The sequence below is a fragment of the Erythranthe guttata genome, chromosome 11 (genome assembly GCF_056151865.1).
Source record: "Erythranthe guttata isolate IM_541 chromosome 11, IM_541, whole genome shotgun sequence".
NCBI lineage: Eukaryota > Viridiplantae > Streptophyta > Magnoliopsida > Lamiales > Phrymaceae > Erythranthe > Erythranthe guttata.
The window spans coordinates 9,217,114-9,289,202 of record NC_142543.1 but is presented as its reverse complement, the minus strand read 5'-3'; the positions used below and the strand labels follow the sequence as shown (position 1 = coordinate 9,289,202).

The following is a 72,089-nucleotide window of genomic DNA, read 5'->3' as shown; positions in this document are numbered from 1 at the left end:
CAAGTATCCCATATTTGTACATTAAAATTGGAAAAAATTTATACTTACATAATAATATTCAACTCCAAAGACTCACCAAATTTCTTTACTCGGCTAGTATCAAATAATTGAGCTATTGGGATCATTGGGACTTTTTGGCTTTCAAATGTTGGGCTTTTTGGTTCGAGGTAGGAGATATGGGTATAGGTGGCTATGCTTCTTGAATTGAGGTGATTACGCCAAATTTTGAAAGATAGGCGTTTGAAACAATGAATTCACCTCTAAGGACTTTAATTAACTCGATTCTTAAGAGTTCAAAAGTCTCCACTTTTGCTCTTAAGACAATGGATCGAGCTTTCAAAACAACTCAACAACTAGTCCTTACTTCCCCTTCTAGTCTCTTCTTTTTCTTTCTCTTTTTTTATTATTATTTTTTTATTATTATTATTATTTTTTTTTCTTTCTTTTTTCTTTTTTTTTTCTTTTCGAAGAAGAAGAAGGACCTTATAAAAAATTTTCGACCGAACTCCAAGGGTTAATTTTTCAAAAATCTCCACTTATTCTACCTTATACACATTGGTTAAAAGAAAGAACACCGTTTCTCCAAGGCTCAATCAAGGTTCGAATGATAAAAATTTAAAGGTAGGCTTGAAAGGCTCAAACGGTTCAAAGATGGCCCAAATCACTTCCCAATTTACTCAACAATTTAGTATTTAACTTTGTAAATTCATAAGACAAGTTCTAAAACCGAATATATGATATAACATAAATTAACTCAAATTTTAAAACACAAAACTTTCAACCAAAGCAACGCATAATTCGAGATTCCTAACAATGACTCCTTCTTACGACACTTTGAATCAAAAGCTCACCAAAATTCGATCAAAATCAAGATAAAACAAGCAATTTCATCATTAAACATCGACCATCTTTCATCATCATGATTCATCGAAGCATTTATCTCAAACACATTTTTTTTTTAAAAGCAATAAATAAACTAAAACAACTAAAATAATAAAAAAAAAAATCCTAAGGCATGCAAACTAAAAAAATAAAGCACATAAACAAGTAATTATCCACCCCCAAACTTAAAATTTACATTGCCCTCAATGTAATTAACACGAAGTTTAAGGATAGAATACACCTGAATAAGTCGTTTTGGCCATGTCCGGGCTGCTCTTCCACCCTCGCCTTTATTATGCTTCAGTTGAGGTTCGCACGACCGTATGAGATTTTGAACTGTTTTCCGCACGGCCGTGCGAAACTTGAATTCTGGGCAGTAGCATATTGTTTCTCGGACGGCCGTGCGAGAATTCAGTGTAAATTCCGCACGGCCGCGCCCCTTCTCAATTTTTGGGCAGTAGCCTCTCCGATTTTCCACACGGCCGTGCTGGATTCAAGCCTTTTTTGGTGCGGCCGTGTGAAGTGAAAAATTGCACTTTGACCCCTGAAAAAAAAATTGCTTATTTAATTAGCTTGCATGCTTATAAAATAAATAAATAAAATAAAACAAGAAACATAAATAATAAAAATAATAAAAAAAAAGAAACGAAAATCTCGGGTTGCCTCCCGAGAAGCGCTAAGTTTATAGTCTTCAGCCAGACTTTGTTCCTTCTCTTCAATTCCTTAGCTTTTGAACCCATCTCCTAACTTCCTTTTGGAGAAAGTCTTGAATAAATGGGTTTATCCGATTCTTCTTTCGACTGGTTCGCTTAGGAATGCCTTTGAATTTATTCTTCTTGATGTCATGAGGTTTGCCAACATCGTCTTTTATCACGGTGTTTTGAGTAGGTGTTGTAACCAACTCAACTTTTTTCTTTTGTTCTCCTACATGCACATTAGTATCCACAAAAAAATTTAAATCATGTAATTTAACAGGAAAAAATTTAGAATCACTTACCTCCTCAAGAAGATAACATCCACTAGCCGTAATAGGCTTTTCATCCACCCGGTACACCTTGAAGATCACTGTTTCTTCCCCACACTCATTCTTAGCTCTCTCTTTCCTACATCAATAATTGATCTACCGGTTGCTAAGAAGGGGCGTCCTAAGATAAGGGGAATATTTTCATCTTCCTCTATGTCTAGTACTAGAAAATCGGCCGGGAGTATGAACTTATCTACCTTGACCAATACATCCTCCACTATACCTAAAGGGTGAGTAAAAGATCTATCGGCTAGCTGCAAGGTCACAGAAGTGGGCTAAATTTCTCCTAAGTTCAATTTCTCATAAATTGATAAAGGCATTAAATTTACGCTCGCCCCTTGATCACACAACGCCCGCCCAAAATACCTAGTACCTATTGTGCATGGAATGGTACAACTCCCCGGATCTCTAAGCTTCGGTGGGATTTTATTTGAAAGGATAGCACTACTTTGCTCATTTAAGTCTATTATTGCTGCACACTCCGGAAGCCTCATCTTCTTCGATACAAGTTCTTTTATAAACTTAACCCAATTCGGCATATGCTTAAGTGCCTCAACAAAAGGAATATTAACATGCAACTTTTTAAGATAATCCAAAAATAACTGAAATTGCATATCAAGCTTGGAGTTTTGAAAACGTTGAGGGAAGGGTACCTTGGGAATAGATTCACTTACTGCGCTCTTTGTGTTGCTTGGCCCGACCTCGGTCTTTTCTTTGGGCTCCTCTACAATAGGCGGTGGTGCAACGGACTTTTTAGGACCTTCCTCTAATTGCCTCCAATTTCGCAAAGTTACTGCATTGCACTGCTCGATGTTGCTCTTTCGAGGATCTTCCGTATTCGACGGCAGTGCTCCCGACGGCCTCGCGTTTAGTTGGGTTGCAAGTTGACCCATTTGTGTCTCGAGGTTCCGAATGGATGCTTGAGTCGACGTCATGAATTTTGCTAAGATGTCAGCGAGGTCAACTCCTTGGGGTGGAGCTTGAAGCGGATTTTGGAATCCGGGAGCTGGCCTTTGTCCTTGCTGATTTCCTCCCCATCCAAAGTTGGGGTGATATTTCCATCCCGGATTATAAGTGTTGGAGTACGGGTTCCTCTGTTGTCGATTAGTGTCATGTACATAATTTAGAGACTCCATTTCTTCTACGCACTGGTTGGGAATTTGGACTGCATGGACTTGCTGAGTTTGCAATGCTGCTACTTGCTTTGATAGCTTCTCTAATTGGGCAGTGATTGCGGTGACCCCGTCTAACTCTAAAATTCCTCCCATCTTATTGGCTCCGCTATTTGACCGGTCCGATGCCCGCATGTATTTGTTCCTTGCGATCCACTCCAAAAGTTCGTAAGCTTCGTCATATGTCAAGCTCATGTACATACCGCCAGCTGCTGAATCGAGCACCGTTCTCGAATTATCTTGCAATCCATCATAAAATATTTGAAGTTGCCGCCACTCTTGAAGACCATGATTGGGGCATCTCCGAATTAATTGTTTGAACCGCTCCCACATCTCGAATAACGCTTCACCGGCATCTTGTATGAAATTTTGTATTTCTCTCCGGATTCTCTCCGTTTTTGTTGGGGAGTTGTATGTGTTCTTGAAGAGTTGCGCTAGTTGGGGCCAAGATGAGATGGAGTGCGGTGCACGAGTTTGTAACCATTCTCGGGCTGCACCTTGTAAAGAGTGCTTGAACAGGCGGAGTTGCATTGCTTCGGGTGATACTCCGTTCATCTTGTGCGAATCACACGTTTCGAGAAAGTTGACCAAGTGGAGATGCGGATCTTCATGAGCTAATCCGCTGAACAACCCATTGTTTTGGAGCATAGTAAGGAGTCCCGCTCTAATTTCGAAATTATTGGCTTCAACGGGGGGCTGCTGGATGCTTGATTGAAACCCATTGAGTGTTGGAACGGTGTACTCATGCAATGCTCGTTGACGAGGTGGTGGATTAATTAGCTGACGTTGCTCTTGCTCGTTGACGATCTCTCCTGCCGCATTCGGTAAGCGCCCTTGGTCATCTCCCCTACGATTATTCTCTTCTTCCATTCGCATAAAAAATACCTAAACAAAAATAATAAAAATAAAATAAGCAAATAAAATTATAAAATAAAATAAATAAAACGGCTGAAGTAAGAAAAATTGCTTAAATTTGATATTAGAATAAATAGATAATATAGTCGTATTCCCCGGCAACGGCGCCAAAAACTTGTTGGGTGCTAAATACCAACACGCAAGTGCACGTATCGCAAACAAGTAATAAAGTGGACTCGTGAGAGTCGGATGTCGATCCCACAGGGAATACGCAAATTACCTAATCCTAAGTACCAAATTCTAACAATTATGATTTTTATCCAGCCTACGCAAGTTTGTCAAATTAAATCAATTAAACAACTAAACTAATTAAGAAAGCAAATAAACACAAGAAAATATCAATAAAACTGACCTAGGATTTTATCTTCCCCCTATGCAAGAATTGCTCACCCAAAACCCCTCAATTATGAAATATATGATTCATGATTATTAACCCGAGACACTAATTTACTCACAACCCGCCGTCGCGTGTATTATGAGTCTATTATCCATACACAGTTCACTATATGTCTATGCAAACCAATTATGAATAAACCATTAACTAACAAGTCTCGTAAATGGCTACCTAAGGTGATATGTGTATGTCTACGACACCACATGCAATTGACACACTCATTCGGTGAAAACTACTCGAAGGCTCTTCTACCTATCGTCTAATTATCAAAACAGCTCTGTCGAGTCAATCCCAATAATCACAGATAAAGCACATAAATTGATCAAGTTCATGCACTAACAATCATATCAAGTAGAAGAAATAATCATAAAATCATAATTGCATAATCTCAAGAAAACGGGTTCACCATCCCCACATAGGGTTCCAACAAAATCCTAGATTAAAAACTTAGCTACTCATAACGAAAAACATAATAAAAGTAATAAAAGTCATAGATTAAGAAAAGATAGGTGAAAGAAGAATTATGATGAAGAGTTGTCAATTCTCCGTCTTCGATTCTTCGTTCTCTCGCTCCTCTCGCTCCAAGGTTGTGTCCAAAGTTCCTTTTGATTCGTGCTTGGTTTGTGCTTAAATAGATGTCCCAACTTGGTAGATGATTCTAGGTTTCCTTGTGTGTTTAAAAGTCCAAAATTGTCTCCAGCGTGATTTGGCACGGCCGCGCGAAAATCTGTGCAATTCTCGCACGGCCGCGCGAGAATCGCTGAAACCTTCTGCCCAATTTCTGCATTTGGCACGGCCGTGCCATTTTTAGGTGTAAATTTGGGACGGCCGTGCCGTGCCAATTCCTTCAGATTTTTGATTATTTCACTTTTGGCCCATATTTTCTTCAAAATTGCAGTTTTTAGATTGTTAGGGATTTTCATAAAAAAATGGATTTTGAACTTTTAGTGTGGTTGCATGTGAAAATCTTGAAACTTTTGAGTCAAAATTGCAATTTCCGGAAATTCTCTCTTTTTTTTAGTTTGAATCTGCTTTTCCAGTAGGACCGGCAATTGAGCCGGGCCTGCCCGAAGCCCGATAGCTCGGCCCGATTTTATTTGAGCCGAGCTCGATAAATTGTGAGCCGGGCCGAGTTTGAGCTCTTTTATTAAACCCGATTAAACTATGAGCCGAGTTTGAGCTTAACATGGCTCAACCCGAATAAAGCCCGACTAAGTATATATATATATATATATATATATATATATATATATATATATATATATATATATATATATATATATATATATATATATATATATATATATATATATATATATATATATATATATATATATATATAGACACACACACACGAATGGATGTGAACAAGTTAACAACTAGTAGTAATTAATTCATATATTTAATCACATCTAGGACCGGCAATTGAGCCGGGCCTGCCCGAAGCCCGATAGCTCGGCCCGATTTTATTTGAGCCGAGCTCGATAAATTGTGAGCCGGGCCGAGTTTGAGCTCTTTTATTAAACCCGATTAAACTATGAGCCGAGTTTGAGCTTAACATGGCTCAACCCGAATAAAGCCCGACTAAGTATATATATATATATATATATATATATATATATATATATATATATAGACACACACACACGAATGGATGTGAACAAGTTAACAACTAGTAGTAATTAATTCATATATTTAATCACATCTAATATCGAGAATTTGAAAAGTTTTTTAATGTAAAAAATATTAATTTTTTCTTCATTCATATAAATATAAAACCTAGTATATGCAAAACCTAACGTTAACGTACAGTATGTTGCAAAATTTAAGTTGATGGTTTCTCTTGTCATCAATGGAGGTAATCTTAATGTATCACTGTTTTTTACTTTCAATGATTATTCTAGATATAAGTTTTATCTTAATTTATCATTGTTTTCGACTTGTAATGAGTATTTTAAATTTATCATAGTATAAGTTTTTCTTTTAACATGTTCAGTTACAAAGTTGTAAAATATGTAATTTATATATTGCTCGATAAAAGCCCGATATAAACCCGAAGCCCGAAAAATTAAGTGAGCCGAGTTTGAGCCTATAGGCATGAGGCCCGATGGTATTTGAGCTTGAGCCTATAAAAACGAGGCCCGATGGTATATGAGCTTGAGCCGACCCAAGCTCGGCTCACATGGCCCGATTGCCAGCCCTATTTTCCAGTAAGTATTTAATGGGAAAAAGTTTTCCTTACAAAGGTTTTCAAAGTAATTAAGGTTATATTAGAGGTTTTGATTTTTTAAAAGAAAAATGAAATTTTCTAGTTTTTGATTTCAAGAAAATTCGAAACCTTGCGAAAAGTTTAAAATAATTTCAAAATCTGAAATTGGATCAGTTAGGAGTTCTAGGATTTAATTTGGGAAGTTTTGGAATTAGTTTTCTATTAATTCGAAATTAGGATAATTTGCATGTCATTTATATATGTTTTGATTTAAGGGTTGTGAATGATGAGTTTTGGGTATTTTTGTACTTCTAATTGCTGTTGGATGTGGTTTAATGGCTGTGAGAGTTTATTGAAATGGATCATTATCTATAAGTGGTAATAAATTCATTAAATGAAATGTGAAAAAGGGGTACTTGCTTTTCAAGCATCGTGTGATGTTAAATGGTGATGTTAAGTGTGTTGGCTGCATGTGTGTGTGCTGAATATGTGTGTGTGTGTGTGTGTGGGTGTGTGTGTGTGTGTTGAATGTGCATGTGGTGTGCCGTGTGTGGTTGTGTGTTTATATGTGTGAATTTGGGGATTCTTGCCCAAATTATAATTATGTGGTAAATTGTGATATTTGTGTGACTTTGCGGCACTTGATTGTATTTGTGATGTTATGTGTGGGTCATAAGCATGATTTCGAAAAGTTGCATTAAAAGGGTTTTAAATTGAAAGATTAATGGAATATCGGGTAATAAACAACTCGGATATAGTGGGCCGGTATCCAACTAGGATGATGTGTATAGTGGTTTGATCCCCACTTAGTGAAAACGGGCTCGTAACAGGTTTACTACTCAGGTACAGAAACTAATCTTTCATGGATCCGATAAAACAAAAAATGTGTTTTTCATGATTTTCGTAAAAAGGGCATTTTAGTCATTTTGCATAAGTACGTGATTATGTGCGAATGATGTGTTTTCGTGAGTTATGTGATTTTAGCGATTGGTTTGTGTTGTGGTACGGAACGTGGGTAAGAATGGGTATATAATATTATATACTATATATAACGTATTTTCAAAGTTCGATATTTACTCGGATTTCTTACTGAGCTTTATAGCTCATATAGATGTCTTTTAATTGCAGGTAGTAGCGTTTGTAATCCTCAACCGGGATGGGTCGAGTAGCGGATCGAGGTCTTGCCCGGGATTTTGGAAGACGTACGAGGACCTATGAACGATGCTAGAGACTTTTGGTTATTTTCTTTTGGTGGTGTAATATTAAATCCATATACTCCCTTTTCGTATCTTTTAAACTCGATATCTATATGGATCGTACTTAAACCCTATTATTATATAGTAAGTTTCGTAATTTGCTATTTTCATGCCTCCGTTAGTGATTTCCGAATTATTCACCAAAATAACCTTTCCAAAACTCTGATTTCTTTTCGAACCAAAAATCGATAGTTGATAGTGTAGCACTCGAACAAAAAACCTCTTCTCGAAACTCGCTTCCGAAACCTTTTGAGTAACCTAAAGAAAGTTTTCGAAAAATGCAAAGTTTTTAATACCCAAAAGAAGATACTTTTTGGATAATTGCATTTTCGCCCCATTCCAAAGTTTTCAAAGTGATCCTTTATTGCTTCCGCTAGTTTAATGAACATTCCGATAAACCGGTTCGATTTATCGCCCATATAGAAGGGGGTGCTACACCAATCCCTCCAGTTGTTCAATATAATCAGTGTACCAATCCACCACCTTCCCTTCTAAATGCATTGAGGCAAAATGAACCTTCTCTTGTTCACTCATGGGATTTAGTGTGAAATACATATGGCACCTCCTAAGCCAAGTTCTGGGAAATTCCCCATCAAACTTGGGAAATTTCACTTTAACCGTTCTATTTTCACCCCCTCTACCCGTGATATTAGGATTTCCCACTTCCACACGCATCTGAGGGTGTATGGTGTGTGTGATTTCTGGAAATCTCATAGGGTTCTCAGATGAATTACCTTGTGCAAGAGGAGCTTTTCCATTACTTTCATTGACTGCTTTCACGAGTTCTCCAACTAATTTGCTCAGATCTTCAATTTTTTGATTAGTCTCTGCCCTGTTTATAGTCATTTATGTGTGCAAATTCGCCTGCATCTCTCCTATTTCACTCTGTATCTTTTTGTTGAAAGTTAATTATGTTGGGAATCGGGCACGCATACGCAGCGGAAAACAAAAATTTAATGTGATTTAAACGACTTTAAAGCACACAAGCACATGCCCGACAAATTAAAATCAATTAATTGCGTACCTTTGCGCTTCCAGCGAAATTAAAAACAACATACATGCTAAATAATTTAATCGAATTTAAATCAATTAACATGCTCGCGTTTAAACCAAATAACATGCTTGCAACGATTAAAACGATTACACATAATCACATAAAATCATACGAAAGCAAACATGAAAAACATAGTTTAAACGTAAACGAATCGAAACAAGGGATTCGTGTGTTTACCTCTTGAAGCGTGAGGTAGGAGCGCTTAGCAAGTCGAGATTGCTACGGAAACTAATCCGTACAATCGGGGCAGCAGCGGTGCAGCGGCAGCAGCGGTGAAACGGCCACGGCGGCGCGTGAATCTCACGCGCGGTCTTCCGGGGCGGCGCGTGGGGTAGCGTGCGGCTTCGGCTCGTGCGCTGCTCTTCGATTCCTCGATCTTCGATCTTCCTCCTCTCGGATTTCACCTCGTATACTTCGATCTACTAAACACGTGGCACTAGACACGTAATAGTTAGAAAAACGGAAGAAAAAGAGAAGGAAATAAGCTAGCGAAACGATCGGCCGATGAGTGGCCGATTCCGGTGAGATTCCGGCGACGGCGCCGGTCACGGCCGCGGATGAGAGGGCCGAGAGAGAGAGATGGACGGCTGCTAGGGTTAGGGTTGTGTTGTTTTTTTTGTGCAAGACCTATAAATCAAGTATTTATATGTCTTGCATAAAACCCTAGCGGGCTTAAGTTGGACCGGGCCCAACAGCTTAAGTCCGTTAGTACTTTTACTTGCTCGTCTCTCTTAATTCAATGACCGAAAAATTGCAACGATTACATTTTCGGAATCATTATAATTTCTTCGTCATTACGAGTGCCATCTCTCATTTTCCAACTTTCCAAAAGTGGAAACCCTAGTTCAGTGCACTTTCTAAATTTGGAAACTTTCCGATTTAGAAAGTTCACTAATACGTTCGCCTATTCTTTTCCTTTTCTTATTCTCATTCATAATTCCAAATTACGAATGTTAGACCCAATCTTATTGACTTCCAATCATGCAAAGATAAACTATTTTATCTCTGACCGTTTATTCAAAGATCTCATGTGCACGAGCAGTGTGACCCTCGATGGTTCAGGTGTAAGCTAGCCGTGGGCCCACAACCCTTTGTGGTCAAAACTCGTCCCTTGGAGTTACGATTAAGATGAAGCTCGTTCCACCTTAATCACCCAACGAATCAAGATTGGCGTCTAGAAACTACGCGTCATGATTTCCTAGATACAAATGAAGTGCCTGCAAGAACCTTCAGATATAGTTAACGTACAGTACGGTCCCTTCGATTCATATGTCCCGATCGAACTAGAGGCATTGGTTCATCGAGACCTCTTTATATGTTCGATGACGGTGCGATCGTTCTAAGTGTTGTAATCGTCACGTGCATGACTTAGAGAATCGAATTCTCTAATCATCACTTAGTCAGCTCTGGCCAGAGACTTAGAATGATTACAAACTTTCAGAACACACAGGACATCCAAGACTATTCTAGCGATCGAATCCCCAACTACAATGCACAGACCTCCCACTAGATTTCGGACTGCACGAACACTGGCCCTTGGGATGGTCCTCGGTGGAACTCAGGGACAGGTCACGATACAGCTGGTCCTCTAGTGAAGTCACGGTGATGTCTAGGTCATAAGGACTAATGGTGTACAACTATACCATAGATATCTCTACTCGATTATTGGGAACCACTTAGAGATTTCTAGGGTGAGGGAGTTCAGTGAACTCATCAACTTATGAGCACCCACTTATGCATGCCGATATCACAATATCGTTTACTGATGAGATGCAGTACACATACACTAAGTGCTAGTCTTCATGGGAAAGGCCGATATCCTCATTAGTGGCGTAACCCTTCGACTAGGAACACGTTTAACAGTTATAATACTTAAGTAAATATCTCACGATCCTAACGATCAATTACTAGTACTTGTAATAACTGTAAGGACTATATCTATGCTTGTGACAAAGGGACAAAGATATAGAATGCCAAGGTGTTTTATCATTGATACGAATAAAGGTTCGTTTATTACAATAACAAATACGAAAGACCACAGCCACAAGTTGGCTTGTTGTTCACCTACTCTAACAATCTCCCACTTGACCTAAAGCCAACTACCCATAAATCGCAATCCCATTGACTCTCGATGTTTCTCATGGACCGATCTCGGTAAAGGCTTCGTGAAGGGGTCTGCAACGTTCTCTTCCGAGGTGACTCGTTCAACCTTAACTTCACCTCTATCAATGATCTCTCGGATCACGTGATACTTCCTCAGAATATGCTTCGACTTCTGATGAGATCGTGGCTCCTTAGCTTGCGCCACGGCTCCGGTGTTATCAAAGTACAACGGTGGTACTGGATCACTAGCATCAGGAATGACACCCAACTCTTGGATGAATTTCCTTATCCAAGTCCCCTCTTTTGCAGCTTCGGACGCTGCAATGTATTCCGCTTCGGTAGTGGAATCGGCCGTCGTGCTTTGCTTGGAACTCTTCCAACACACGGCACCACCATTAAGCGTGAATATAAATCCAGAATTCGACTTTGAGTCGTCCACATCCAATTGAAAACTAGAGTCAGTAAAACCCTCTAATTTCAACTCAGCACCCCCATAGACCAAAAATATATCCTTAGTTCTTCGCAAGTACTTGAGGATATCTTTTACGGCTTTTTAGTGAGCCGGGCCGGGGTTAGACTGATATCTGCTTGTGACACTCACAGCATATGCAATATCGGGTCTCGTACATAGCATGCCATACATTATGCTTCCTATGGCAGAAGCATAGGGCGTCCTTTTCATCTCCTCGATTTCACTAGGTGTTTGCGGACACATAGATTTCGAGAGACGAACCCCATGGGACATTGGCAAGAATCCCTTCTTGGATTCTTCCATGCTAAACCGTTTCTCGTAGTCGTACCACGCAGCTATGGCAAGCAAAATCCTAATGGACTTCAGCATCGCGACTGGCGAAAAGGTTTCCTCATAGTCAACACCTTGCCTTTGAGTGTATCCTTTTGCTACCAATCTAGCTTTATAGGTCGATACCTTTCCATCAACTCCAATTGTCTTCTTATAGATCCACTTGCAGCCTATAGGAACAATTCCTTTGGGTGGATCTACCAAGGTCCATACCTTGTTGGAGTACATGGAGTCCATATCGGATTTCATGGCAGTTAGCCAATGTCCCATGTCCGCATCCGATACGGCCTCATTGTATGTTCTTGGATCTCGTCCAAGATCAACATGATCTTCATCATTTTCGAGGAGGAATAACCTATCCGGCATTTTCCGAACTCTTTCAGATCTACGTACCGTAGGTTCAGGAGGTATATTAGTGGTTTGTTGTATTGGTTCGATTACTTGTTCTTGCGTTTGAACTTCACTTTGTGGTTCTTGAACTACTTCAAGTTCTATCATGCTGCCTTGTCTATCGGATAGAAACTCCCTTTCCAAAAAGGTGGCATTTCTCGAAACAAACGTCTTTGCTTCCTTGACATAGTAGAACTCGTATCCCATCGAGTCTTCGGGATACCCCACAAAATAGCACAAGTCGGATTTACTATCCAACTTATCTCCCACTAATTGCTTCACATAAGCGGGACAACCCCATATCCTAATATGTTTGTAGTTGGGTTTCCGGGAATGCCAAAGTTCATAAGGTGTGGATTTAACTGCTTTGGTGTTAACTCTATTCAGCAAATACGCGGCAGTACGAAGTTCATGACCCCACAAGTATGCCGGTAAGTTTGTGAACCCCATCATTGATCGAACCATATCTTATAAAGTTCGATTCCGACGTTCGGAGACTCCATTAAGTTGAGGAGTTCCCGATGGGGTCCATTGGGATTGTATCCCATTCTCTTTTAGATAGTCAATGAACTCGATGCTCAAGTATTCTCCACCACGATCGGATCGCAGCTTCTTAATACTTTGTCCGAGTTGCTTTTCCACTTCGTGTCTAAAATCTTTGAACTTTTCAAATGTTTCAGACTTGTACTTCATCAAGTACACAAACCCATACCTAGAATAATCGTCGGTAAAGGTAGCGAAGTAGTCATATCCACCCTTCGCACTAACACTTAGTGGACCACATACGTCTGTATGGATCAAATCCAAAGGACCCTCGGCTCGTTCCATTTTCCCTTTGTAGGGTGACTTGGTCATTTTCCCTTTAAGGCAAGATTCACAAGTTTGAAGTGATTTCACGTCCTCCAAAGAGAACAATCCTTCACTGACAAAATCGTTCATCCTTCTTAAAGAGACATGACCTAATCTAGCGTGCCAAAGTTGTGCGGGGTTTTGATCTATCTCCTTACGTTTTGCTGATATAACATTAATAGGTATTTCATTTGGATTCAGTTCATATAAGTTGTTTAATAGTCGTCCTTTGCAAATTAAATTCTCATTCTTTTGTATAATGCAAATCGAATTTCCAAAAACAAAAGTAAAACCTTCAATATCTAATACAGGAATAGAAATAAGGTTTCTAATGAGCGACGGAACAAATAAACCATCGTTCAAAACAATAGGAAAACTAGAATCCAAAACATTTAAGTAAATTGTGCCAATGGCTTCAGCAGCAACTCTTGCTCCATTCCCCATCCTTAGGTAGGTCTCACCCGCTCTAAGTCTTCGACTTCTTGTCATTAGCTGCAAATCATTGCACAAATGTGAGCCACAGCCCGTATCCAATACCCAAGAAGAAGAGTTGACAGACAATTTACGTCAATGAAATACGTACCCTTTTCAGAACCTTTCTGCTTTAGGTAAGCCTTGCAGTTGCGGCGCCAATGTCCTTTCTTTCCACAGTGATGGCAAGCATCATCAACTTGCTTACCAACCTTTGCTTTGGGGCCTCCACTACCTTCACCCACTTCGAACTTGCTGTTTGGGAAGGGAAGTCTTTCCTTTCTCTTCTTTTGGAAAGAACTCTTCTTTCCAGAAGTAGCAGCAATGAGAACAGACTTCTCTTTCTTAATGGTGGACTCGAAGCTGACCAACATGTTCATTAACTCATCCAAGGGAGGATCTAGTTTGTTCATGTTGAAGTTCACTATGAACGATTCATAGGAACTAGGAAGGGACAACAGGATCAAATCCAACGAGAGCTCGGCCGGGAGGGTGACATCAAGATTCACTAGCTTTTCAAGGAGAGTGATCATTTTGAGACAGTGTTCGTGGACCGAAGTCCCTTCGCGCAGTCTCGCTGTGATCAACTCCTTTGTAGCAGCGTACCTCGATGCCCTAATATTCTCACTATACATGCTATCGAGATGAGCCTTTATATCGAAAGCATGCATGTGAGACTCATATTTCCTCGCAAGCGCGGGCTCCATGGCGGCTATCATATAGCACCTAGCATGAGTGTCATCTTTCTTCCAAACTTCATAAGTTTCCTTTACAGCATCAGTCGCTGTGGCAGGTATAGTGGCGGGAAGTCTCTCGTTCAAAACATAGAGACGCCCCTCAACAGTTAGCACAAGCTTAAGACTACGCAACCAATCTAGGTAATTAGGGCCATTGAGTTTATTGTCGAGGATTGACATTATGGGATTCTTAGACATGATTATCTGAGACATATAGAGAAGAGGATTATTAGAGATTCGCGTTAAATGATTGTTACAATTAAATGTTTGGACTTATGTTATTTAATTGTTCTCCCACTAATTTTATCGAGTTCCACTTCCCTCTAGTAGACAAACGAGAAAACTGATTTTTCTTAATGGGCTTTAGGTCCAATAGACAAATATAACCCGTAGTTAATCTAGCCCGATTATATTTGCCCAAAGGTAGATCACAATCAATCATATCCACAATATGACCCTAAATAAAATTTTCCTCACACTTGATAATGACCTAAGTTAATCTCGCGAATATCAAAATCGTCGTGTGTCAAGTCTAACCTACCAATCAAAGATGCTCATAGAACTTGATTATGCCAAACTAATGCAGTCCCTAGTTAATCTAGCCGACCACGTTAATCCAACATAACCCTTTTCTATGGCTACCTTCATCACTATGTCAATTGAATTACAACTTACTCTACCATAGCACTCCCCGCTAACACGGCTTACTGCACTACAGTAAAGGGCTACACATAATCCAACCGTTGGCAGAAGGAAAGAAATAACTCAACATATTGGGTCATTCTTTATAGCTTGAAATGATTCTCAATTAGATTAAGAATGAGGGGTTTTATTAAAAGTTTTATCTCATCAGAAGGTTCGAATTGGTCTATGTGATTCCTACATCTATGTTCTCTAAAGGTATATGGAAACGCATATTGTCCTAAGAGGAACATATGACCTAACCATATAATTAATTACATTAATTAATTATCGGGTTTTTCAAAATAATTATAGAACCTCAACTAGCATAAATCATTCATATAATGTTGAGGTACTACTAATTAAGTTGAACTTATAATCAATATTATATTTGTGTTCTATTAATTGAAATCAATTTAACAATTTAAATCAATTTGATTAATCTAACACCTATTTACTAAAATAGATGATTGTTGATCCAATTATCTAATTGGGATTAATTGAAAATAATTTTCCAAAAATTAAAATCAATTTGTTTTAAGTTTAATTTTAGAAATCTGAAATAAAATTTTTTATTTTTTTTTTATTTTCAGTGAACCGGTTCGGCCCAACCGGTCTGACCGGTTCGGACCGAAGCGGTCCGGTTCTGTCCGGTCCAGCTGACCCAAATCAGTGGGCCGGGTCAGTCGGACCGGGAACCGGTTTGACCGACCCGAATCCACGTGGATTCGGTCAACTAAATCGTACACAAGCATCGAACCGGCCGGTTCGACCGGTTCGATCCGATTAAACAAAAAACCGATGTTTTAAAAACAATTTCAGATCCGATTTTCCAATTTTAAACAATTTTAAAGCTGGAAAAATTCTAAACAATATTTCAAAAATATTTTAAACTTACGAAAACTCCCTATTACATAATACAACAATCACTACTTTAATAAATCGAACATGCATAAAATCATAGCATATTATACGACGCAATTAATTACGCAACGAGCTCTGATACCACTGTTGGGAATCGGGCACGCATACGCAGCGGAAAACAAAAATTTAATGTGATTTAAACGACTTTAAAGCACACAAGCACATGCCCGACAAATTAAAATCAATTAATTGCGTACCTTTGCGCTTCCAGCGAAATTAAAAACAACATACATGCTAAATAATTTAATCGAATTTAAATCAATTAACATGCTCGCGTTTAAACCAAATAACATGCTTGCAACGATTAAAAAGATTACACATAATCACATAAAATCATACAAAAGCAAACATGAAAAACATAGTTTAAACGTAAACGAATCGAAACAAGGGATTCGTGTGTTTACCTCTTGAAGCGTGAGGTAGGAGCGCTTAGCAAGTCGAGATTGCTACGGAAACCAATCCGTACAATCGGGGCAGCAGCGGTGCAGCGGCAGCAGCGGTGAAACGGCCACGGCGGCGCGTGAATCTCACGCGCGGTCTTCCGGGGCGGTGCGTGGGGTAGCGTGCGGCTTCGGCTCGTGCGCTGCTCTTCGATTCCTCGATCTTCGATCTTCCTCCTCTCGGATTTCACCTCGTATACTTCGATCAACTAAACACGTGGCACTAGACACGTAATAGTTAGAAAAACGGAAGAAAAAGAGAAGGAAAGAAGCTACCGAAACGATCGGCCGATGAGTAGCCGATTCCGGTGAGATTCCGGCGACGGCGCCGGTCACGGCCGCGGATGAGAGGGCCGAGAGAGAGAGATGGACGGCTGCTAGGGTTAGGGTTGTGTTGTTTTTTTTGTGCAAGACCTATAAATCAAGTATTTATATGTCTTGCATAAAACCCTAGCGGGCTTAAGTTGGACCGGGCCCAACAACTTAAGTCCGTTAGTACTTTTACTTGCTCGTCTCTCTTAATTCAATGACCGAAAAATTGCAACGATTACATTTTCAGAATCATTATAATTTCCTCGTCATTACGAGTGCCATCTCTCATTTTCCAACTTTCCAAAAGTGGAAACCCTAGTTCAGTGCACTTTCTAAATTTGGAAACTTCCCGATTTAGAAAGTTCACTAATACGTTCGCCTATTCTTTTCCTTTTCTTATTCTCATTCATAATTCCAAATTACGAATGTTGGACCCAATCTTATTGACTTCCAATCATGCAAAGATAAACTATTTTATCTCTGAGCGTTTATTCAAAGATCTCATGTGCACGAGCAGTGTGACCCTCGATGGTTCAGGTGTAAGCTAGCCGTGGGCCCACAACCCTTTGTGGTCAAAACTCGTCCCTTAGAGTTACGATTAAGATGAAGCTCGTTTCACCTTAATCACCCAACGAATCAAGATTGGCGTCTAGTAACTACGCGTCATGATTCCCTAGATACAAATGAAGTGCCTGCAAGAACCTTCAGATATAGTTAACGTACAGTACGGTCCCTTCGATTCATATGTCCCGATCGAACTAGAGGCATTGGTTCATCGAGACCTCTTTATATGTTCGATGACGGTGCGATCGTTTTAAGTGTTGTAATCGTCACGTGCATGACTTAGAGAATCGAATTCTCTAATCATCACTTAGTCAGCTCTGTCCAGAGACTTAGAATGATTACAAACTTTCAGAACACACAGGACATCCAAGACTATTCTAGCGATCGAATCCCCGACTACAATGCACAGACCTCCCACTAGATTTCGGACTGCACGAACACTGGCCCTTGGGATGGTCCTCGGTGGAACTCAGGGACAGGTCACGATATAGCTGGTCCTCTAATGAAGTCACGGTGATGTCTAGGTCATAAGGACTAATGGTGTACAACTATACCATAGATATCTCTACTCGATTATTGGGAACCACTTAGAGATTTCTAGGGTGAGGGAGTTCAGTGAACTCGTCAACTTACGAGCACCCCCTTATGCATGCCGATATCACAATACCGTTTACTGATGAGATGCAGTACACATACACTAAGTGCTAGTCTTCATGGGAAAAGCCGATATCCTCATTAGTGGCGTAACCCTTCGACTAGGAACACGTTTAACAGTTATAATACATAAGTAAATATCTCACGATCCTAACGATCAATTACTAGTACTTGTAATAACTGTAAGGACTATATCTATGCTTGTGACAAAAGGACAAAGATATAGAATGCCAAGGTGTTTTATCATTGATACGAATAAAGGTTCGTTTATTACAATAACAAATACGAAAGACCACAGCCACAAGTTGGCTTGTTGGTCACCTACTCTAACAAATTGCTCATCCAGATAGACTTCAGCATCAGATCTGGTGTTGTCTCCAGATCCCGTTGTGACATGACTCCTTGTTGTCATTCCTAGTTCCCCGCCAGAAACGATGGCTCTAGATACCAATTGTTATGATTCCTTCCTCTTGGTGGGCTGCCTCGGTGTATGAAACGGTGTCGTTTCATCCTTATTAATGCTGAAGTAATAAAACGTGAAATAATATAAAACGCGTCCACGCATCTATGAGTTGAACGACGTCGTTTATTCTTACGGTAATTCAATATACCGTTTATTCTGTTACACACTGCCACCGCTGTTAGAGTAGGTGACCAACAAGCCAACATGTGGTTGTGGTCTTTCGTATTTATTATTGTAATAAATGAACATTTATTCGTATTAATGATAAAAGACCTTGGTATTCTATATCTTTGTCCTTTTGTCACAAGCATAGATATAGTCCTTACAGTTATTACAAGTACTAGTAATTGATTGTTAGGATCGTGAGATATTTACTTAAGTATTATAACTGTTAAACGTGTTCCTAGTCGAAGGGTTACGCCACCAATGAGGATATCGGCCTTTCCCATTAAGATACTAGCACTTAGTGTATGTGTATTGCATCTCATCAGTAAACGGTATTGTGATATCGGCATGCATAGTGGGTGCTCGTAAGTTGACGAGTTCACTGAACTCCCTCACCCTTGAAATCTCTAAGTGGTTCCCAATAATCTTGTACACCATTAGTCCTTATGACCTAGACATCACCGTGACTTCACTAGAGGACCAGCTGTATCGTGACCTGTCCCTGAGTTCCACCAAGGACCATCCCAAGGGCCAGTGTTCGTGCAGTCCGAAATCTAGTGGTTGGTCTGTGCATTGTAGTCGGGGATTCGATCGCTAGAATAGTCTTGGATGTCCTGTGTGTTCTGAAAGTTTGTAATCATTCTAAGTCTCTCGCCAGAGCTGACTAAGTGATGATTAGAGAATTTGATTCTCTAAGTCATGCACATAACGATTACAACACTTAGAACGACCGCACGGTCATTGAACATATAGAGAGGTCTCAATGAACCAATGCCTCTAGTTCAATCGGGACATATGAATCGACGGGACCGTATTGTACGTTAACTATATCTGAAGGTTCTTGCAGGCACTTCATTTGTATCTAGGGAATCATGACGCGTAGTTGCTAGATGCCAATCTAGATTCGTTTGGTAATTAAGGTGAAACGAGCTTCACCTTAATCGTAACTCTAACGGACGAGTTTTGACCACAAAGGGTTGTGGGCCCACGGCTAGCTTACACCTGAACCATCGAGGGTCACACTGCTCGTGCACATGAGATCTTTGAATAAACGGTCAAAGGTAAAATATGTTTATCTTTGCATGATTGGAAGTCAATATGATTGGGTCCAACATTCGTAATTTGGAATTATGAATGAGAATAAGAAAAGGAAAAGAATAGGTGCACTGAACTAGGGTTTCCACTTTTGGAAAGTTGGAAATTGAGAGTTGGCACTCGTAATGACGAAGACTTTATAATGATTCTGAAAATGTAATCGTTGTTTTCGGTCATTGAATTGAGAGAGACGAGCAAGTAAAAGTATTGGCGAACTTAAGTTGTTGGGCCCGGTCCAACTTAAGCCCGCTAGGGTTTTATGCAAGACACTATAAATACAAGATTTATAGGTCTTACACACACACACAACACAAAACCCTAACCCTAGCCGCTCAAACCCTCTCTCGCTCGGCCCTCTCTCCTCGGCCACCGCGCCGCCGTCGCCGGAATCGGCCATCCGTTGGCCGATCCCTTTCGGTACTCTTTTCCCTCTTTCTTTTCTTCCGTTATTTCTAACTATTACGTGTCTAGTGCCACGTGTTTAGTAGATCGAAGTATACGAGGTGAAATCCGAGAGGAGGAAGATCGAAGATCGAAAAATCGAAGAGCAGCACACGAGCCGAAGCCGCACGCAACCCCACGCGCCGCCCGAAGACCGCGCGTGAGATACACGCGCCGCCGTGGCCCGTCTCGCCGCTGCTGCCGCTTCACCGCTGCTGCCCCGAATTGTACGGATTGGTTTCCGTAGCAATCTTGTCTTGCTTAGCGCTCCTACCTCACGCTTCAAGAGGTAAACACACGAATTCATTGTTCTTGATTCGTTTACGTTTAAACAATATATTCATGTTCGTTCTTGTATGATTTTATGTGATTACATGAAATCGTTTTGATTGTTCCGAGCATGTTATTTGGTTTAAACGCGAGCATGCTAATTGATTTAAATTCGGTTAAATAATTTAGCATGTATGTTGCTTTTAATTTCGCAGGAAGCGCAAACGTACGCAATTAATTGTTTTAATCATCGGGCATGTGCTTATGTGTTTTAAAGTTGTTTAAATCGCATAAAATTTTTGTTTTCCGCTGCGTACACGTGCCTGAAACCCAACAACCGTCGCCGACGCTTCGTTCGACGCCACCGCCCTTGCCGCCAGCGTCGCTTTCTACCGCATTTTTCCTCCAATTGTAACCTTCTACCCTTTTCGATCAAATCTGCTCTTGGATAACTCACGAATTGTCGGCTCATAGTTTTCGATGCACCGCCTTCTCTCCAATTCTCTCAATTCCTCTGCTATTGATTTTATTTTCTTTTCCCTCATGTTCTTCTCTCGCCTGCCCCGTCTCTCTTTCTCGTCTTCTTTTTGTATAATTTATTTTCTGTTTTTTTCATTACTTCCATACACTTGGTATTGGTGACTTTAATTTATGTTCAAATTTCTTGTTTTAAATTTTCCTTCATCACATTCTATTTGGCCCACCAATTACTGGAGGTGAGATATCTTTTCAATATTCTTTTTTCGATTTAATAGATGTTGCACATAACTTAGATTTTCAGTGTTTTGTTTGTGCAGGAACAAAGTTTGTATAACACATGTTCTTCCGTTGTACAACTATAGTGGTTCTTCTTCTTTGTAGGTGAAGTAAAAATAGGTGTTTCAGTTTTGCACAAAAATAAACACAACTTATTTCTCACTCATATTTCTTTTTTCTCCCCCGGCCACCGCCGATATGACTACCTGCAATGAAGCTGCAGCGCACCTCGACCTCGAGACCGGCGACTCCTCCGCCGGCGTTCATGGGGTTGGATGGGGCAGCGATCCTGATTTCTCCGATCCTTTCGACATTGCCAACACCAAAAACGCCTCCCATGAATCGCTCAAGCGCTGGAGGGTAAGATTTCGCCGGCGTGTTTTTTTTATTGTATTGCATTTAATTATCACATGCAATAAATCGTTTGTTTTCATCGTAAAATGTGATGTCGTTGTTGGTGATTCTTTTATGGCCTCTGTTTTGGTTTCATGCAAGTGACGTTTCGATTACCCGATGCATCTTATTTTTCTGTTTTGAGGTTAAATTAAACGGTTGAACGATTAGTCGTCGAATTTATCGTTTTTGCTTTTATGGTTATGGAATTTAAAATCACTTGAAATTCGATGAATTACATGCATGTGCATCTCTTTCTGATTGTCTAAGTCTTGGTCCTTTTGCAGCAAGTCGCCCTCGTGCTTAATGCTTCGCGACGTTTCCGCTACACGTTAGACCTGAAAAAAGACGAAGAACAAGAAAAGAGAAGACGGATGATCAGAGCACATGCTCAAGTCATAAGGGTAATATTAAAACACATTAGTCTTGATTCCGTACTTTTATTCATTCGATTCTTCATCTTCTGGTGTCGGTGGTTGTAGGCTGCATTGCTCTTTAAGTTGGCTAGACAACGAGCAATAGGTATTTTTTGAGTGTTGCTTATTTTTAAGCTGGTTTTTCTAATTCCATCTCTGCTACAAACCTGATTTGATTTTCGTCAATTCAATATTAGGCACGACAGTAACTCCACCATCTCCTAACGGTGATTATGAAATTGGACTCGAGCAACTTGCTTCGATGAACATGGATCATAATATTACATCACTGCAACAATATGGAGGGGTAACACTTTCTTTTTCCCTTCACCATCTCTCTAGGAAGTCTGCTAACATATGCTATATGCATAAATATTAATCTCGACCGTCATTTTATTCGGGTTAAAGGGTTGGCAGAATAAGTTATCACGAAGCAAGAATGTTTTCGGCTCAAACACGTATCCCGTGAAAAAATGAAGGAGTTTGTTGGCACCAGATTTCTATTTGTGAAGATTGAAGAAATCCGTCATACGTGGAAACTAAAGATTGGCAAAGATTTGTTTTCCATGTTTATTATGGAATTAATTAGAGTCCTATTCTTGTAATATTTTTATTAAAACTTCGATTTATTTCCATGTATTATATTCTAGTTAGGTATCTTTTGTACTTATCTAGAATAGAAGTAGAAATCGACTAGGATTCTATTACCTAGTTAAATCGATTTATTAGGGCCCAAGTTAGGTTTAGGGTGGAGATTTCGTGCCTATATAAGGCCCTCAACCTCATATGAGTCCTATGGAGCTTTAATAAGAAAAATCCCAGCATAAAGGCTTTGAAGTGTGCAGCCCGTGCTGCAGCCCTGTCTGCACGTCAGGTGTGGCAACATAACAGGTTTCTTCTACCAGGCCATAAAGAAGATCGGCGTTTCGAGAGAAGTACTTAAAAGATCTCGGGAGAGTTCGATCCGCCGTTTGAAGGAAGTTCAACATTGGAGGAAGTCCAAGAGTGCGGAAGAGGATTTGCTTTGATTATCAACAAGTTCGAGTCGTGTGCAAGAATGGCATATTACATAAAGAGTGAGTCTTTAGTGTTTTTATTAAGTCCTATTAATGTACACTTAAATTTGAACTAGTTTTGCAAGTCCTCGTGGATGTAGGGTACGTTTGTATCCGGACCACATTAAATTGTTGTGGTCTTTATTATGCTTTTAGTAGACTAGCAAGGTGCACGTGCGTTGCACGTGTCGTGATATTATTATATGGTGAAAATAACTTTTTATGTATCCATATTCGGTTGTAAGATGCCTTTTACTACATCAAATCAAACTTAAAATGCCTCTCTTATCTTCTTTGTATTGCATATACATTGAAATTCAGGTGAATCTTAGGAAAACATATTTTAAAGATTGATAATCAAATTTGCAGTCAATTACGAGATTTTGTTTAGTATTGCTATTGTAATATGGTAGTTGTTAAAGTTAGTGATGTCTGTGTGAAATCATTGAAAACTAATACAACTCTTATACATCTCTAGTGGGACAACAAATGTACTTATGATAACCAAAATACATCATCCAATTGCAATGTCCCTCATGGCACAACTAATCCTTATGCAACAGGCTCTACTTATTATGGACTACCCGCTCTTTAACCAATTCCATTTTTTTTTCCTTATTGAACGATGAAACATACATCGGAAAAATAAAGAAAAAACTTTGAAGTTTGGTGCATTAACATAATTTCCAGCTAGCAATGAACATGAATGTAAATTATGTTCCAAACATAATCTACACAAATTTAATTGGTCAATATGTTTCATAGTAGTATAAAAATAAGCTAAGGTTAGGTTCATGCAACCTTTACAAAGAGTATCACTCGACATGAACGCAAGTCTGGAGTAGCTCTATAATGGTCTCGATTGTGTAACAGTTAGATAATTTAGATAAATTCGAAACATAGAAGAAGAGGGGTTCTCATAAACAAAAAAAAAGACTTGCATATTTTAATAACATATCTCAGGGGATTTTGAGTTTGACAGACTATGTATCAGGCCATCATCATGTCAAAGTAATGACATAATAATTTCACAATGTGAAACTATGTCTAATTATAAATAATAAATAATTCATGGAAGAACTTTAGATATTGTCCATAAGTTTGCATACAATGATAATCTTTGATATGTTACAAAGATTGAGAGATATATTTCAAGTGAACTTGCATCTGAAGGGTAGTAAAATGTGCCTTCTTTTTTTCTAGATCACTGAGTTGATTGTCTATTTGAATGCATTCTAAAAGAGCATAGCAAGATCATAATCTTGACCTTTATACAGTGAAACACGCTACAATGCTAAATAAAACAATAAAATATATTAATGAAACTAAAACAGTCTGTCTTCAGCCATTGGTATGTCATGAAATATCAAAACAAAGAACGGACTACATGTACAACCAATTCTTCATTTAGCTTCCTATAAACTAACTATTGAGTAAAACCATTCGAGAATACAAGATTGAGCTGAAATTTCTACTTATGCATTTCGAGTGGCTTCACTTTGTCCTTCACCTATCAGTTTCATCATCATGTGACTACACCATGGATCAGAAAATCCATTTGTTGTTGAGTTCACATGTACGGTTGTACCTTTCCTGCTATGTCTAAGAAATATGATGTACATCCAACATCCTTCTCTTGTAGTTTTGTGACTGATCACATCGACTTGCTATAAAGGTAAAAAATAAAAAAAATAAAATTTAACTGTTGAATGACCACCTCAACCAAAAACTTAAACTATTATTATTTAAAACTAATATCTCCAATTCGCCCCATAAAGTTCAAATGAATTACATTTGAAGCCTTGCACTTAAAATATTTCAAATGGGTGGCGGTGGGATTCAAACTTATGACCTTTCATTTGGTCTGACTCTGATACATATTGAATGACTACCTCAATCAAAAGTTTAAGCTATTAGTGAAGTGTATCATTTGTTACTAACATCTCCAATAATAACAGTGATAAAGCATATAAAGTATATTGGCATCATTCACTCTAGTATCCCCTTGCATGGCTCGTAAATTTTCGATAATAATATCTCCCTGAAACTCACCTGAATAGTAGCAGAACCAGATCGAAGAAATTGCAGAAACCACCATGCTTGCCAAGTTCAGATTTGTTGTTAAAGGAATTTAATATCTAATAACTTTAAATTTTTTTATGAGAGCACGACAGCAAATAGAAGTGTTTTACATAAGGTGGGAGGTATTTTGCAGGAATGAAATTGATGAGTCAATCTTAGCCTAAAACTTAACTCATGATTTTTAATTTGGAGTAAACACAAAACATACTAAATTGAAAAGGAAGCTATCTATAGCCATTGGACCCTAACATTTGGAGGGAAAAAAAATATGAATTGAAAAATATAAGAAGTTCATAAACAAATAAAATCATTAAAGATTCAAATATTGTAGAAGATAAAACAAACAAGGGGCATTAAAATTTTCGCCATCAAAATAAAAATCAGGAACAAGTTTATAGAAATAAATTACACGAGAAATAACTTTTAATTCCAAGTTATATTTGTATACCATTAGACAACATAATGCAACCATCAGTCAAGTGCATAAAATTTAGGGTAAATTCCACTCTTCCCCCCTGTACTTTGGCTGAATATTACTTTACTTGAAAAATTGTCACAATGTGGCCCTCGTCGTTAGTTTTCAGACCTTTGACCTTAACACCGTTTGATCTAAGTCTGGAAATTACAAAAAAACACTCCTCCTATCTTAAATAATTATTACAAAAATACAAAAAAAAATAAAAAATCAAAATAAATGGTGGCAGACGTCGTGGACTATGTTCTCGCTGTCTTGATTTCTTTTATTATTTTATTTGTAGTTATTTATTTTTTTAAATAATTACTTAGGTGGCAATTTTGTAATTTTAGAGCTTAGATCAAACAGTGTTAAGGTCAAATGTCTGACAACTAAAAGCGAGGACAACGTTGAGACAATTTTTCAAGTATAGGGGGGCAAATCGATGTAATTGAGAATAGAAGGGGGTAAAGTGATACCAAATCAAAGTAAAAGGTTAAAAAGTTGAATTTCCCCTAAAATTTATATCACTAACCAATAGAGATAGTCAAGCCACCAAAAGTGTTGACGTTGTCGGATTAATCGGGGCAGGAACCTAGGGCTTGCATTTGGGTTTTGAGTGTGTCAACAGGGAACATGGACATGTGTTCCACCATGCCAGCGGTCGAGCCAACGACCATGAACCGGCATAAGTGAAGACCGTCGTGCTCCACCGCGGTGGCGGCGATTGCAGGTGCGGCACGGAGAGGAGGTCCGGCTTCTGGAATTTCGGCGAAGCGTCGGTGGCCATGGGAGAATGGAGAAAACGATCTAGGGTTGAACAATTCTTTATCATTAAAAGAGCCTATCGCCATAAAAAAGAATTCTTATGTATAGATTTGGTATTGAACAGGGGGAATGGTCAAGCTAAGAAGGAGAAAGATGGTGGAAGATTCCAATGGCAAAACTAGGGTTCCAGAAATTTGGGGGGTTTTTTGCAATTTGCGGTAACCGAATGTAGAGAGAAACAAATAGAGGAGCAGCCGGTGGGAGATCTCGCCGAGGAGGAGGAGGAGGAGGAGCAGCCGGTGGGAGATCTCGCCGAGGAGGAGGAGGAGGAGGAGCAGCCGGTGGGAGATCTCGCCGAGGAGGAGGAGGAGGAGGGTGGAGATCGTGTGGTGTCTGGTGGGGCGGCGAGGTGTGGGGGCGGGTTGTATAGAGAAGGGGGAAAGAAGAGAAACGATGAGACACGGTTATATTATACGAGAAACGTGCTAGGTTAAAGAAAATTGAGAAAGGGTAAAATAGGTTATTAATAATATAATTTGCTTAATAAAATATAAATGGATTTATCTAAAAAAGGAGTAAAAAAAAAAGGATCTAGTCTAATGATAAAATGTATATGAAGGGGTTTTCTCAAATAATCCCTAATAATAAATAATAATAACAGCATCATCATCAAAACATATTCCCATTTATAAATAATATAAATGTTGTTTTTTGTTTTATTTTTATTTCAATTTACATATTTTTCAGTTTTTCTGTAGCACACTATGGTATATTACGATGCCCTATAGTAATAGTATACTACAGTGTAGTAGTGTACTACGCTATACTACGATGTAGTATAAGATAATATACTACGTACTATGCTTTATTACCAAATCCTAGCCACCAAAAACTCCCAGCCGCCGTCGTAAATCCTAGCAGCCAACGCAGCCGCCGTCAACCCTAGCAACCCACGCTTGCAGCTGCTGCGAACGTATTCACCTACCAACTTTAGAAAAAGACATTTGAACCCAAATCAAGCAAAAATCTTCAAAATACTAGGAAATTAGATCCAATTGATTAGTTAAAATATACTTTCCATAACATTTCAACTATAATCACAACCCCATCCCGCACAATACCCACCACGCCTCCAGCCGCCGCCGCCGCCTCCACCTCACTCCCTCGATCCACCGCCGCCGCCTCCACCACATTCGATCCAATGCCCCTGCTCCTGCCGCCTCCATTGTAGGCGGCAGTGGTTGCCTTCGTGCAACTACCGAAGAAAAAGACAAAGATAGAGAGATGAGAGGAAAAAACGAGAGAGAAAAGGAGATAGAGAGAAAACATGAGATAGAGAAAACGTGTGAGAGAGAAAGATGGAGAGGCAGAACGTGTGAGAGAGAGAAAAAAACAAAAGAAGAAAAATAAATCTAAATTAAACGTGAATGTATATGTTTATAGGGTTTAGGGTTTAAGGGCAAGATAGGGATTAAAAAAAAAGTAGGGATGTGGCTCATATATTATTTCAAACTAAGGATTTATATAAAAAAATGAATTTGGATTTGTCATTTAGAGGGTGTTTGGCTAAGCTTATTTTAAACAGCTGATAAGCTCTTACATCTGATAAAATGTTTTTAGAGCTGATAAGCTGGTACATCTTATTTTTATGATTAATTTTTAGAGTGTTAAGATAATGATCTTATTTCCTATTTTTACTCATTATAAGATCTTAAGTAAAAAGGTGGAGTAGGGGTACTTATTTAAAAATATCTTATTTGGTCTCCAACAGCTTATTTTAAAATAAAAAAAAATATATTTTTCTAAAAATTTACCAAACACTTTAGAAGAGCTTATAAGCTCTAATACATCTTATAAGCTCCTTTTAACATCTTATAAGCTTAGCCAAACATCCTCTTAGTTCAAATTAGGGTTTCTTTGAGGGGCTCATGGCATATTACTCCTTAAAAAAAACTAAACTATTAAGTGTCCGTTTGGCTAAGCTTATTTAAAACATCTTATAAGCTCTTACATCTGAGAAGATGTTTTAGAAGCTGATAAACTGTTAGATCTTATTTTAAAATTTATTTTTTAAGGTGTTTGGATATGTAGTTTATAAGTTAATAGTAGTTCTTGTAAGTTGTTTAGGTATTTGGAAAACAAATGTCTGTTTATCTCTATAATGACAAAAAAATACATGACACCATTATAAATATTAAAGTTCTTAACAAATAAAAATAGTAATATAAAATTAATATATTAATACAAAATAAAAGTTGTAAAAGAAATGTAATTTTTTTTATAGATAAAAAAAAGAAGTATAATTTATTATTGAGATGATGAGAATATTCGGGTGTTTTATAGACATATAAAATGTAAATAGAGAACAATTTTTTTTACAATTATTATAATAATTATATTTTAACTAATAATTAATCTTGATTACAAGAATACGTTGTTTTGATAAAATATAAATGTTATTAGTGTTCGTGTAATATAATCGAGTATTTGATGGTAATTTCGTATTTTGAGTGTTTTAGCAAATAATAAATTAAGATCTTAAAGAAAAAATATGGGGTGGAGGTACTTTCCTAAAAACATCTTATAAGCTCCCTAACAACTTATTTTTGGAAAAAATAAGATATTTTCTAATTTTTTTACCAAACTTTAAGCATCTTATAAGATGTTTTTAGGGGCTTATAAGTTAGCCAAACAGGCTCTAAGTTTATAATCAATGTTAACATGATGGCCTTTTATGCCGCCTAGTGAATAAATAAATTGACCAATTCCGATGAGAATTGATAAATCAACATGAGAAAATAATATGCAGTATAATTGGCCGGCTTGAACATCATTTTTTGTCTAAATTAAAACAATTTTAATCCTGTCCATTTTCATTTCTTTGGAGTATAACAGCAGTTTCATTTAAAACATTCATCTTTTTTCAAATTTCAGTCTTAAATTTGATGTTGAGCATAACAAGAGGAAAGTTAGAGGCAGAGAAGATGAATTTTAAGTCGTTTTCGTATGGAAGAACTGTAAAGGTCACATATAATTTCAGCCAAGCTTGCATGGTCGGTAAAGGTGCGTTTGACAACATTTATCGAGGTACTTCTGTAAGAAGGGCAAAAGAGTAAATTTACCTGTTACGACTATCCGTTTAGTATGTTCAAAACCAAGATCCTTGAAATTACAGAGGTGAAGTTGCTATCAAAAGTGAAGCATGAAAATCTTGTGGGACTCGTTGGGTTCTGCGAAGGAAATGGTAAAAAAATAGGAATTCGTTAAAGATTAATTACATCATCAACTTATTAATTGAAAAGAATTTCTTTAATTTATTCACTAAAAATTATGTCTTGAATACTTTCTGCAGTAACAATACTGGTCTATGAGTATGTGATTAATGGATCAGTACCAGACTACATTATCGGTAAAATCGATCGACTTTTATTAAAACATTTCCAACAAAAACCAAAAAAAAATACTAATAATAAAAACAAAATACGGTATGGATTTGAAGCAAAAGTATCGGATTTCGGGCTCGTTAGATCAGGTCCAGACGGGGATAAATCACATGTAACTAGTCAGGTAAAAGGGACACATGGCTATATGGACCCTTAAAAACTCACATTTTAGGGGATTGTGTGCTAAAAAATGCATTGTAAGGGTTTTTTTTGCTGATGTTTATAATATGAGGAGCTTTTTAGCAATTTGATACAACACAGAGGTACTAAATGCAATAACCTTGAAATTCAAACATTGCACTGGATATATGATAGTTTTGTGAACTAGTTGTAACTACACGTGTAAATGAGTTAAGTTTCTGAGTTTTGTTTATGATCAATCTATTTGAAGCACATTTTTTTTTTACCTTTTATAATTAAGTTCATTGAGCTCAAATTTGAAGGAAACTATTTGAGCTTGATAACTCCAAATGAATCGGTTCAACTCGAATTCGACTCATTTACACACACACACATATATATATATACTAGGTTAGAGCACCGCGCAATGCGCGGTGCCGGTGACCTGTTTACATATTTTTGTAAAATGTGTTTTTTTACGCAAGCGTGAGTTTGAAGGGGATAACGAGATGCTACATCGAAGTTTCTCCCATTTCCTGATCAATATTAGAAGACTGAATATAAGGATCATATTAAAACAAAGCATTGTATATTGTGAGACGGGCTATGAAATAAGAGATACGATTGATATGTAAAAAGGTAAAAGACCAAAAATTATATTTATTAATGATATAGAGCTGATGTTATACAAGTTAATATTCTATGATATGTAAAGGATAGAATGTCCGTACATGATCATTGGAGGACTCATTGTTGCAATGGATGATACTGGTTTATCCCAAGTTTATTATAAATAATTTAATAAATTAAAGTTTTCCTAAATCGTAAATCGTAAAATTTGATCGATTTGTTGATATTTAAGATTTATTTGAACATTTGAATCGGCATAGGTATGAATAAATTGAATCGTAAATCATAAGATTTTTAGCTCGTTGTTGCGGATTTTCGTAAATGAGTCGCACGCGATTACAACCGAGGAGGAGTCGAAGCATGTTGCGTTGGTGGCGGATATTTCGGATATTGCAAGAGAGATCTACTTTGGGGTTAAATTTGCAATTTCGGTGGAGCTGGTGTGAACATGGAGTAAGTATAGGGGCGATTTTGCAATTTTCAGAACTGTTTCAGTCAAGGAGGTGGATTTCGAGAAATTAAAAATTAACCCTCACTTGGGGGGAATTACCGGTTTAGGGTCAAAAATTAAAATGTTATATACTACATGGGCCAAAACTGTAAATATCCGAAGTTTATTATAACTAATATAGTAATTTAAAGTTTTCTTAAATCGTAAATCGTAAAATTTGATAGATTTGTGGTATTGAAGATTTATTTTAACATTTGAATCGACCTAGGTATGAATGAAATTAATCGTACAATTTGAATCTTAAATCATAAGATTTTAGGCTCGGTATTGCATTTTTTTGTAAATGAGTCACACATGGTTATAGCCAAGTACAAGGAGTCGAAGCATGCCGCGTTGGTGGCAGATATTTCGGATATTGCAAGAGAGATCCACTTTGGGGTCAAATTTGCAATTTGGGCAGAGCGGCCGGGAAGATGGAGTAAGTATAGGGGTGATTCTGCAGTTTTCAAAACTTTTTCGTGCATATAGGTGGATTTCTAGAAATTACAAATTGACCCCGGCATGGGGCGCATTTCTGGTTTAAGAACAAAAATACAAAATGGCATATAATATAGGGACCAAAACTATAATTATCGCAAGTTTATGATAAATAATATAATAAATAAAATGTTTCTTAAATCGTAAATCGTACAAATTGATCGATTTGCTGGTATTTAAGATTTATTTTAACATTTGAATCACCTTATGTAAGAATGAATTGAATCGTGAATCATAAGATTTTAAGCTCGGGATTGCGAAATTTCCTGAAGGAGTCACACGCGATTACAGCCGAGGAGGAGTCGAAGCATGTTGCGTTGGTGGCGGATATTTTGGGTATTGCAAGAGAGATCCACTTTGGGGTCAAGTTTGCTATTTGTGTGGAGCGGATGGGAAGATGGAGTAAGTATAGGGGTGATTCTGCAATTTTTAGAAATATTTCAGCCAAGGAGGTGGATTTTCGTAAATTATAAATTGACCCCCATTTGTGGGGAATTGCCGGTTTAAGAACCGAAATTAAAAATTGTATATAGTATAGGGATCAAAACTATAATTATCCCAACTTTATTAAAAATAATATAATAAATTACAGTTTTCTTAAATCGTAGATCGTAAAATTTGATTGATTTGTTGATATTTAAGATTGATTTTAACTTTTTTATCGACTTAGGTATAAATGAATTGAATCGTAAGATTTGTATCGTAAATCATAAGATTTTAAGCTTGGTATTGCGAATTTTCGCAAACGGGTCACACGTGATTACAACTGAGGAGGATTCGAAGCATGCTGCGTTGCTGACGGATATTTCGAATAATTCCAGAGAGATCCACATTGGACAAAATTTGCAATTTGAGTGGAGCAGAAGATGGAGTAAGTATAGGGGTGATTCTGTAATTTTCAGAACTGTTTCAGCAAGAGAGGTGGATTTCCATAAATTACTGATTGACCCCCACTTGGGGGGCATTTCCTCTTTAAGGACCATAATTAAAATTGGTGTATAATATAGGGACCCAATCAGTAATCATCCCAAGTTTATTATAAATATTATAATAAATTAAAGTTTTCTTAAATCATAAATCGTAAAATTTGATCGATTTGTGCTATTGAAGATTTATTTTAGCATTTGAATCGACTTAGGTATGAATGAAATGAATCGTACGATTTGAAGCTTAAATTAGTATAGGGAATTTTCGTAAATGAGTCACACTTGATTACAGCCGAGGAGGAGTCGAAGCATGTTGCTTTTGTGGCGGATATTGCAAGAGAGATCCACTTTGGGATTAAATTTGCAATTTGGGTGGAGCTGGTGGGAATATGGAGTAAGTATAGGGGTGATTCTGCAAATTTCAGAACTATTTCAGTCAGGGAGGTGGGTTTCGAGAAATTACAAATTGACCCCTACTTGGGGGCATTACCGGTTTAGAGACAAATATTACAAATGGTATATAATAAAGGGCCAAAACTATAAATATCCAAAGTTTATTATAAATAATATAATAAATTAAAGTTTTCTTAAATCGTAAATCGTAAAATTTGATAGATTTGTTGGTATTGAAGATTTATTTCTACATTTGAATCGGCCTAGGTATGAATGAAATAAATCGTACGATTTGAATCTTAAATCATAAGATTTTAGGCTCGGTATTGCAATTTTTCGTAAACGAGTCACACATTGTTACAACCGAGGAGGAGTTGAAGTCGGCTGCGTGATGTGGAGGATATTTCGGATATTACAAGAGGGGTCCACTTTGGGGTCAAATTTGCAATTTGGGTTGAGCGGCTATGAAGATGGAGTAAGTATAAGGGTGATTCTGCAATTTTCAGAACTGTTTCAGCAAGAGAAGTGGATTTCCATAAATTACGAATTGAACCCCACTTGGGGGGCATTTCCGGTTTAAGGACCAGAATTAAAAATGGTGTATAATATAGGGACCCAAAGAGTAATCATCCCAAGTTTATTATAAATATTATAATAAATTAAAGTTTGCTTAAATTGTAAAATTTGATCGATTTGTGCTATTGAAGATTTATTTTATCATTTGAATCGACTTAGGTATGAATGAAATGAATCGTACGATTTAAAGCTTAAATTATAAGAGTATAGGCTCGGCATTGCGAATTTTCGTAAATGCGTCACACGTGATTACAGTCGAGGAGGAGTTTAAGCATGTTGCTTTCGTGGCGGATATTTGCGATATTGCAAGAAAGACCCACTTTGGGGTTAAATTTGCAATTTTGGTGAAGCTGGTGGGAAGATGGAATAAGTATAGAGGAAATTTTGCAAATTTCAGAACTGTTTCAGTCGGGGAGGTGGGTTTCAAGAAATTACAAATTGACCCCCACTTGGGGGGATTTACCGGTTTAGGGACAAAAATTACAAATGGTATATAATACAGGGGCCGAAACTGTAAATGTCCGAAGTTTATTATAAATAATATAATAAATTAAAGTTTTCTTAAATCGTAAATCGTAAAATTTGATAGATTTGTTGGTATTGAAGATTTATTTCAATATTTGACTTGACCTAGGTATGAATGAAATAAATCGTACGATTTGAATCTTAAATCATAAGATTTTAGGCCCGGTATTGCGATTTTTTGTAAATGAGTCAGACATTGTTACAGCCGAGGAGGAGTCGAAGCCGTTGCGTTGGTGGCGGATATTTCTGATATTGCAAGAGCGATCCACTTTGGGGTCAAATTTGTAATGTGGGTAGAGCGGCAGGGAAGATGGAGTAAGTATATGGGTGGATCTGCAATTATCATAACTTTTTCAGGTAGAGTGGTGGATTTCTAGAAATTACAAAATTGACCCCACATGGGGTGCATTTCTGGTTTAAGAACCAAAATAAAAAATGGTATATAATACAGGGACCAAAATTGTAAATATCCCAAGTTTATGATAAATAATATAGTAAATAAAATGTTTCTTAAATCGTAAATTGTTAAAATTGATTGATTTTCTGGTATTTAAGATTTATTTTAACATTTGAATCACCTTATGTATAAATGAATTGAATAGTGAATCATAAGATTTTAAGCTCGGTATTGCGAAATTTCCTAAGGGAGTCACACACGATGACAGTGAGTATGAGTCGAGGCACGCTGCGTTGGTGGCGGATATTTCGGGTATTGCAAGAGAGATCCACTTTGGGGTCAATTTTGTTGTTTGTGTGGAGTGGATGGGAAGATGGAGTAAGTATAGGGGTGATTCTGTAATTTTCAGAAATGTTACAGCCAAGGAGGTGGATTTTCATAAATTACTAATTGACCCCCACTTGTGGGAAATTGTCGGTTTGAGGACCAACATTAAAAATTGTATATAATATAGGGACCTAAACTATAATTATCCCAACTTTATCATAAATAATATACTAATTTAATTTTTCTTAAATCGTAAATTGTAAAATTTGATCGATTGTTGATATTTAAGATTGATTTTAACTTTTGTATCGACTTAGGTATAAATGAATTGAATCGTAAGATTTGTATCGTTAATCATAAGATTTAAAGCTTGGTAGTGCGAATTTTCGCAAACGAGTCACAAGCGATTACAACTGAGGAGGATTCGAAGCATGCTGCGTTGCTGGCAGATCGGATATTGAAAGAAAGATCCACCTTGGTGTCAAATTTGCAATTTGCGTGGAGCGGCTATGAAGATGAAGTAAGTATAGGGGTGATTCTGCAATTGTCAAAAATGTTTTAGCAAAGGAGGTGGATTTCCATAAATTACTAATTGACCTCTACTTGGGGGCATTTCCGGTTTAAGAACCAAAATTAAAAATGGTGTATAATATAGGGATCCAAACAGTAATCATCCCAAATTTATTATAAATATTATAATAGATTAAAGTTTTCTTAAATCGTAAATCATAAAATGTGATCGATTTGTTGATATTTAAGATTTCTTTTAGCATTTAAATCGACTTACGTATGAATAAATTGAATCGTAAGATTTGACTCGTAAATCATAAGATTTGAGGGTCGATATTACGAATTTTGTAAGAAAACTTTAATTCATTATATTATTTATAATAAATTTGGGATAATTAGAGTTTTGGCCCCTATATTATATATTTTATTTTAATTTTGGTCCTTAAACAGGTAATGGCTCCCCAAGTGGGGGTCAATTTGTAATTTCTGGAAATCACTTTGTTATGCAAAAGAAAATATAAAATAGTCTACTAAATCTTGCAAAAGAGAATATTAAGTTATTGCAAAAATCCCATCACATGATGATGACTTTGGAAACAACAATTTGGTATTTTAGCCCAAGCACGATAATAGCACCATGCTCATCTATTGAAATCTCAAATTCTGGATAAGTTGTGCAGTTCTTAGACCTGCAAGTATAAATTTATTCATGTAACAGACTTTTTATGTAAGAAAAATTAGAACATTAACTATAACGCCCAAAATCTAAGCATATATTAATCATGCGAACGCAAATGGACGAAGACAACAACATTCAAAGACCAAATAATACGTCTACAAAAAACTAAATCTGAACTGGGGTTCGTTTATTTTAATTAAATCCGTAAAAAAAGAATACGATATATTGATAAAAATGTGATCTTTACCTCAGCTTACGAATAATAGTTCCAAGTGTAAGCAAACTACGGTTAATATGACAGCCTTCTTTTAACCTTGTGCCAGCTGATAACGATTGAGATGCTCGTTCACTTCCAGCCAAATCGACAAAATTCTGTCGATAAAATTAATTTCCGATTAAAAAACATTAAATAATGTTATACAATTATTTTTTTGTTATTAGATAAATTCCATACCACAGCAGCTGTAAGAGTGCTCGCATTGTCCGTTCCTAAAAAGTCACGAGAACAGCTTTCAATAGTCTGCGACAAACCACATTGTTCATTAACAAAAGTTATTGAATAAATAAACAATAAATTAAATAAAATCACAATATACCAATCTAATAATATGGTGGGATCTCGAGCTCATTTCATTAAGCGACGTTTCTCCAATTTGTCTTTGAGCTGCAAGGATTAACAATATTCATAAATGATTATAAAGAAAAATAAGATATTTTTCCCCTTTAAAACGGTCATATGTAGTATAAGATGGTACATATTTTTTTAATTGTGTACCGTACCGTAGTATCATCAGAGAAAAAACCAAATGCATGAACAATATAATAAATTTGCTGGCAACAAATTGTAGGTGGCTAGTAGAGGTGGTCGTTGGGCAGAACCAGCAGACCCTCCTCTAATAAACACAGTCTTGAAGCCCCTTTTACGGGGCAATTTGCAAATCTGAAACTGACCCACCAAATTAGAATCAGAACTACAAAAATTCTAAACGAAAACAAAAGAAAAAAGCACAGACATGATAGATATGTAATTAGAATCAGTACGCTTAACAAGGATTTAACATGAGTTTTTCAGTAAATTAATGAAAGAAAATTGAAAGAATCAGTAAAACAAGTAAATTTAGTGTCCAATGCATATCTCTTTTTTTTACTGAACTCCAAAAGTTCTGAATTTTTTCCAACAATATATCAGTATTTTCATATATAAATATAATGTATTTTAAATCTAATTAATGTAAATAAAAATTTAATATTATGTATAAAATATCAAATGACATGATAAAAAAGCAAATTAATTCATGGAGAGAGAGAGAGTAAAATAGGTTTAAAAAAATTATTTTATTGCATTGAACTGAGAAAACAGTGTAAAAAATTGAGATGACAATCAAGAAGCAAGGGTGACACTTGGTCAGCTATCTACAGCACAAGCCAATATATCTCTATAATCGCGCGATATTCTCAACGAGTCGTAAACCTCTCCATTGCTGCTCTTTTTGTACTCGAGCAACAAATTCGAATGGTCAAACGCAGTCAACTTCACAAATCCGTAATCGGAATCTCAGAAAAGACTCCACCTTGGTGTGAAAGTCGAGAAATCCGACAGGCTGGCACCTCCTCCTCCAGCCACCACGTGTATGGTTCCGTTTAAGCTACCCTTGTAATAATGCTTCTCGTTGCTCGTACATATGTTCTACACCAACAAAAGAGATAAACGGTCAATTGTATTAAACGATTTCGATTTGATGAGAAAATTTGAGAAATAGATTCTCCACTTACCTTTTTCACAGTATAATGTCAATCGTATTGGTTTGTAAAAAATACGGAAATCGTAAATTGGAAAGAAAAGAATTGTTCTGAAATTGGAAACTTTCGAATTGAATCGGCGGAATGGTTAAATATAGTGCAAAATACATAATAATATTGATATTAGAAGTGTAATTTCCAGGGGGGCAAACGGAATTTTTCAAAATATTTTTGGAAATTGAAATCTAATGTGTATTCCAACCTCGTTTCAAAACAGAAATCAAAAAAATCGGAAATCGGAACTTTCGGAATGCAGAATGAAAATATTCTTCCAAAATCGGAATTTTTTGGATCGGATTTATCAGAATCAGCAGAAAATGGAATAAGAGATTAAATTAAAACTTATTACCTGGTAAATAGGACAAGTCCGTTCGTAACTGTGAGCGTGCCCGTAAAAAGCAATGTCAACTTTATACTTCTGCCATAGTTTTTGAAGGTCGTCTCTTCCCATTGGTTCAGCAAAGGAGCCCTCGTTTGCGTAAAAATCTGTGACACCCCCTAGTAATCGTATAGCAAACCGAGAGGGTTTGCCATGCACGGAAGCTTTAAAGGTATTATTTAAGTATTTGGGTATGTGGGTAGACTCCAAGGGGTTTAGTGAACCGATTACATATTATTATTATTATTATTATTTTTTTTTTTCTTTGAGACTTAGAATTTAAAGACGGAGTCGGCTTCGGAAGATATTTCGGCGAAGTGAATTAGTGGGAGGGTGGAGTATACGGCTAACTACCCAATAATTTCGTAATATCGACTTTTTAAGTGGTGTCACCTTGATAAAACATAGAAAAAGGTTAAAGTCCATAATTAAAACTACATATTAATAAGTGGGCCATAGTTTAACAAAAGGGACCCATATTCGGAGGACTTAGTCTCCTTTACCACGGATAATAATACACATGAGCTACTATAGAAACAGTAATTGTCCTAAGGACAATATACACAAAAGATAGCACTACAAGCAAAATAAGTAGATCCTCCATACGAACCAAAAACCCGGAGTCGGCCTCTCGAAACTTCGACTAGTCCAATCCGGTGGAGTGAGTAGTACTAGTACCTGCAAACGGAGAATATCTATATGAGCTAACAAAGCTCAGTAAGGTTATCGAAAGATACCGAGAATTTAAAATATAGTCATACTACATATACTATATAATAATATCACAAGTACAACAACATTTAACACAATTTACATGTCTAGGACATATAATTCATTAACTATAGAAACGTTTTTATCGGATCCGATGAGAAATCAACTTCTTTACTTAGAACATGAGAAGATTATTCTGAGCCCGTTTTGGTGGAATCAAACCACCCAACTGTAGTATCTATGGTTGGAATACCGGCCCCCCGTATCCTTTCTCATCTTTTCTAAGTATTTCATTAATCCCCCAATTTATTTTATTTAATTACAAAAAGGCACGACCGAAGTATTTAGAATTTCGGTTGAGTACATAAAGGTATCAATATTCCACAATAACCCATAAGAAATATAAAAGCCACAAAACATCACAAATATCAATCAAGTGACAATTAAACACATATTTCACAAAAGATTAACCATTATCAAATTGTGTACTCACGCATACTCACCCAAGAATATAACACAAACCTAATAAGGATCAACCTATCTTCTATCTTTCCTTAAGCTACTTAATTTCAATTAAATTCTAGGATCAAGGAACCATATTAGTTTTGGAGGTTTCGGGTATTCAGCACAACACCCCTGAACTTTTGAAAATTACAGTTCTGCCCCCAAAGTTCAAGACTCACACATGCAATATACTCTAAAGTTCAAAAATTCATACTTTCATGAAAATCGACCCTTAAATTAACTGAAATTCAGATTAATGCAGAAAACTCAGTTATAAGTGATTTGATGCAGAATTTCCGGAAATTACATAGTTCACCCTAGCTTCTCAAGATCTAGACATGCAAGACCTCTGAAATGCACAAATTCCATTTTCTAGTAAAACCCCTTAAAAACTGAATATTACCCTTTACTAGATGCTGGAAAACAGACCTGGAATTCTAATTGGAATCAATTTCTCGAAAATTACAGATTTACCCCAAAACTCTTTCAAATTACACATGCAACAACACTATGATTTCTAAATCTACTTTTTCATGAAAAATCCCCAAAAATCCGAAATCTTTATTCAAAATATGCAGAAAACGAAATTAAGATTTTAATTTATGCAACAACTTTGAAAATTCCATTTTCCACCCCAAAACTTTTAGATCCATACATGCAAGGCCACTAGGAGTTCAAAAATTACTTTTTTCTTAAATATTTTCCTAAATCTGGAATTTCAGTTCAATAAATGCTAAAAACCATCTTTGAAAACTTATATGGATCTGACTTCTCACAAATTGCAGATCTGGCCCGAAAGTATGCCGATTTACACATGCAACCCCATAACTTTTCCCAATTTAATTTCTTCACAATTTTCGAAATAACTGAAACTTCTATGAAGGTAATCAACTCAAATCTACCATTTAAGACCTCTGATCATACATGCAATAACATAAATCATATGAACTAACAAAAAGAAACAAGTAAATGCAAGAATTAACACAAAAACAAGAATTAGGGGTGTCTTTTAATTAATTTCGAAATTTATTCTTGATACTTTGATACCTCCATTTGCAGCAGGGATTTCGATTCCTTACCTTAAAAACAGAAAGGAAATAAAAGGCTAGATGAAGAGGGGAAAGGTTCTTGGGAACCTTCAAAGAAAAACCGAAAGTTAGAAGGGGAAAAACGAAGAAGAAAGAAGAGGTGGAAGAACTTGGGATGGCAGCTTCTTACCTTCTTCAAGCTTGCAGATTTAGCCAAGCTACCTTAATGTGGAATGACACGGTGTAGATTTCAAGGTGAGAAGTGTTCTCATTCGTGAAGGGGCACCATGTATTTATAGTGTTCTTGGAGAATTCAAGGGCAAGGGTGAGATAGGGAATTCTCATTGTTGGTTTGAGAAGTATCTTGCTGATTTTGGGGGTGGTTCGAGCTTTGGTGGAGCTGCTATCAATGGTGGTTTCGGTGGTTTGAAAGAGGAAAGAACAATGAAGAAGGAGAGGGGTTTGGGTGCAGCCGAAATGAGGGGGAGAGAGGGACTCTTGACCTTCTAATTAAGCATGCTAGAGATGGAGTGTAGGATTGGGTTAATAGGGGTTAGGCTAGGCTTAGGATAATCATTTATTTATTTTCTAATTATTTAATAATCCACCCCTAATTATATACACATACACGGCACACACATATATATATTCATATATATTATATATTATGGTAATTTCTAATATGCATGCAAAATTTCCGAAACACATAGGCACATTAGGTCACGTAATAAATTTGATATCTAATAATTCGGATATCAATAATTCACGTATAGCCCTATTTTTGGTAAAATTTAGTATTTACGTGACTAGAGGTTTTATTATCGTGTTTTGAACACGTGGGGTGTTACAATCTTCCCCCCTTTAAAAATTTTGTCCCCAAAATTTGTTACCTGTCCCGAATAATTCGGGATAGAGACTTCTCATTTCTGATTCGCGTTCCCATGTAGCTTCTTCGGGTGTGTGGTTGTGCCACTGCACTTTGACTAGGTGAATCTCGCGGTTTCGGAGTGTCTTGGTTTTGGAGTCGAGAATTCGGAGGGGTTTTTCTTCGTAGGAAAGGTTCGGATTTAGCTCAATAGGTTCGGCCTTGAGAACGTGTTCGGGGCTGGGAATGTATTTGCGAAGCATGGAGACGTGGAATACATTATGGATTCGGGATAGGTTAGGCGGAAGTGCTAGACGGTAAGCGCGACTGCCTATTCTTTCGAGTATTTCGAACGGTCCGATATATCGCGGAGATAGTTTGCCTCGGTTTCCGAATCGCAAAATTCCTTTAAAAGGGGCTACTTTTAGGAATACTAAACTTCCGACTTCGAATTCCAAATCTCGCCTCCTATTATTAGCGTAGCTTTGTTGTCGGTTTTGGGCAACTCGCATATTTTCTCGGATGTCTCGAACTAGATTCACCGTTTGTTGAACTAAGTCGGGTCCGAGAAGTTTTCTCTCTCCAACTTCATCCCAGTAAAGGGGAGATCGGCACTTGCGTCCATAAAGTGCTTCGTATGGCGCCATTCCGATTGATGATTGGAAGCTATTATTATACGCAAATTCGATCAACGGTAGCCGAGATTCCCAGTTGCCTCCAAAGTCGAGTATACAGGCTCGAAGTAGGTCCTCTAGGGTTTTGATTGTACGTTCCGACTGGCCATCGGTTTGGGGGTGAAAGGCAGTACTGAACGATAATTTGGTTCCAAGAGTTCCTTGCAAACTTTTCCAGAACTTCGAGGTGAATCGTGGGTCTCGATCCGAAATAATAGCCGTCGGAATCCCATGGAGTCGGACGATTTCTCGCATATAGAGTTCTGCGAGTTTTCTAGGCTAAACGTCTTGCGGATTGGAAGAAAATGGGCCGATTTGGTTAGCCCGTCGATGATTGCCCAAATTGAGTCGAATCCGCGCTGGGTCCTTGGGAATCCTTGAACAAAGTCCATCGTTACCACTTCCCATTTCCATTCGGGAATTTGGTTTGGTTGAAGTAATCCTCCGGGTCGTTGGTGTTCAGTCTTGATTTGTTGGCAGGTGAGGCATTGGGCAACGAATCGAGTTATATCATTTTTCATTCTCGGCCACCAATATAGTTTCCTCAAGTCTTGGTACATTTTGGTTGATCCGGGATGACAGGTATATGTAGTCTGATGCGCCTCGGCTAATATGAGCCGTTTAATTTCGGCATCGTCGGGAATGCAAGTGCGGTTTTGGAATAGGAGAAATCCGTCTTTGGAAATTCGGAAATTAGGGTTTGCTTCGAGATTTGTGCGAATCTTCTGAAGTTGGGGGTTCTGATCTTGAGTTGTCCTTACGCGGTCTCGGAGATCTGATTCCACCACTAGGGCGTTCATTGACTTCCGACTAAGAGCATCTGCCACCACATTCGCCTTCCCGGGGTGGTATAAGAATTCGCAGTCATACTCTTTAACCAGATCGAGCCATCTCCGCTGCCTCATGTTTAATTCCTTCTGTGTGAAGAAATACTTCAGGCTCTTGTGGTCGGTGTACACGGTGCACTTATCGCCGTATAGGTAGTGACGCCAGATTTTTAAGTGCAAAGACTACTGCTGCGAGCTCCAGGTCGTGAGTTGGGTAATTCTTCTCGTATTCCTTGAGCTGGCGAGACGCGTAAGCTATCACTCTTCCGTTCTGCATAAGTACAGCACCTAGTCCGAGTTTGGATGCGTCGCTATAAATCACAAATCCTCCGGATCCTGCTGGTAGTGACGGAATTGGAGCGGTGGTCAAACGCTTCTTTAGTTCTTGGAAACTAGCCTCGCGGTCTGGGGTCCATCGGTAAGTGACTCCTTTCTTTGTGAGTTGAGTGAGGGGTGATGCGATTTTTGAAAAATCTTGAACGAATTTGCGGTAGTATCCGGCTAAGCCAAGGAACTTCGTATCTCCCTTACATTCTTTGGAGTTGGCCATGTTGAGATTGCTTCTATTTTGCAGGGGTCGACGGAAAGTCCTTCGGCAGAGATGATGTGGCCAAGAAAAGTGACTCGGGATAGCCAAAATTCACATTTACTGAACTTGGCGTAGAGTTGATGATCCCGGAGTGTTTGAAGTACTATTCGTAATTGGGAGGCATGTTCTTCTTGGGTTCTGGAGTATATAAGAATATCATCGATAAAGACGATGACAAACTTGTCGAGGTACTGATGAAAAACTCGGTTCATAAGATCCATAAAAGCTGCTGGGGCGTTGGTTAATCCAAAAGGCATTACTACGAATTCGTAGTGGCCGTACCGAGTTCGGAATGTTGTCTTAGGAATATCAGCTTCTTTGACTTTCAGTTGGTGGTAACCTGACCGAAGGTCGATTTTGGAGAAGACGGATGACCCTTGGAGTTGGTCAAAGAGATCGTCGATGCGGGGTAGCGGATATTTATTCTTTATGGTCACCTTATTCAGCTCTCGATAGTCGATGCAAAGGCGGAAAGATCCGTCTTTCTTCTTAACGAATAGTACCGGGGCTCCCCATGGAGAGTGACTGGGGCGGATGTAACCCTTATCGAGTAATTCTTGAACTTGATTCTTCAATTCTTTGAGTTCCACAGGAGCCATGCGGTACGGAGCCTTCGAGATTGGTTCTGTTCCCGGAATAAGATGAATTTCGAATTCGATTTCGCGATCGGGCGGTAGCCCGGGTAGGTCATCGGGGAAGACGTCGGAGAATTCTTGGACAACGGAAAGTTCGGACATCACCGGTGGAGGTTTTGAGCTAGTCTCCAGAAGGTCGACTAGGTAGCCGATATGTCCCTTGTTGATGAGTTTGGTGGCTTTGATTGCGGATATTATGGGAATTAGAGTCTCGGCGTCGCTTTGAAATTCTAAGAGGGTGTGATTTGGGAGAGAAAAGCTTACGGTTTTTAAGGCGCAGTTGATTTGGGCTTTGAATTTGGTCAACCAATCCATTCCCATTATGAGGTCAAAATTTTCGATTGCTAAGATGATGAGATCGAACCCCATGGGTTGGGATTGAATTTGAATAGGGCAATCCTCCACTATTTTGTCGGTGATCATTTCTTCGCCCGAGGGCATAGAGATGCGATATTCGTGGCTTACTCGAGTTGGTACTAATCCCAGACGTACGCACACATTGGTGGAAATAAAGGAGTGTGTAGAACCAGAATCAATCAAAGCATACACGGGTTCTCCAAGAATAAGGACGGTACCTGCGATCATCGTCGGATCTTGACGAACTTGCTCTCGGGTCATGGCAAACGCGCGGCCGGGGACTCGAGTTTGAGCGCTGGGGCAGTCTCTCGCCTTATGGCCTGGCTTTTTGCATCGAAAACACAATTCGGTGTCCTTTACGCAGATTCCAAAGTGAGCCTTTCCGCAGTTCGAGCAAGTTGGCTTGGTCGTCGGTGTTACCGGTCTAGGGTTTGGACTCTGGACCTTCTTTCCTTTGAATTTATGATTCCCAAAGTTGGCCTTCTTCCATGGTCGTAGTGTGGGTGGTTGGGATCGCTTCCCTTGCTGAATTTCATTTTCGTCTTGAGCAGCCGTTAGTGCCTTGTCCACCATTTGGCGAAAGGTAGTGGCGTCGGACATGCGGATGTCCCTTCGAATTTCGGGTTGTAAACCCCTTGTGAAGTGATTTTTCTTTTCCTCAACGTCCTTGGCGATGAATGGGGCGTACAGGCATCCTCGCTCGAATAACCGAACGTATTCGGTCATGGTAAGATCCCCTTGGCGGAGCTCCAAGAATTCCTTGAGTTTGTTGGCCCGGACGTCCTTGGAAAAGTATTTCTCGAAGAACTGGACCTTGAATGCTTCCCATGACAAGTTCTCGAGTTCAACACCTTCCTTAGCTCCTTCCCACCAGTTCCGGGCTTCGTTGCGAAGAAGAAAGAGGGCACAGTGCACCCGTTCACGGTCATCCATTTGCATGTAATCAAAGATCACCTCCAAGGATTTGATCCACTCCTCGGCTACGACCGGGTCGGGATCACCGTGGAACTCAGAGGGCTTCATACGGAGGAAACGTTTGTATAGGCTTTGGGGGTTTGGCTGAGGCGTAGGTGGGGTGCGTTGGCTTTGAAGGAGTTGTTGGATCTGGTCATGATGATTTTGCGCTTGTTCGCGGATAAGGTTTGAGAGACCGAGAATAATGTTAGCGGTGTCCGGGAGATTATTGGCGGTGGCGGTGTTCCGAGATGGTCTTCCTGTCATGTCTTAGTGTGTGTGTTGCAAAAATAATTTTTAGAACAACAGAAAATAATATAAAACACAAGTAAGCATATAATTACCGGACAGACTGAGTCTTCTTGCTTCGAGGTTTCCGAATTCCGGTTCGATGCTCGTATAAAGTTTCTACAATTTTTGCTCTGATACCATGTCTGTGACACCCCCTAGTAATCGTATAGCAAACCGAGAGGGTTTGCCATGCACGGAAGCTTTAAAGGTATTATTTAAGTATTTGGGTATGTGGGTAGACTCCAAGGGGTTTAGTGAACCGATTACATATTATTATTATTATTATTATTATTATAATTTTTTTTTTTTTCTTTGAGACATAGAATTTAAAGACGGAGTCGGCTTCGGAAGATATTTCGGCGAAGTGAATTAGTGGGAGGGTGGAGTATACGGCTAACTACCCAATAATTTCGTAATATCGACTTTTTAAGTGGTGTCACCTTGATAAAACATAGAAAAAGGTTAAAGTCCATAATTAAAACTACATATTAATAAGTGGGCCATAGTTTAACAAAAGGGACCCATATTCGGAGGACTTAGTCTCCTTTACCACGGATAATAATACACATGAGCTACTATAGAAACAGTAATTGTCCTAAGGACAATATACACAAAAGATAGCACTACAAGCAAAATAAGTAGATCCTCCATACGAACCAAAAACCCGGAGTCGGCCTCTCGAAACTTCGACTAGTCCAATCCGGTGGAGTGAGTAGTACTAGTACCTGCAAACGGAGAATATCTATATGAGCTAACAAAGCTCAGTAAGGTTATCGAAAGATACCGAGAATTTAAAATATAGTCATACTACATATACTATATAATAATATCACAAGTACAACAACATTTAACACAATTTACATGTCTAGGACATATAATTCATTAACTATAGAAACGTTTTTATCGGATCCGATGAGAAATCAACTTCTTTACTTAGAACATGAGAAGATTATTCTGAGCCCGTTTTGGTGGAATCAAACCACCCAACTGTAGTATCTATGGTTGGAATACCGGCCCCCCGTATCCTTTCTCATCTTTTCTAAGTATTTCATTAATCCCCCAATTTATTTTATTTAATTACAAAAAGGCACGGCCGAAGTATTTAGAATTTCGGTTGAGTACATAAAGGTATCAATATTCCACAATAACCCATAAGAAATATAAAAGCCACAAAACATCACAAATATCAATCAAGTGACAATTAAACACATATTTCACAAAAGATTAACCATTATCAAATTGTGTACTCACACATACTCACCCAAGAATATAACACAAACCTAATAAGGATCAACCTATCTTCTATCTTTCCTTAAGCTACTTAATTTCAATTAAATTCTAGGATCAAGGAACCATATTAGTTTTGGAGGTTTCGGGTATTCAGCACAACACCCCTGAACTTTTGAAAATTACAGTTCTGCCCCCAAAGTTCAAGACTCACACATGCAATATACTCTAAAGTTCAAAAATTCATACTTTCATGAAAATCGACCCTTAAATTAACTGAAATTCAGATTAATGCAGAAAACTCAGTTATAAGTGATTTGATGCAGAATTTCCGGAAATTACATAGTTCACCCTAGCTTCTCAAGATCTAGACATGCAAGACCTCTGAAATGCACAAATTCCATTTTCTAGTAAAACCCCTTTAAAACTGAATATTACCCTTTACTAGATGCTGGAAAACAGACCTGGAATTCTAATTGGAATCAATTTCTCGAAAATTACAGATTTACCCCAAAACTCTTTCAAATTACACATGCAACAACACTATGATTTCTAAATCCACTTTTTCATGAAAAATCCCCAAAAATCCGAAATCTTTATTCAAAATATGCAGAAAACGAAATTAAGATTTTAATTTATGCAACAACTTTGAAAATTCCATTTTCCACCCCAAAACTTTTAGATCCATACCTGCAAGGCCACTAGGAGTTCAAAAATTACTTTTTTCTTAAATATTTTCCTAAATTTTGGAATTTCAGTTCAATAAATGCTAAAAACCATCTTTGAAAACTTATATGGATCTGACTTCTCACAAATTGCAGATCTGGCCCGAAAGTATGCCGATTTACACATGCAACCCCATAACTTTTCCCAATTTAATTTCTTCACAATTTTCGAAATAACTGAAACTTCTATGAAGGTAATCAACTCAAATCTACCATTTAAGACCTCTGATCATACATGCAATAACATAAATCATATGAACTAACAAAAAGAAACAAGTAAATGCAAGAATTAACACAAAAACAAGAATTAGGGGTGTCTTTTAATTAATTTCGAAATTTATTCTTGATACTTTGATACCTCCATTTGCAGCAGGGATTTCGATTCCTTACCTTAAAAACAGAAAGGAAATAAAAGGCTAGATGAAGAGGGGAAAGGTTCTTGGGAACCTTCAAAGAAAAACCGAAAGTTAGAAGGGGAAAAACGAAGAAGAAAGAAGAGGTGGAAGAACTTGGGATGGCAGCTTCTTACCTTCTTCAAGCTTGCAGATTTAGCCAAGCTACCTTAATGTGGAATGACACGGTGTAGATTTCAAGGTGAGAAGTGTTCTCATTCGTGAAGGGGCACCATGTATTTATAGTGTTCTTGGAGAATTCAAGGGCAAGGGTGAGATAGGGAATTCTCATTGTTGGTTTGAGAAGTATCTTGCTGATTTTGGGGGTGGTTCGAGCTTTGGTGGAGCTGCTATCAATGGTGGTTTCGGTGGTTTGAAAGAGGAAAGAACAATGAAGAAGGAGAGGGGTTTGGGTGCAGCCGAAATGAGGGGGAGAGAGGGACTCTTGACCTTCTAATTAAGCATGCTAGAGATGGAGTGTAGGATTGGGTTAATAGGGGTTAGGCTAGGCTTAGGATAATCATTTATTTATTTTCTAATTATTTAATAATCCACCCCTAATTATATACACATACACGGCACACACATATATATATTCATATATATTATATATTATGGTAATTTCTAATATGCATGCAAAATTTCCGAAACACATAGGCACATTAGGTCACGTAATAAATTTGATATCTAATAATTCGGATATCAATAATTCACGTATAGCCCTATTTTTGGTAAAATTTAGTATTTACGTGACTAGAGGTTTTATTATCGTGTTTTGAACACGTGGGGTGTTACAATCTTCCCCCCTTTAAAAATTTTGTCCCCAAAATTTGTTACCTGTCCCGAATAATTCGGGATAGAGACTTCTCATTTCTGATTCGCGTTCCCATGTAGCTTCTTCGGGTGTGTGGTTGTGCCACTGCACTTTGACTAGGTGAATCTCGCGGTTTCGGAGTGTCTTGGTTTTGGAGTCGAGAATTCGGAGGGGTTTTTCTTCGTAGGAAAGGTTCGGATTTAGCTCAATAGGTTCGGCCTTGAGAACGTGTTCGGGGCTGGGAATGTATTTGCGAAGCATGGAGACGTGGAATACATTATGGATTCGGGATAGGTTAGGCGGAAGTGCTAGACGGTAAGCGCGACTGCCTATTCTTTCGAGTATTTCGAACGGTCCGATATATCGCGGAGATAGTTTGCCTCGGTTTCCGAATCGCAAAATTCCTTTAAAAGGGGCTACTTTTAGGAATACTAAACTTCCGACTTCGAATTCCAAATCTCGCCTCCTATTATTAGCGTAGCTTTGTTGTCGGTTTTGGGCAACTCGCATATTTTCTCGGATGTCTCGAACTAGATTCACCGTTTGTTGAACTAAGTCGGGTCCGAGAAGTTTTCTCTCTCCAACTTCATCCCAGTAAAGGGGAGATCGGCACTTGCGTCCATAAAGTGCTTCGTATGGCGCCATTCCGATTGATGATTGGAAGCTATTATTATACGCAAATTCGATCAACGGTAGCCGAGATTCCCAGTTGCCTCCAAAGTCGAGTATACAGGCTCGAAGTAGGTCCTCTAGGGTTTTGATCGTACGTTCCGACTGGCCATCGGTTTGGGGGTGAAAGGCAGTACTGAACGATAATTTGGTTCCAAGAGTTCCTTGCAAACTTTTCCAGAACTTCGAGGTGAATCGTGGGTCTCGATCCGAAATAATAGCCGTCGGAATCCCATGGAGTCGGACGATTTCTCGCATATAGAGTTCTGCGAGTTTTCTAGGCTAAACGTCTTGCGGATTGGAAGAAAATGGGCCGATTTGGTTAGCCCGTCGATGATTTCCCAAATTGAGTCGAATCCGCGCTGGGTCCTTGGGAATCCTTGAACAAAGTCCATCGTTACCACTTCCCATTTCCATTCGGGAATTTGGTTTGGTTGAAGTAATCCTCCGGGTCGTTGGTGTTCAGTCTTGATTTGTTGGCAGGTGAGGCATTGGGCAACGAATCGAGCTATATCATTTTTCATTCTCGGCCACCAATATAGTTTCCTCAAGTCTTGGTACATTTTGGTTGATCCGGGATGACAGGTATATGTAGTCTGATGCGCCTCGGCTAATATGAGCCGTTTAATTTCGGCATCGTCGGGAATGCAAGTGCGGTTTTGGAATAGGAGAAATCCGTCTTTGGAAATTCGGAAATTAGGGTTTGCTTCGAGATTTGTGCGAATCTTCTGAAGTTGGGGGTTCTGATCTTGAGTTGTCCTTACGCGGTCTCGGAGATCTGATTCCACCACTAGGGCGTTCATTGACTTCCGACTAAGAGCATCTGCCACCACATTCGCCTTCCCGGGGTGGTATAAGAATTCGCAGTCATACTCTTTAACCAGATCGAGCCATCTCCGCTGCCTCATGTTTAATTCCTTCTGTGTGAAGAAATACTTCAGGCTCTTGTGGTCGGTGTACACGGTGCACTTATCGCCGTATAGGTAGTGACGCCAGATTTTTAAGTGCAAAGACTACTGCTGCGAGCTCCAGGTCGTGAGTTGGGTAATTCTTCTCGTATTCCTTGAGCTGGCGAGACGCGTAAGCTATCACTCTTCCGTTCTGCATAAGTACAGCACCTAGTCCGAGTTTGGATGCGTCGCTATAAATCACAAATCCTCCGGATCCTGCTGGTAGTGACGGAATTGGAGCGGTGGTCAAACGCTTCTTTAGTTCTTGGAAACTAGCCTCGCGGTCTGGGGTCCATCGGTAAGTGACTCCTTTCTTTGTGAGTTGAGTGAGGGGTGATGCGATTTTTGAAAAATCTTGAACGAATTTGCGGTAGTATCCGGCTAAGCCAAGGAACTTCGTATCTCCCTTACATTCTTTGGAGTTGGCCATGTTGAGATTGCTTCTATTTTGCAGGGGTCGACGGAAAGTCCTTCGGCAGAGATGATGTGGCCAAGAAAAGTGACTCGGGATAGCCAAAATTCACATTTACTGAACTTGGCGTAGAGTTGATGATCCCGGAGTGTTTGAAGTACTATTCGTAATTGGGAGGCATGTTCTTCTTGGGTTCTGGAGTATATAAGAATATCATCGATAAAGACGATGACAAACTTGTCGAGGTACTGATGAAAAACTCGGTTCATAAGATCCATAAAAGCTGCTGGGGCGTTGGTTAATCCAAAAGGCATTACTACGAATTCGTAGTGGCCGTACCGAGTTCGGAATGTTGTCTTAGGAATATCAGCTTCTTTGACATTCAGTTGGTGGTAACCTGACCGAAGGTCGATTTTGGAGAAGACGGATGACCCTTGGAGTTGGTCAAAGAGATCGTCGATGCGGGGTAGCGGATATTTATTCTTTATGGTCACCTTATTGAGCTCTCGATAGTCGATGCAAAGGCGGAAAGATCCGTCTTTCTTCTTAACGAATAGTACCGGGGCTCCCCATGGAGAGTGACTGGGGCGGATGTAACCCTTATCGAGTAATTCTTGAACTTGATTCTTCAATTCTTTGAGTTCCACAGGAGCCATGCGGTACGGAGCCTTCGAGATTGGTTCTGTTCCCGGAATAAGATGAATTTCGAATTCGATTTCGCGATCGGGCGGTAGCCCGGGTAGGTCATCGGGGAAGACGTCGGAGAATTCTTGGACAACGGAAAGTTCGGACATCACCGGTGGAGGTTTTGAGCTAGTCTCCAGAAGGTCGACTAGGTAGCCGATATGTCCCTTGTTGATGAGTTTGGTGGCTTTGATTGCGGATATTATGGGAATTAGAGTCTCGGCGTCGCTTTGAAATTCTAAGAGGGTGTGATTTGGGAGAGAAAAGCTTACGGTTTTTAAGGCGCAGTTGATTTGGGCTTTGAATTTGGTCAACCAATCCATTCCCATTATGAGGTCAAAATTTTCGATTGCTAAGATGATGAGATCGAACCCCATGGGTTGGGATTGAATTTGAATAGGGCAATCCTCCACTATTTTGTCGGTGATCATTTCTTCGCCCGAGGGCATAGAGATGCGATATTCGTGGCTTACTCGAGTTGGTACTAATCCCAGACGTACGCACACATTGGTGGAAATAAAGGAGTGTGTAGAACCAGAATCAATCAAAGCATACACGGGTTCTCCAAGAATAAGGACGGTACCTGCGATCATCGTCGGATCTTGACGAACTTGCTCTCGGGTCATGGCAAACGCGCGGCCGGGGACTCGAGTTTGAGCGCTGGGGCAGTCTCTCGCCTTATGGCCTGGCTTTTTGCATCGAAAACACAATTCGGTGTCCTTTACGCAGATTCCAAAGTGAGCCTTTCCGCAGTTCGAGCAAGTTGGCTTGGTCGTCGGTGTTACCGGTCTAGGGTTTGGACTCTGGACCTTCTTTCCTTTGAATTTATGATTCCCAAAGTTGGCCTTCTTCCATGGTCGTAGTGTGGGTGGTTGGGATCGCTTCCCTTGCTGAATTTCATTTTCGTCTTGAGCAGCCGTTAGTGCCTTGTCCACCATTTGGCGAAAGGTAGTGGCGTCGGACATGCGGATGTCCCTTCGAATTTCGGGTTGTAAACCCCTTGTGAAGTGATTTTTCTTTTCCTCAACGTCCTTGGCGATGAATGGGGCGTACAGGCATCCTCGCTCGAATAACCGAACGTATTCGGTCATGGTAAGATCCCCTTGGCGGAGCTCCAAGAATTCCTTGAGTTTGTTGGCCCGGACGTCCTTGGAAAAGTATTTCTCGAAGAACTGGACCTTGAATGCTTCCCATGACAAGTTCTCGAGTTCAACACCTTCCTTAGCTCCTTCCCACCAGTTCCGGGCTTCGTTGCGAAGAAGAAAGAGGGCACAGTGCACCCGTTCACGGTCATCCATTTGCATGTAATCAAAGATCACCTCCAAGGATTTGATCCACTCCTCGGCTACGACCGGGTCGGGATCACCGTGGAACTCAGAGGGCTTCATACGGAGGAAACGTTTGTATAGGCTTTGGGGGTTTGGCTGAGGCGTAGGTGGGGTGCGTTGGCTTTGAAGGAGTTGTTGGATCTGGTCATGATGATTTTGCGCTTGTTCGCGGATAAGGTTTGAGAGACCGAGAATAATGTTAGCGGTGTCCGGGAGATTATTGGCGGTGGCGGTGTTCCGAGATGGTCTTCCTGTCATGTCTTAGTGTGTGTGTTGCAAAAATAATTTTTAGAACAACAGAAAATAATATAAAACACAAGTAAGCATATAATTACCGGACAGACTGAGTCTTCTTGCTTCGAGGTTTCCGAATTCCGGTTCGATGCTCGTATAAAGTTTCTACAATTTTTGCTCTGATACCATGTCTGTGACACCCCCTAGTAATCGTATAGCAAACCGAGAGGGTTTGCCATGCACGGAAGCTTTAAAGGTATTATTTAAGTATTTGGGTATGTGGGTAGACTCCAAGGGGTTTAGTGAACCGATTACATATTATTATTATTATTATTATTATTATAATTTTTTTTTTTTCTTTGAGACATAGAATTTAAAGACGGAGTCGGCTTCGGAAGATATTTCGGCGAAGTGAATTAGTGGGAGGGTGGAGTATACGGCTAACTACCCAATAATTTCGTAATATCGACTTTTTAAGTGGTGTCACCTTGATAAAACATAGAAAAAGGTTAAAGTCCATAATTAAAACTACATATTAATAAGTGGGCCATAGTTTAACAAAAGGGACCCATATTCGGAGGACTTAGTCTCCTTTACCACGGATAATAATACACATGAGCTACTATAGAAACAGTAATTGTCCTAAGGACAATATACACAAAAGATAGCACTACAAGCAAAATAAGTAGATCCTCCATACGAACCAAAAACCCGGAGTCGGCCTCTCGAAACTTCGACTAGTCCAATCCGGTGGAGTGAGTAGTACTAGTACCTGCAAACGGAGAATATCTATATGAGCTAACAAAGCTCAGTAAGGTTATCGAAAGATACCGAGAATTTAAAATATAGTCATACTACATATACTATATAATAATATCACAAGTACAACAACATTTAACACAATTTACATGTCTAGGACATATAATTCATTAACTATAGAAACGTTTTTATCGGATCCGATGAGAAATCAACTTCTTTACTTAGAACATGAGAAGATTATTCTGAGCCCGTTTTGGTGGAATCAAACCACCCAACTGTAGTATCTATGGTTGGAATACCGGCCCCCCGTATCCTTTCTCATCTTTTCTAAGTATTTCATTAATCCCCCAATTTATTTTATTTAATTACAAAAAGGCACGGCCGAAGTATTTAGAATTTCGGTTGAGTACATAAAGGTATCAATATTCCACAATAACCCATAAGAAATATAAAAGCCACAAAACATCACAAATATCAATCAAGTGACAATTAAACACATATTTCACAAAAGATTAACCATTATCAAATTGTGTACTCACACATACTCACCCAAGAATATAACACAAACCTAATAAGGATCAACCTATCTTCTATCTTTCCTTAAGCTACTTAATTTCAATTAAATTCTAGGATCAAGGAACCATATTAGTTTTGGAGGTTTCGGGTATTCAGCACAACACCCCTGAACTTTTGAAAATTACAGTTCTGCCCCCAAAGTTCAAGACTCACACATGCAATATACTCTAAAGTTCAAAAATTCATACTTTCATGAAAATCGACCCTTAAATTAACTGAAATTCAGATTAATGCAGAAAACTCAGTTATAAGTGATTTGATGCAGAATTTCCGGAAATTACATAGTTCACCCTAGCTTCTCAAGATCTAGACATGCAAGACCTCTGAAATGCACAAATTCCATTTTCTAGTAAAACCCCTTTAAAACTGAATATTACCCTTTACTAGATGCTGGAAAACAGACCTGGAATTCTAATTGGAATCAATTTCTCGAAAATTACAGATTTACCCCAAAACTCTTTCAAATTACACATGCAACAACACTATGATTTCTAAATCCACTTTTTCATGAAAAATCCCCAAAAATCCGAAATCTTTATTCAAAATATGCAGAAAACGAAATTAAGATTTTAATTTATGCAACAACTTTGAAAATTCCATTTTCCACCCCAAAACTTTTAGATCCATACATGCAAGGCCACTAGGAGTTCAAAAATTACTTTTTTCTTAAATATTTTCCTAAACTGGAATTTCAGTTCAATAAATGCTAAAAACCATCTTTGAAAACTTATATGGATCTGACTTCTCACAAATTGCAGATCTGGCCCGAAAGTATGCCGATTTACACATGCAACCCCATAACTTTTCCCAATTTAATTTCTTCACAATTTTCGAAATAACTGAAACTTCTATGAAGGTAATCAACTCAAATCTACCATTTAAGACCTCTGATCATACATGCAATAACATAAATCATATGAACTAACAAAAAGAAACAAGTAAATGCAAGAATTAACACAAAAACAAGAATTAGGGGTGTCTTTTAATTAATTTCGAAATTTATTCTTGATACTTTGATACCTCCATTTGCAGCAAGGATTTCGATTCCTTACCTTAAAAACAGAAAGGAAATAAAAGGCTAGATGAAGAGGGGAAAGGTTCTTGGGAACCTTCAAAGAAAAACCGAAAGTTAGAAGGGGAAAAACGAAGAAGAAAGAAGAGGTGGAAGAACTTGGGATGGCAGCTTCTTACCTTCTTCAAGCTTGCAGATTTAGCCAAGCTACCTTAATGTGGAATGACACGGTGTAGATTTCAAGGTGAGAAGTGTTCTCATTCGTGAAGGGGCACCATGTATTTATAGTGTTCTTGGAGAATTCAAGGGCAAGGGTGAGATAGGGAATTCTCATTGTTGGTTTGAGAAGTATCTTGCTGATTTTGGGGGTGGTTCGAGCTTTGGTGGAGCTGCTATCAATGGTGGTTTCGGTGGTTTGAAAGAGGAAAGAACAATGAAGAAGGAGAGGGGTTTGGGTGCAGCCGAAATGAGGGGGAGAGAGGGACTCTTGACCTTCTAATTAAGCATGCTAGAGATGGAGTGTAGGATTGGGTTAATAGGGGTTAGGCTAGGCTTAGGATAATCATTTATTTATTTTCTAATTATTTAATAATCCACCCCTAATTATATACACATACACGGCACACACATATATATATTCATATATATTATATATTATGGTAATTTCTAATATGCATGCAAAATTTCCGAAACACATAGGCACATAAGGTCACATAATAAATTTGATATCTAATAATTCGGATATCAATAATTCACGTATAGCCCTATTTTTGGTAAAATTTAGTATTTACGTGACTAGAGGTTTTATTATCGTGTTTTGAACACGTGGGGTGTTACAAAATCGGTGGAAGAATAACCGAGCACCCGATGCGCAATGAATATTAGACATGGTTGTTTTTGTCTATCTACCGATGCCAAACAGTGCTCGATAAATTTGTATTGTTCAGTTCCTTTTCTCCAATCATGTTCCGTGTCCGCTATACAGAAACGGAACATTCCATAGTCGGTCGAGTACCTACCACAAGAATATAGCTCTCGTTTCAAATTCGGTTAAATAATTACTATAACTTATTCTAAAAAAACGGTTCGTCAACTAATTATAGACTAAATCAATTTGGATATTTTTTTTTGCAAAATTTCATCACAATACACAAAATTGATCCGAAACATAAAATATTCGACGTACCAGAATTTAGCTCGATTTTCAGCAGGAACAAAAAACATAGTTTCAGCCAAGACACCACATTCTCCACCCGAAACCATGTTCCCATAAAACGAACCCGTTCCAGGCCAGTCGCGCTTGTGGTTGCCACTGCAGATATCGTAACCAACCACAACAATATTACATGAAAAAAAAATAAGGTTAAATTACGTGCATTATCATATCAACCAATTAATTTTAATTCCCTAAAAAAAAAACTATAATCCACCTGGCAATCATGTACGGTACTCTCGAAGAAATTGGCTCAACTTGAGAAGTGAACTGATCCCACTGCGAAAGATATCCATTAGCATAACATATATCTCCGATATGAAATACTATATCGTAATTCTTCAAATCGTCAATGAGCTGTTTTGTAGTGTTGAGGGAGCCTCGTTGAAAATTATTATACTCGTTCGAACCATCGGCTTCATCCTGCAGTTATAAAGTGAAGCAAAAAAAGAAGAAAAAAACGAACACTTCTTAATCACGTGACATTAATGTAAATTAAATTATAATAATCGAGTCGAACCTTTCCCATGTCACCAAAAATGATAACTCGTTGCACAGAGTTCTGACCGGGATACGGAGATGCTTTGAACTGGTAATTACCACTCCAGATATACGTACCGTTGAGCAATTTATGCCCCAATTTATACATCCCTAATCTCGGAACTTGAAAAAAAATAGATTCAATACAAATAAAGTACATAGAGTAACAGAAAGAAGAGGTCATTAAGTTAATGAGAATTCCAGGTCTATAAATCCTGGCGCTTGAACAAGTTCGCCCTAATTTTTTTTTTCACCGGGACTAAGTACAATTTCTACAAACATCTCAATAGCAAAAGGGCATTAAATTCAAATAAGCAAAACAGATACGAAAACCTAAACGAACCAAAATAAATCGTAAGAAAAAAACAGAAATATACGATAGACATGTTTTATTCACCGCCTCATCAACACCACATAATTGATAAATATTGGGTTTTCTTCATCTGCTACATCTGCTACAGTTAACACTATATCTATCAATAATCTATCTATCTATTTCACAAGCACATACCTTTGAGTGCAGCAGCAAAATCTTTGTGCGCCTTTTCTAGAGGAATTTTAGCCTGTACATAACATAGCAAATAATGATGCACAAATTTATAGTCTCATTTAAACGGAAAATAGAGAAGCAGATATTTTTTAATCGAAGTATATAACAGTGATACAACATGATACACTTAAACCCAATAAAAAAAATTCAAAAGTATCAACCTGTACTAAATAAACAAGCATCATTTTTTGATATAGAAGAGAACATGGAATCATAGAGCATAGCTGAATTCTAATATGTTTTACCAGACTATGTAAAATGAGGTTAACTTATTAATATGATCAGCATACGAGACCCCACAAGCAGATCTGCAATGAAAGTGTTTACATTTATTAGTTGGAATGGCAGTCGAGAATCGTAGCATAAATTAAACAATCGATAGCAGACCTCATTTGATTAAAGGTAAAAAGAAAAATTGTGCAAAGGAAAAACAAACCATAAATTCAGCTACAGAGGTTTGCTTCACATTTGCTTGTTTGCCACACGCCTCAATTTTCTAAGTTGTAGTTGCCTCATCACTTTCACCTGCTTCAACAATGCATGGTCTTAAAATAAGAAAAAAATCACCAAAACAGAGCAAAACAAAAACAGAGGAGTCGAGGTAAACGAAATGTTGATTTATATGCCTATAGAAATCAATTAACCTAAGTTGTAACAGTTAAGTTGTGGAAACAGTATTCAGTTACAACTATAATTCTTGTGTTAACACAGTTATAAACTACTTAAAGCAAATAAACGAACACAAGGAATTAATGTGGTTCAGACACAAATGTGCCCTACATCCACGTGGACCTGCAAACACGATTTCACTAGTTCAGATTTACAGTGTACATTAATAGGACTTATTAAAAACACTAAAGACTCCCTCTTTATGTAATATGCCGTTCTTGTACACAACTCGAACTTCGTGTTTCTTCCAACAGCAGCTCCACCCGCGTGCCTTGAACTTTCTTCAAGCCTGAACTCCCTTCAGAAAACGCGGCTGATCTCCTTTGAGATCTATACAGCAAATCTGTATATGTTGGCACAGTGCAACGATGGCACAGTCCTGCTCCGCAGAACGCCTTGGCAAAACTTCGATGCTATGAAGAGGTTTTTCTCCCAAATAATGCCCACGGTTCTTGTATGTCTTGGAGGCTTATATAGCCACGAAAATAAGCCCTAAGACCTAACTTGAACCCCAAGAAATCTATTTAACTAGGTAATAGAATCCTAGTTGATTTCTACTTCTATTCTAGATAAGTACAAAACATACCTAACTAGAATAAAATACATGGAAATAAATCTAAGTCCTAATAGAAGTATTATAAGAATAGGACTCTAATAAATTCCAAAATAAATATGGAAAACAAATATTTGCCAATCTTTTAATTCCAAAACTTGGCGGATTTCCTCAATCTTCAATAACCGGAAATATGGCGCCAACAATCTCCCCCTTTGGCATAGATTGGTCAGAATCCATATTTAACAAGAACTCCCCCTGCATATGAGATTTTCTCTCTTTGCAGGAATGATTAACTCCCCCTGCATCACATACTGTTAGTACAACAGAAGTTGCAACACATAGATGTTGTAACAGAGAAATTTCCTGCAGCACAAAGTTATCCAAAACAAAGCCCAAGGCACAAAATAAAGATAACTAAGGTGATATCCAAAAGGCAGGAAAGTAATCATAACTATAACAGTCCTAAATAAGACATAAATTTAAGCAGTTCAAAAAGGACAACAAAAAGGTTTTTCAGAGAAACTTCCCTTAATAATCATAGTCGGAGAGCTGATCATTATCATGAGAACTGTTGGACGCTTTGCCTTGCGGTTGTGGACTGCTGCTTCATCATTGAAGTTTTTGCTGGGGCATGCGGAGTTGCATCTGGAGTTGTTGCTACTCCCCCTTTCTGGCCAGACTGTGCCAAAGTTTTAAGAAGCTGGTCCTGAATAGACGAAAATCCCTGAGCAAGCTGAGCCTGAATAGACTCCTAAAAACGAGTGAGCTCATCATTGGTGACCACATCAACTGGCAGCGGAATAGAGGCAGAGACAATGGGATCCTTTTTCGCGCGAGAGGCCGTCTGAACAACAGAGGGATCGATAGGAGGCAGATCAGCAAAATGTTCAGAAAGGACCTTACCTTGGATAGTGATTGGACGGCCAGGAGGATCCAACAGAGTGGCATCACGAGTGGGCAGGCCTTGTTTGATCAGAAGCTGATAGATCAGAGAAGGAAATGGCAGATGCTCACGCTCGGTGCTGGAATTGGCTAACAACCCAATCTGATTGAAAATCAAATCACCAATATTGATTTTATGGTCATGAGTGTCCATAGAACCAGATGTCATGGGCCCAGAAGCATTAAGTAAACTCTTCTTCGCCTTGAAAGCAACTAAGAAATGTTGTGACAGTGAGTGATAGGTCAACGAGGGAAAAGACAGACACTCCAACTTTTTGTGCGAGAGTTAGCAAGAGCTCCATTTTGAGCATAGATGTACTCCCCAATGTTGATAAATACAGCATGAGTGACGCTTCAGGGAAACTCAGCATACAGTGATCACAACGGTTGTGGTGTACTTGACACAAAGGGCTAAACAGTGATTTGATTCTTACACCGGTAAAATCTTTATTCAATTCAGGAGCCACATTGAAAAATTTCCCTTCGCAAGTAACCGCGAGTCCCATCAACGGAGAATCAACAGAGAGTTAGGACTCTGGTGAAGATTCTGATGACTCAGATCTAGTTGGATGTACGGCAGTAAAGGCAGCATAAGTCTGCTCTGAAAGAGATTGGTGGCCACTCGAAGCGTATGACTCATCCTCAAGACCATAATTGCTCTCAAGCTTCCTTTGAGGCCGGCGAAGCTGCACATGAGAGAGATGGGAACTACAGAGACCACTGTTGTCGTCACAGACTTTGACGTTTTTCCGGACTTCTTGTCGGACGGCGATGCACAGTTGTTTGTGCTTCCTCATTTCAGCCCCCTCGACCGATTTGTCTCTTTCCATAGTAAATCTGTGGAGCACAGAAAAGAGAAGAAACGAGTAGCTTTCGAAAAACATAGAGAGATAGAGTATAAGAAATATTGAGAAATCCTAGAAGCCCTAAAGATAGGATGATAACAGATTCCACAAACATCATGATCAAACAGAAGTATATTCTCACATGCTTCTTTAGAGATTCGAACAGATCACGTATCAAGACAGCCATGTGTCAACAGTCAGCCCGAGGCCACAATAAACTCAGAAACCCTAGAAGGAGCAGATATTTAAAGCACAGAGATCGAGAAAAGAGGCAGAAAAAGAGAGGACTATTCAAATACCGGATATTTTCAAATCAGAAGAAGATCCCACAATCTGTGACCAATAACAAACAAGATATTCTCCACACGAAACATCAAAAAATAGAGAAGGCAGATGACATGGCCATAGCCACGTGGCCAGAGACAACTAGTAGCAAAAAAATTCACAAAGCCCATATAAAAAATCAAGAAAAAATTTTAAAACGAAAAACATGAAAAAATCACATCTTTTAAGGAAAAGAAAATCATGAGGATCACAAGATTAAAAGTTGAGGGCTTGGTTTTCATGAATTAATTTGATAATCTTAAAGAAAATCACAATAGAAGGCCACCGAGCAAACTCTTGGATGCACGATATAACTATAACCCCATGACCATACTCAAGAAACCATAATTTAGGTAATTTTCTTAGGGTTATGAATGCGTATGCGATTAGCACAGCAATTCGATCGTGGACTTCAAGGAGAATTTCCTAATATATGCTTGAATATCATCCCAACTTTTCTCTCTCTCTTTTTTTTTTTTTTTTATTCAATTTGGACTAATCTCCTCCTCCCTTTTTTTTTTTCTTTTTCTTTTTTTTTTTTTTTTTTTTTTTTTTTTTTGAATTCGAACCATTTTTCTTCTCCTCCTTTTTGTTGATATGATGTTCAAGCAAACATTAGGAGGGCAACCTCCTTAAGAATCCACATAACTTTTAAATAGAAGTCAGGGATGCATATGCGCGGTAGCATAATTCTCCCAATAGATGTATGATCTTTGAGATGAATGAGGTCATAGACATTGATCACTCCCGATAGAGGGGGCAGCACACTTCTATTATGGCTAACTGTGGAAACAAAAATTAATTCACAAAAACTAACACACAAACAATTAGTCAAAATGAACCTCCCATCATTCCTATTCCAAAAACAATGATGTCACATTTAGGTGACACATATAATGTCCGATTAAAAAATTCAAGTGCAATCCGGACACAAATATTAATTGCACTATCATAGAAAATTCAGTTTAGCACATGGCAAATTCCAAGCGCTTTACGCAAGGAATCAAACCTAAGGAAGTCGAGGGGCTTTGTGAAAATATCAGCTAATTGATTGTCTGTGGACACATAATCTATAGTCACACGTTTCTGCTCAACTAATTGTCTGATGAAATGAAGACGAATATCTATATGTTTTGTCCTAGAATGTTGAGCATGATTTTTTGAAATATTTATGGCACTCTCATTATCACAAAGAACATGCAACTCTTTTTCACGAAAGCCATAGTTATTTAACATATGTTGCATCCAAAAGAGTTGAGTGCAACAGCTACCTACAGCTATGTATTCACACGCAGCATTAGATAAGGAAATGGAATTTTGTTTCTTACTGTACCAAGATACCAAATTGTTACCCATGTAGAAACAACCTCCTGTGATGTTTTTTCTGTCATCCACATCTCCTGTCCAGTCAGCATCACCGTTCCCTGCAAGACAATTGTGAGTATCTTTTGAATACCATTTTCTCAATTCGGGTGTTCCACTAACATATCGGATAATGCGCTTTACAGCACTCAAATGACTCTCTTTAGGGCTTGCTTGGTACCTAGCACAAATACCTACACTGAAACGAATATCATATCTGTTAGCAGAAAGGTAAAACAAACTTCCTATCAAGCTCCTGTATAATGTGGAATCATCGTCTGTGCCATCACAATCTCGTCCCAACTTCTCAATTGAGGTCATTGGTGTTGTTAAAGGCTTTGCCTTTTGCAACCCAAATTTACTTACCACGTTCTTGGCATATTTGCTCTGTGAGATAAATACCTCATCCTCTAGTTGCTTTACCTTGTCATTGCTCAGAACCAGTTCCCACATGTCATTTCGAGAAAACTGCTCAAGTTCCTCAAGCTTGGCTAATACCCAAAATTCATCAAGAATTGCTTCTTTGATGTTTTTTGGTTCAACAATGGAAGTGAGATAGACATACCTGACCATTTCCTGGTAGTCAACCTTGGGTTTATTGCAAGTTTTCATACCTTCTTTACCAGTGGTAACATCTTCAGTTGTGACATAAGATGTCGGCACTGATACTTCTGTGATTTTGTCTTCTGGTATTTCTCTTCCAATGCTCTCAGTTTGTTTCCCCATTAGAAATTCACCACATAAATCTGGTGTATTGGAGTTTAGTTGGGGAACACCTTTCACACAACCTGCATTGATATTTCGTATTAGATCCTGAAAATTCAAATTCCCCAGTCGATGATAACACATATCTGTGATATCAGAGGTGCCGAGGGGACACTGTTCAACTTGGTCAGTTTGATCAATTTTATAACAATTATCAGAGGATCTATAACCAGATAGAACACACCTGTGGTTTCGATCAAACACTTCACACTTACGCTTGGTGAACAACACTGAGTCGTATAGATCACATAGCTGACTTACGCTGAGTAGGTTTGATTTCAAACCCTCTACATACAGAACGTTGTCAAGGTTAGGTAATCCTCCAACATCCAAGTTACCTTCTCCTTTCACAAAGGCCTTGTTTCCATCACCAAGAGTAACTTGTCCACCAGACACATTTTGCAGGTTCTTTAAGTAATTAGGTACACCTGTCATATGCTTGGAGCAACCACTATCAAAATACCAAGAGTTCGTAGTACATGCTTTTAAAGAAAGAATAGCAGGAAAGCAGTTTGCATTATACTTATTCATCCATTTATTATCAGAGTATCTTCTTTGGGAATTGTGATCCCATGCAGCGGAATTGGATGATTGATATGCTAAACTCTTATTTATCAACTTCCATCTTTTAAAGCATTTTGGCCTAACATGTCCTACTTTGTGACAGAAATGACAAGTTGGCACAAACTTTTTTGTATAAGACTGTGGGGCAACATGTTGTGGAGTAGGTTTGACAGTATTATTCACAAAATTAATTTTTCGATTTGGATTAGGTTTACCATCGAACTTACTCCCAATATAGCCAAGACCAAGTTTATCAGGATTTGAGGGATGAGCATTTAAAATTTCATCTAACCTGTTTGAAGGAAAAATCGTAGTGCGATTTAGCTTACTGGTTGATGCCTCTAATGTTGTTGCAACAGGGGCGTTGCCACACTTCAGGTTGAGGCAGGGTTCAGCATTTATCTTTGGAGCAGGATTTTTCTTGATCTCCCTTGCTTTATTGCAATCGTTGTTTCGCAAATGTCTCAGCAATTCTTTTAGATTGTCAATATCCTTCAAAGCAAAATCCTGTTTTACCTCCAGTACCTCATTTTCCAATTCTAGCTCATCGATTCTGGCCTTGAGATTGACTTTAATTGCTTCATTCTCCTCTTCTAGTTCCTTCACTTTCTCCTTCAAACACCTGTTTTCATCACCAACCTCATGACATTGCTTTAGAAGATCATTCAGTTGCTGTTGAATCTTCTCAATGGAGCATTCTTCATCATCTTCTGAATCTTCTTCTCCTGTGGGCAAAAAAACAGTGTTTAAATTTCTATGATTCTCGAGATTACGAGTAGCATACCTGAGGTGTGGTGGCTCAGTGCATGTGACATCATCTTGTGTCACGCCAGTAACCCTGCATGTACCACAGAAGTCAATACTTGTTTCAGCATCACTTGCTTCACTGTCATCATCAGATTCAGAGTTATCGTCACTCCAGGTTGTGGCAAGTGATTTTCCTTGCTTCTTCTGAGTGTTTGCACATTCAGATTGAATATGACCATAGCCACGACATTCTCTACATCGAATCCCCTTCCTAACTTCTCGCTTGTTTGTAGGACTTCTGGGATGTCCATTCATTTTCACGAGTTCTCCGAAGTTTTTGGCTATTAGAGACATGGATTTTGTTAGCTTGACTTCGAGTGCTGTCATGGGAGCTGAGGGCACGGATGGTGTCACAACAGACACAGTTTGTAAAGCGATTTTTCTCTCTTTATCCATTCTACTGATGTTCAGCTTGTTTTCAAAGGTCTGTAGATTTCCGATCAGATCTTCAAGCCGCAATGAGTCCACATCACTTGCTTCCTCTATAGCAGTGACCTTATATGCGAACCGGTCTGGCATAGATCTCAGCACTTTACGAACAAGTTTTACTTCAGGGTAAGTTTCACCGAGGCCATGGGCTTCATTTGCGATGTCGCATAATTTGGAGTTGAAATCGCTCACGGTTTCAGTTTCCTCCATCCGAAGATCCTCAAAACGAGTAGCAAGCATCTGAAGTTTTGATAATCTAACAGAGGTAGTCCCCTCATAGGCTGTTTGAAGTTTTTCCCATGCTTCCTTGGCACACTCACATGCTGAGATGATTTTGAATTGATTGATATCAATTCCATTGAATATGGCATTCAATGCTTTGGAATTCATATTTGCGGCAATCTGTTCAGTTTTGCTCCAGTCTTTTTCATGTTTCTCAGTTTGAATTCCTTTTTCATCTGTGGCAACAGGTCGTTTCCAGCCAGTCAGAACTGTGCGCCAAGCATCTTCATCCATTGACTTGATGAACATCTTCATCTTGGTCTTCCAATAAGAGTAATTGGTTCCAGTAAGCGGTGGTGGGCGAGTCGTGGAACCGCCTGCCATATGAGCATTCATAGTACCTATGGAAGAAAATGGCAAATAAATCAAATTCCCAAAATCACACACTATGTTTATCTAGTGAGAGGCTCTTGATGCCAATTGTTGATTTATATGCCTATAGAAATCAATTAACCTAAGTTGTAACAGTTAAGTTGTGGAAACAGTATTCAGTTACAACTATAATTCTTGTGTTAACACAGTTATAAACTACTTAAAGCAAATAAACGAACACAAGGAATTAATGTGGTTCAGACACAAATGTGCCCTACATCCACGTGGACCTGCAAACACGATTTCACTAGTTCAGATTTACAGTGTACATTAATAGGACTTATTAAAAACACTAAAGACTCCCTCTTTATGTAATATGCCGTTCTTGTACACAACTCGAACTTCGTGTTTCTTCCAACAGCAGCTCCACCCGCGTGCCTTGAACTTTCTTCAAGCCTGAACTCCCTTCAGAAAACGCGGCTGATCTCCTTTGAGATCTATACAGCAAATCTGTATATGTTGGCACAGTGCAACGATGGCACAGTCCTGCTCCGCAGAACGCCTTGGCAAAACTTCGATGCTATGAAGAGGTTTTTCTCCCAAATAATGCCCACGGTTCTTGTATGTCTTGGAGGCTTATATAGCCACGAAAATAAGCCCTAAGACCTAACTTGAACCCCAAGAAATCTATTTAACTAGGTAATAGAATCCTAGTTGATTTCTACTTCTATTCTAGATAAGTACAAAACATACCTAACTAGAATAAAATACATGGAAATAAATCTAAGTCCTAATAGAAGTATTATAAGAATAGGACTCTAATAAATTCCAAAATAAATATGGAAAACAAATCTTTGCCAATCTTTTAATTCCAAAACTTGGCGGATTTCCTCAATCTTCAATAACCGGAAATATGGCGCCAACACGAAATATGAGAGAAAATAGATTTTTACCCGGTAAATAGGTATGGACATGGCACCTGTTGCTGGAGGAAGATCGGTGACCATCTTGCCATTATCCAGAAAACCTCTCGAAGTGGTGAATATAGGTAAATCAGGGGATCTCGTTTTCGCTGCATTTGAATTCCAAGAAGCATAAGAATTTTTAATCGTTGAACCTATCGGTTGTGTTTCAGCAGCCCTTCTAGAAGGTGGTGTAGCTCTTGATGCCTTCTCGTGTAGTTCCATCTGTTTACGCCTCTCGTTTTCGAGCTATATATGCTTTGACATTCTCCTGCGTGTTAATTTCAGGCGAAGATCTTTTGAATCTACAGCAATAAAGTTTAAATAAACCATGAAATTTATTGATTAAAAAGAGACGAAAAAATGTAACACAAGAGAGCATCTATTTTAGAAAATTAACTATTACCGTCTAAACGGCTGTTGTACCCGTAGCTCCGTGCACTCACGCCCACTCTTATTCTGAATCAACAAATCATACAAACAAAAATTGTTAATTTCCACTTATACAAATGCATAAGCTAGAAAGTAAATTGAAATCAAATACCAGTAGAAAGGTGAAAGCAACAATCACCTTTTGGCATTGCTAAATCGACGATCGTCACTGCTCCGAAAAGACTCCGACGACGGTCTTTTGCTTCCGGATAGCGCCAAAGCATTCCGGTGAACTCCATTAGAATCTCTCGACGAATCCTTCACCACCTTCTGCGCATCACGAAAAATGCAAACACCCGCAGAATTAGCTTAAGTATCAAAACGACGACGATCGGAAATCTCGTTTCAGATGAAAAGTAATTAAGACAGGATTGCAAAATTAAGTAGTCCACAGTCATGGACAACGAAAACAAAAAGGGGCAAATTTACATGAGTCTCTAAGCATACTGTAAACGCTGTTCTTACACAATCGAAATCGAATGTAAATATTAATTAGTCTATTTTACGAAATTAACTATTACCGTCTAAACGGCTGTTGTACCCGTAGCTCCATGCACTCACACCCACTCTCATTCTGAATCAACAAATCATACAAACAAAAATTGTTAATTTCCACTTATACAAATGCACAAGGTACAAAGTAAATTGAAATCAAATACCAGTAGAAAGGTGAAAGCAACAGTCACCTTTTGGCATTGCTAAATCGACGATCGTCACAGCTCCGAAAAGACTCGTACGACGGTCTTTTGCTTCCGGATAGCACCAAAGCATTCCGGTGAACTCCATTAGAATCTCTCGACGAATCCTTCACCACCTTATGCGCATCACGAAAAATGCAAACACCCGCAGAAATAGCTTAATTATCAAAACGACGACGATCGGAAATCTCATTTGAGATGAAGAGTAATTAATACAGGATTGCAAAATTAAGTAGTCCACAGTCATGGATAACGAAAACAAAAAGGGGCAGATTTACATGAGTCTCTAAGCATACTGTAAACGCTGTTCCTACACAATCGAAATCGAATGCAAATATTAATTAAATCGAACAATTTAAAGAGGCAGCAATACGGAGAAAAAACGAGGAAGAAAAGAAACAGACAATTCTTACAAAATTGAAGCTCTATTAACGGTGATACAAACATCATTATATCAACACCTTAAAACAGATAAGAACGAAAAAAAATGCAACCCTTTTCAGCAATTTGAAATAAAACCTGGGAACTTAGGTGGCAAAGAGAAGAAGGAGGTGGGGGTTGCACAGAGAACTTAGGTGGCGGAGATGCGGGATAATATTAAACAAAGATAGAGGGCGGCGTCTGCAATTGGTTGAAAAAAGAGGTGGGAAGTGATGTTGGCGGCAGGGGCGGTGGGCATCGGACGAAGCGCCAGCGGCGGACGTGGAAGCGGCGAACGGTGGAACGGTGGAGGTCAACAATTGTGGCCAGATGTGGAGGCCCACCCTGAAACGACGCCGTTTTCAAGCAATCGGATTAAAAGAAAATGGAAAAAAGAAGCAGAGGCGTCGCGGTCGAGCAACTTGGGAAGAAAAGGGAAAAGAAAAGAACGCGGCCAGCTGATTGGAGAGGAAGACGAGAACAACGACGTTTGGTATTTAAATAGGGCAGAAAAAAAGCAAAAAGAAAGACATAAAAAAAAAGGGGACGATCCCCATATATATGTACTTATATATATATATATATATATACTAGTGTAGAGCACCGCGCAATGGGCGGTGCCGGGTGCCTCGGGTGAATACAAGAACTTATCGTATTATGTTTTTCGATATACTTTCATAAATCGATTTTTAGGCTGCATCTTTTTTTATCTTTTTTTTTACGATTAGGTAAAATTTTGGTGGAGCGACTGGGAAGATGGAGTAAGTATAGGGGTGATTCTTCAATTTTCAAAACTGTGTCGGACGGGAGGTGGATTTGTTGTCTTAAATATCAACAAATCGATCAAATTTTACGATTTACGATTTATGAAAACTTTAAAGGTATTATATTATTTATGATAAACTTGTGATAATAAATGTGGCGAATATTTTGGATATTGAAATCAAATTTGTAATTAGGGTGGAGCGGCTAGGAATATGGAGTAAGTATAGGGGTGATTCTTCAATCTTCCCAACTGTTTCAGCCAGAGATGTGGATTTTCGGAAATTACAACTTGATTTCCACTTGGGGGCATTTCCGGTTTAAATACTTTAAAATGGTATATAATATAGGGACCAAAATAGTAATTATAACACGTTTATTATAAATAATATAATAAATTATTGTTTTCTTAAATCGTAAATCGTAAATCGTAAAATTTGATCGTTTTGTCGATATTTAAGATTTATTTTAACATTTGAATCGACTTAGGTATGAATAATTGAATCGTAAGATTTGAATCGTAAATCAAAAGATTTTAAACTCGGTATTGTGAATTTTCGTAAATTCGCAATACCGAGTTTAAAATCTTTCGCATATTGCAAGAGAGATCCACTTTGGGGTTAAATCTGCAATTTGGGCGGAGCGGCTGGGAATATGGAGTAAGTATATGGGTGATTCTGCAATTTTCAAAACTATTTCGGCCAGGGAGGTGGATTTCCAGAAATTACAAATTGACCCCAACTTGGGGTGAATTTCTTGTTTAAGGACCAAATTAAAAAAAAATGTATGTAATATATAGGGACCAAAAATCGTAAAATTTGATCGATTAGTTGATATTTAAGATTTATTTTAACATTTGGATCGGCATAGATAAGAATGAATTGAATCGTAAATCATAAGATTGTATGCTCGTTATTACGAATTTTCGTAAATGTGGCGGATATTTTGGATATTGAAAGAGAGATCCACTCTTTGGGGTCAAATTTGCAATTTCAGCGAGGGAGGTGGATTTTCGGAAATTACAAATTGACCTCCACTTGGGGGCATTTTCGGTTGAAAGGCCGATATTAAAAATGGTATATAATATATGGACCAAATCTGTAATTATAACATGTTTATTATATATAATATAATAAATTAAAGTTTTCTTCAATTGTAAATTGTACAATTTGATCGTTTTGTCGATATTTAAGATTTATTTTAATATTTGAATCGACTTAGGTATGAATAAATTGAATCGTAAGATTTGAATCGTAAATCATAAGATTCTAAACTCGGTAATGCGAATTTTCGTAAATGAGTCACACGCGATTATAGCTAAGGAGGACTTGAAACATACTGCGTTGGTGGCGGATATTTAAGATATTGCAAGAGAGATCCACTTTGGGGTTAAATATGCAATTTGGGTGGATAGGCTGGGAAGACGGAGTAAGTATAGGGGTGATTCTGTAATTTTAAAAAATGTTTCGGCCAGGGAGGTGGATTTCCAAAAATTACAAATTGACCCCCACTTGGGGTGCATTTCTGGTTTAAGGACCAAAATTAAAAATAGGTATAATAATATAGGGACCAAAAATCGTAAAATTTGATCGATTTGTTGATATTAAAGATTTATTTTAACATTTGAATCAACATAGATATGAATGAATTGAATCGTAAGATTTGAATCGTAAATCATACGATTTTACGCTCGCTATTGCGAATTTTCATAAATGTGGCGGATATTTTGGATATTGAAAGAGAGATCCACTTTGGGATCAAATTTCCAATTTGGGTGGAGCGGTTAGGAAGATTGAGTAAGTATAGAGGTGATTATGCAATTTTCAGAACTGCTTCAGCTAGGGAGGTGGATTTTCGGAAATTACCAATTAACCTCCACTTGGGGGCATTTTCGGTTTTAGGACCAAAACTAAAAATGGGATATAATATAGGGACCAAAATAGTAATTATAACACATTAATTATAAATAATATAATAAATTATTGTTTTCTTAAATCGGAAATCGTAAAATTTGATCGTTTTGTCGATATTTAAGATTTATTTTAACATTTGAATCGACTTAAGTATGAATAATTGAATCGTAAGATTTGAATCGTAAATCATAAGATTTTATACTCGGTATTGCGAGTTTTCGTAAATGAGTCACCTGCGATTATAGTTGAGGAGTCGAAGCATACTGCGTTGGTGGCAGATATTTCGGATATTGCAAGAGAGATCCACTTTGGTGTTAAATTTGCTATTTGGGTGAAACGACTGGGATAATGGAATAAGTATAGCGGTGATTCTGCAATTTCCAAAATTGTTTCAGTCAAGGAAGTGGATTTCCAGAAATTACAAATTGACCCCCACTTGGGGTGCATTTCTTGTTTAAGGACAAAAATTAAAAAAAAAAATGTATGTAATATAGGGGACCAAAAATCGTAAAATTTGATAAATTTGTTGATAGTTAAGATTTATTTGAACATTTGAATCGACATAGATATGAGTGAATTGAATCTTAAGATTTGAATCGTAAATCATAAGATTGTTTGCTCGTTATTGCGAATTTTAGTAGATGTGACGGATATTTTGGATAGTGAAAGAGGGATCCACTCTTTGGAGTCAAATATGCAATTTGGGTGTAGCGGTTAGGAAGATGGAGTAAGTATAGGGTTGATTCTGCAATCTTCACAACTATTTCAGCCAGGGAGGTGGATTTTCAGAAATTACAAATTAACCTCCACTTGGGGGGCATTTCCGGTTTAAGGACCAAAATTATAAATGGTATATACTATAGGGATCAAATATGTAATTATCGCAAGTTCATTATAAATAATATAATAAATTAAAATTTTCTTAAATTGTAATTCGTAAAATCTGATCGTTTTGTTGATATTTAAAATTTATTTTAACTTTTGAATCGACTTAAGTATGAACATACTGAATCGTAAGATTTGAATCGTAAATCATAAGATTTTAAACTCGGTATTGCGAATTTTTGTAAATGAGTCACACACGGTTATAACTGAGGACGAGTCGAAGCATACTGCGTTGGTGGCGGATATTGCAAGAGAGATCCAATTTGGAGTCAAATTTGCAATTTGGGTAGTGCGGCTGGGAAGATGGAGTAAGTATATAAGTGATTCCGCAATTTTCAAAAATGTTTCAGCCAGGGAGGTGCACTTCCAAAAATTACAAATTGACCCCCACTTGGGGTTCATTTTTGGTTTAAGGATCAAAAAAAAAAAGGTTTAATAATATAGGGACCAAAAATTGTAAAATCTGATCAATTTGTTGATAGTTAAGATTTATTTGAACATTTGAATCAATATAGATATGAATGAATTGAATCGTAAGATTTGAATCGTAAATCATAAGATTGTATGCTCGTTATTGCGAATTTTAGTAAATGTGACGGATATTTTGGATAGTGAAAGAGAGATCCACTCTTTGGAGTCAAATATGCAATTTGGGTGTAGCGGTTAGGAAGATGGAGTAAGTATAGAGATGATTCTGCAATCTTCACAACTATTTCAGCCAGGGAGGTGGATTTTCGGAAATTACAAATTAACCTC

The 72,089-nt window shown here is 38.2% G+C and overlaps 1 protein-coding gene and 1 long non-coding RNA gene across 2 annotated transcripts; both read right to left on the bottom strand.

The window, feature by feature from the left end:
• Positions 1-35,553: 35,553 nt before the first annotated feature.
• On the bottom strand, positions 35,554-57,589 carry LOC105973550 (putative inactive purple acid phosphatase 1). The gene is made up of 13 exons (XM_088825873.1): positions 57,566-57,589; positions 57,366-57,417; positions 56,835-56,977; positions 56,532-56,737; positions 56,288-56,413; positions 55,945-56,116; positions 37,855-37,992; positions 37,277-37,392; positions 36,486-36,651; positions 36,302-36,369; positions 36,160-36,225; positions 35,953-36,077; positions 35,554-35,715 (listed from the first exon to the last, which is right to left on the bottom strand). Exons 1-9 carry the CDS (start codon positions 57,587-57,589, stop codon positions 36,558-36,560), a joined length of 1,071 nt encoding a protein of 356 aa, XP_088681999.1. The 3' UTR covers positions 35,554-35,715; positions 35,953-36,077; positions 36,160-36,225; positions 36,302-36,369; positions 36,486-36,557.
• A 35-nt stretch (positions 57,590-57,624) lies between these two features.
• LOC148766958 (uncharacterized) lies at positions 57,625-67,866 on the bottom strand. Its single transcript, XR_016034243.1, has 7 exons — positions 67,342-67,866; positions 67,177-67,229; positions 66,795-66,925; positions 66,630-66,682; positions 66,215-66,528; positions 57,841-57,929; positions 57,625-57,712 (listed from the first exon to the last, which is right to left on the bottom strand). It is a non-coding gene; the product is annotated as an uncharacterized LOC148766958 (long non-coding RNA).
• Positions 67,867-72,089: the final 4,223 nt, after the last annotated feature.

Excerpts from the sequence above, each read along its gene's own strand:
- LOC105973550 (XM_088825873.1), bottom strand. The coding sequence starts at position 57,589 with ATGATGCTTGTTTATTTAGTACAG. Across the intron at positions 56,978-57,365 it reads TTTTGCTGCTGCACTCAAAG|TTCCGAGATTAGGGATGTAT; the intron begins GTATGTGCTTGT and ends TTTTTTTTCAAG. Across the intron at positions 37,393-37,854 it reads GGACTTGTCCTATTTACCAG|AACATATGTACGAGCAACGA; the intron begins GTAATAAGTTTT and ends TTGTTGGTGTAG.